The sequence below is a fragment of the Oncorhynchus masou genome, chromosome 11 (genome assembly GCF_036934945.1).
Source record: "Oncorhynchus masou masou isolate Uvic2021 chromosome 11, UVic_Omas_1.1, whole genome shotgun sequence".
Lineage (NCBI taxonomy): Eukaryota > Metazoa > Chordata > Actinopteri > Salmoniformes > Salmonidae > Oncorhynchus > Oncorhynchus masou.
This window is the reverse complement of record NC_088222.1, coordinates 30,754,332-30,820,725: the sequence shown is the minus strand read 5'-3', so window position 1 is coordinate 30,820,725 and position 66,394 is coordinate 30,754,332. Positions and strand designations below refer to the sequence as shown.

The window sequence follows — 66,394 nt, the reverse complement described above, 5'->3', positions numbered from 1 at the left end:
TATTACCATAACAAGGTTGTTGGTTGAAGTTTATGTCTTTATCTCTTTGTTCAATTAATGTCAGGGCTATTCGTAATTTACTCAAGCGTAAGGCTATTTTCCTGTATTGCAAACGGTTTAATGATGACTCTTACTTTTTACAAGAGACTCATGCTTGTTCTTCCAATCTATCCTTTTGGAAAAATCAATGGGGTAACGATATCTGGTTATCATATGGCAACAACCACTCTACAGGTGTAGCAATTTTAAGAGGTGCATTTAAAGAGAAGATCATCAGTAGTAAGACTCTGGACGTTAGTTAATTTTAACAGTATAGTTCAAAAGAGAGATGTTTTTATTAGGGGATATTCATGCATCCAACAACAAACAAAACAACAGGATATTATTTCAAGAATTTGAAGAAGAAATTCATAGAGTTATAGGTGTATTTCAGGATATCAAAATGATCTTAGGTGGAGATTTTAATTCTGTATCTAATGTGATGATTGACAGATATCCCCTCCTATGTCTTGGTCTTGGTTTAGTAGATATTTGGAGATCTAAATATCCTGATAAAGAGGACTTCACTTGGAGTAACAAGGACATGTCCAGACAGTCAACAATTGACTTCTGGTTGATTTCTAATTCATTAGATAATTCTGTCGTCAAGGTATCAATTGAACCATCAATTCTTACTGATCATAAAGTTATATTCTTATCTTTAAATATGAATGGATCTGAAGTTAAACCGAATCGGAGTTTTTGGAAACTCAATAGTAGACTGTTGGAAGATGATAATAACTAAGGTGTATTTTGTGATTGTGACCCAGAGACTCTTGACCATTTATTTTGGGACTGCTCTTATAACAGAAGACTTTGGTGTGAGTTAGAACATTTTATTTTAAAATAAACAACTATTAATGTTAATATGAAAGACTCTGATATTATGTTTTATTTTGAACCAAATGATATGGACCCTGATTTAACTTTCATTGTTAATTTGTTTATCTTTCATGGATGGAAGATTCTTTGTCCATAAAAGGAAGTGGGCAGAGAAGAAACCCCTTTTCACATGATTTAAGATAGAATTGAAATATTATTTTGAAATGATCAGTAAATGTAAAAACTAAAAAACAATATGCACCATAAAAGTATTTAACAAATGTAAAATGAATCTTGATATGTAATACCTCTGTCTGTTTATGTACTCTTGTTTGTATATTTCTGTTTTTTTTGTATTTGTTGTGTTCATAATAAAAAATATATATAATAATATTATTTTTTTTAATAATTAATAACGTAAGTATATTTTAGCAATGACATTTGATTTTGATACTTAAATATTTAACCAAATACTTTTAGACTTTTACTCAAGCAGTATTTTACTAGGTGACTTTCACTTTTACTTAAATCATTTTCTATTCAGGTATCTTTACTTTTACTCAAGTATGACAATTGGGTACTTTTTCCACCACTGGTTTTACTTAATTCTCCGTACTAGCCAATGATTATAACGGTGATTCTGATCCAACCATTTATTCATACATTGTGCCCCTGGACTGAGAGGATGGAAGTTCAACATGTGGTATGCTAATATTAAATAGCTAGCCTGGTGCATCGTTGCCCATGAAAGGTAGTTAGGCTAGCAAGCAAGCATTTTAGCCAGGTAGCCTCGGACAACAAAAACTAAAAGCGTGTAATGTATGACAGAGTCATAGACTGTTTCGGCAACATGAAAGAGAGGAGGATGGCATTGGTGTTTTTCTACAAGTAGGTGAGTCAACATGCTTTTTCTAGTTGCACGCAGACAAATCAGTACCATGGACAGCCACATCATATTTAGCTTACGTGGATTGGATAAAAAAAATAGTTTTTGGTATCTTTTAGTTGTAACTGTATTAGACTAAGTATATGTGATTAGATGATGTTGAAATGTTGGAATTCAAATGGTGCTGGAAAAGTGGAGGCAGCTCCTGTTTTGCGACTTGCGGTGTCGTGGAAATATTATACTCCAATTCATCCCAAAGGTGTTTCGATGGGGTTGAGGTCAGGGCTCTGTGCAGGCCAGTCAAGTTTTTCTACACCGATCTCGACAAACCGTTTCTGTATGGATCTCGCTTTGTGCACGGGGGCATTGCAATGTTGAAACAGGAAAGGACCTTCCCCAAACTGTTGCCGCAAAGTTGGAAGCACAGAATCGTCTGGAATATTCTGTGAGCTTGTGTGGCCTACCACTTCGAATTGTTGTTCCTCTTAGATGTTTCCACTTCACAATAACAGCACTTAAAGTTGACCGGAGCAGCTCTAGCAGGGCAGAAATTTGATGAACTGACTTGTTGGAAAGGTGTCATCCTACAACACTGCCACTTTGAAAGTCACTGAGCTCTTCACTAAGGCCATTCTACTGCCAATGTTTGTCTATGGAGATTGCATGTATGTGTTCTCGATTTTATACACCTGTCAGCAACGGGTGTGGGTGAAATAGCCGAATCCACTAATTTGAAGGGGTGTCCACATACTTTTGTATTGTGTAGGTAAGAGTTAGTGTATAATGAGTTGGGGTTGATCTTCATCCCAGATCATGAGATGATCTCCTGTTGATGTTCGTTAGATTTGATCTGTGGTGTCCCATCCGGCTGCTGCTGCTACTACCTCATTCATCAACCTCCTTATAAGCTGACAGCCATGTTGAAGCTTCTCCCTTCTCTTGTCTTTAAATGGATATTATAGAGAATGTTCGGAGCTTTTCAAAAGCGTATCCACATAAGAGTTTACAGGTAAGAGGTACTTATTAATGCTCACTGCTGATATAAAGAACCATCCAACATTGAGAGAGAAATTTTAGAGGAAACGTTTTATTTATCTTCTACAATCTGGGACAAGAATTCACCCTGGCATTTTATTGACACCAGCCCACATTCCTGCACGCGCCACAGACTCACTATGCACATTAGTACCTGTCATACAGTATGTGTTCCCCTGAATCCACACCTACCCTAAAGGCTCTATTCAATCTGTAAAGCTGAAGCATTACAGATTCCGCAATAGAAATGTGAAGGTAATTTCCGATTGAGCCGACATATGCAGAGTTTACCGTGAATGTAGTCTCCGCTAAAGTAGGAATATTGCCTTTCAATTTCAATGACGTTGTAAATCTGAACTTTGGCAATACGGATTGAATAGAGCCCTAAGTGTTAATTACTATGACATGGCTCCAGACTAACATTTTCTCCTGGTGTCACTGATGCGACTAGCTTTTACAGTTAGTGGCACCAGCCCATGATTTGGTCAGACCCAAATCATGAGTAATCATCATGAGCATTAATCTTATATCATTCATAGTGCTTTAGTAAGTGTAATAAATAGCCTACTGAGGTATTCAGAGAAATATGTTGTTTCATCCAACATGTCAAAGCAGGAATGCACAACTGAAGATATTTTGTGCAATTTAATCACGTGATTGTCATGACATTTGGGATGACGGTTAGACTATAGTTGCTTTATTTTACTTTCAAAATAGGACTCCAGAATTTCCAGATTGTTTTTGTTGAATAGCAATTAATTACTTGAGGAAGTGGAAACTCAAAACACATTAACTAGATCGCTAACTATAAATATACTACCCACTGCTAGTAGCCATTTATTCATCCAACAGTCGATTTAATGTCCCAAAAAAACTGTGCATTTATTGGCTTCTACCCATGAGACCTATAGGCCTATAGGCCTTCGCATATGCATTTTGTGCACGCCGCTTCATATCTCAAAGCCTTAAAAAATAGTTTGGTTGTAAAATAGTTGCTATTGATCTGAATATTGAGAGTTGAGAAATATAAATTATATCTACAGAAAGCTGAGGCCCTCCTCTATTCGACAGGGACAAGGGGATGAAGCTTCATTTTGAGATGTTATATGATAAGAACACATTTTTCTCACAAGCGCATGGGCTTGCTCATTACAGCAGCAGGCCCCAGCAAAACAGGCACTGGAACAGGACACACTTTCATTACAATAATCATGAGGTTAATGCACTGTTGGACCAAATCATGGTTTTATCCACCCATGAGATGAGGTGACAATTTAGAATGTGGTCTTTCTACTTTTATAGGCACCCTTTCCGTTTTTATGATCCATGATCTTAGCTGTCTAACTGATGATAGAGTCAGAAGAGCAGGTCTCTTTGCTGATGCCACGTTTGACTTAGAATGTGAGTTTGCATGACCTCAGCTCAGAAAACCGGGTCAGCCGTTTCCCACTGATCAGCCAAGGGCTCCTTATAGATCAGTATAACAGAGAAATTGCAAATAAAAAGAAAGTATAAAAAATACAAATGAACAGGCCCATGGGGCCGCTGGCCATGTCACCTTTTACATTCTTTTTTTTTACACCAAACAAACAATGGTCCAGCACATCTGGCATTTGCAAGAATTGCCTGATGGCCAATCCGCCCTTGTCCCCTCATCATGAATTGAGCACCAAAGAAAATATTTGAAATGGAGGAATAATCATTAAGGGAGAGTTCTGGAGATGGACAAGCCTTTGTTTATTATTATTGAATAAAAAAGTAAATTAGCCACAATACGGCAAACATGTGCAACTTCCATATATTTCAAATGGCATGGTATTCTGTTTAAGTTATACAAAGCATGCTCAAACATTGAACAGTTTATAAATACAGTTATTTACCTTTTAGCAGAGATCACTTCAAAAACAAACACTTTCTCCTGTCGCTTTTACTTAAAATGTAAAATATTTCTTTGAAACACAATGTGGACGATGGGTTCACACCAGCAGTTTCCAGATCACACACACACACCTCGGAATACAAAACCATTTACAAACATTTGGATAGATAGCATGCATACAAAAATAAACACGTGTTTCTGATCAATGCTTCACAATTTACAGTACTGGTTTATTATTGCCAGTCCTCTTCTCTGTGCACCAGTTTCTATTTATTATAAGAGAGAAATTCCACCCTGCAGCCATAATCTATGTTCACCCAGTCCTGGAGTGCTAATACTTTCAGAATCTCTGAGGCACAACACTGAAGTTGAGAGATAATCTCCTTGCATTTTGTGCTGACATAGCAGTTGCGTGATATCCAGTTTATGAAATAAATATATACGCTTAACATACTGTACACTCTCATAGCACACAGACATACAGCACATACTCATTTACCATTCACACATGCATAACATAAACATTGTAGACATCAAAAATACAATTGCTTATTATAGTTAATTTAGGATCAAGATTAATTGTAGTGATACTGTGCACAACCCTGGCATAGTCTTCAGAACAGACAGTACTGTACAGAAGCAGAAGATTCTAACATGGCCATGCAGGTGAGCAGTGAGTTAAAGGGCGCCCCACTAATGCAGTCTTTCAGATGGGTGGAAATATCCAATATCATAAAACCAGAAAAGGCTGTGGATGTCATGGTTGCCTTCTAGAAAAATAAATCAAACAATACATTCCTCCACAGACAATGTTCTGAGTGCGAGTGGGAGAGTGAGTGAGTGAGTCAACGAGATGGGGTGGACAGAAACCCAGAGTGAGATGTATGTGTGTTGAAGAGCCTCTGAAATAGGTGGAGGGAGATGGGCGTAAAGACACATAACGTGACATTTTCCTCATGCAAAACAATGAACTGTGCAAAAAATACCATCAAACACAGACCAGGATTCAATCAGATCAGCGCTAACCCCGGTAGTGACAAACGCATAGCTAAATATTGCTTTTGACAGCTCCAACACAGTTACACCTTCCACCGCCTAAACTAAATCAATATTTAAACCTCTTTGGGGCTAGGAGGCAGTAGTTTGACGTCTGGATGAAAAGCGTGCCCAAAGTAAACTGCCTGTTACTCAGGCCCAGAAGCTAGGATATGCATATATATATATATATATATATATATATATATATATATATATATATATATATATATTTGGATAGAAAACACTCTAAAGTTTCTAAAACTGTTAACATAATGTCTGTGAGTATAACAGAACTGATATGGCAGGTGAAAACCCGAGGACAAACCATCCCAACAAAAAAAGACTCAGTTTACCACTGTTTATAATAGCTATCATTTTTAATACGATGCGAAAATCTCCCAGATTGCAGTTCTTAGGGCTTCCACTAGATGTCAACAGTCTTTAGAAAGAGTTTCAGGCTTGTTTTTAGAAAAATTAGCTAGAATGTGTAGTCTTTCTAAGTTGTTGTTTGACTTGTTTGGAGAAGTTTATTGGTAATGTTTGGGATTAATTTTGTATGCATTGTGAAGGAGGGAAACCGGTGGATTATTGAATGAAGCGAGTTTTGGGGATATAAAGTTTTGGGGACTTTATCGAACAAAAGGACCACTTGGAGTGCCAACTGAAGAAGATCTTCAAATGTAAGGCATTTATCTTAGCGCTATTTCTGACTTTCGTGGCGCACCTGTCTGGTTGGAAAATGTTTTTAATGCATTTGTGTTCGGGACGCTGTCCTCAGATAATCGCATCGTGTGCTTTTGCCGTAAAGCCTTTTTGAAATCTGACATTAACAAGAAGTTACGCTTTATTTTGATGTATGACGCTTGTATTTTCATGAAAGTTAAATATTACTATTTCTGTCATTTACATTTCGCGCTCTGCAATTTTACCGGATGTTGTCGAGGTGGGTCGCTAGCGGAAAGCCTGCGCCAAAAAGGTTAAGCCATGCATTTGTCGGTTACCGTGGGTTTATGCTGATCTGATTGAATCCTGGCCTCACTATATTCTCCAGTGCAATTTCTGCTGTAACTTTCCTTTAACCTTTCATACTTGAGTTCCTCAATATCTCTAACTGTCGCCCCTGCGTGAGTTTTTTCATGAGCGTGATGTCAGAATGCTCTCACTGTTCCAAAATGTGATTGTTACACAACAGGACAGTTACCCACGCTGCCCTCAAACCAAGGCACGCTGCCTGCTAATTATCAATAGGCTATGTTTCGACTTGTCAATTTCTAAATATTTTCGAACAAGTTTTATTTTCTAACAAAAGTTTGGATTGAGGTGTGTTCCGCCTCCTCGTTAATTTGCATAAGAAGTAGCCCATTTCACTCTTGCTGACAATTTATGTTTGAGGCTTTACTGAGCAGACAAACTTCTCTCTTCAACTTGAGCCCAAGACATTGCGCATCTCTCATCAGAACAGGCCTTGCACAAACGTTTTCCCCCAGCACATTTTCTGGCTGGGGCCCACATTGTCTTCATGGTTCTTTGTCTTACAAATTGGACTTTGGACATGTGTACGTTCCTATCGAAGTAAGCGGCTTATTTTCTGTATATCATGTTATTTATGTTTTATTTAACCTTTATTTAACAAGGCAAGTCAGTTAAGAACAAATTCTTATTGACAATGACAGTCTACCAAAAGGCAAAAGGCCTCCTGTGGGGACGGGGGCTGGGATTAAAAATCCATTTAAATGTAATACAAATATAGGACAAAACACACATCACGATCAAGATATTTGTATGGATCATAATGTGTTTACTCTTTTATTAACATGTTTTCAAGTACTGGTGACAAATAATGTATTCCGATTCTTGCATAGATTGTAATGGACACATATGATGCGTGTAAAATGCGTGTACTTGAATGTTGTACTGATTATGGTAAGCTAATGCTAAGCTATTTGTCGGCTATGTGTGGTGCCATGTTTGTAAACATTCTGTTTGTCACGTTAGCGTCTGTCAGACCAAAGATGTTATAACAACTCGACTGACTTATGGTGCTTTCAAGACAACTGTGAACCCTGAAAAAAAACTAGGCAAAATCATGGCATCAATGATCTTTGGGTCAGAAAGTTGGAGCTTTAGAAAGAGGCCCGAGTTCCTAAGTTGGAATTCCGAATTGGATAACCGTTCAAAAATATTTTCCTGAGTTCCCAGTTGTCTTGAACGCGGCATCAGATTGTAACTTTGGTACCTCAGGGTTACCAGCTCCGATCCCTCTTTCCAGGGGGTTTATTTTTATTTAGCGTATCACCTTCTTGTGTTTGCCCCCCATTTATTGATAAATCCCCCATCATAGTAGTATTTCCTGCATCATATCCTCACAACATACCTTCCCCCATTTCTACCCCCAACGGATTTGAAAACCCCCCACAAATGAAAGGAACCCCCCACATACTCTCATCCCTGTTTAGGTTTTGCACTATGGTTAGGCTGGGCAGTAGGCTTGTATTTGATGTGATGCTCTGTGAGGTAAAAACCTTTATTTGCTTTGTGATTTGTCAGAAATTTTTAATGACTTGTCAAGTCATGTGCTCCAGTTCTTGTATACACTGTAACAAGTACATCAACAATTTGTAATATGCTGAAAAGTGGCTAAACTAAGTTAATATTTTTCAGGCAATAAGCGCAGCAATCTTTGATTTTGTTTATTTGCGTTTTATAGTGAATAGCATTCTGGGATTAGAGAGTTTTTGCTTGTCAAACGTAAACCAACATGGCTGCCATCTTAAAGAATTGAGCTGTTGTTAGCATAGCTGACACGCATTTTTTCTAAACAACATTATGTTAGTCTCATGCTCACTAGAGATGTGGTACATTGTAAACTAGTCTAGCTGTTAGGTCACTAACTTGTGTTTTATTTTTTTGTCAGCGCAACCTGTTATTTAGACTGGTTTATGGAATGAGTTTGGCTGTGGATGTGTTCCGTGTGATGCTTGGATGATGAAGTTCGCATTTATCTTTTACAATAAAATATAAAATTGAGGAATAAAGTTTAAGAACTTTATTTTCCATCAATACACCGAAAGTATTTAGATGCTGTTCAGACAACAATGGTGTTTAGACACGTTTGTTGCATCATACATTCTGTTACTACTGTTCCAATCACGTATTTGAGATCGCACGCTGCAGGGACCACTCAACAATGATCACAAAAATATGTGATTGTACGCGTCAAAGGATTAACAATGTCAATGAGAAGAAGACTATTATTGAACCAGAGTTTAAGTAAATAGTGTGAACATGCATTGCACGCATTTCATGATGCAAACTTGGATAATTAGTCATCCCATCTATTTAATATGTTATGGTTATTTTGCTCACTGAACAAATGATTTTGCATGAGGAAAGGTCCTTAGAAGCAGATGTGGGCATGCAGAGAGAGTGAGATTGAGTGAGTGCGTGAGAGAGAAAGAGGGAGAGAAAGAGAGGTATGTAACACTGGTTGTTATGGTTGTCTTCCAGGGATGAGGGGATGTCTGGGGTGGGGCAGTAAGGGCACATCCCCTGGCAGGATGTAATGGCGCTGCTGTGTCCATGGTCTGTTCCACATAGGCTATCCTAAAAAACCCAACGATGGGTCAGAGTCCTGAAGAGGGACATTCTGTCAGGAGGAGAGAAGAGTACGATTTAAGAGGTAATACACTGTCTAGACTACACAGTACACACACACTGTACATACACTATATTCTATAGGTCCTCTCATACCTTGAGAGCACTCTGTAGGATGCGGAGACGGTGCAGCTTTTCACTGAGCAGTGGGTCGTTGACGCGGCGGACGAAGGAGCGTTTGTACTCCAGACGTGAGGAGGGCCGGTGATCGCCTATGGAGGACAGGTTGGCCCTCTCCAGGGCCCGGTACAGGTCCCCCAAAGAGTCAGCCTGAGGACGTCCCTCCCGCTCGCAGCCTGAGGACAAGCAGATTCAGCATACGTGTCATTCATGTGCTGTTTTATTTTGCACCACATAAACAACAACAACAACAACAACAACATACATGTGAATCTAGATCTCAGCACAGCATTGCACTTCCTCAAGGGCAGGCAACACACACACAGTAGGCTGCTACTGTGGAATTTCCCATGTTATCCTTTACATACAGTGCATTCAAAGTATTCACTTTTTCCACATTTTGATACGTAACAAGCCTTATTGTCAGGTATGCGTAAATGGCTGTAAGGGAGTCAGGTGCAGGAGAGCAGATATTGGGTAGCCAATGGAGCCTTTTATTTAGGTGAGCAAAAAGCACATGGCAAAATAAACACGAAATAACAATTTGAGTTAAAATAAATCAGCACAACAGACTAACATGCGCATAACATGAAACAGAATAAACAATACCACACAAAGGCATGGGGGAAACAGAGGGTTAAAAACACAACACATAATAAGGGAAATGAGAACCAGGTGTGTGGAAAAACAAGACAATACAAATGGAAAATGAAAAAGGGATCGGCGATGGCTAGAAGACCAGCGACGTCGACTGCTGAGCACCGCCCGAACAAGGAGAGGCATTGACTTCGGAAGAAGTCGTGACACTTATTCTAAAATTGATTACATTGTTTTTTCCCCTCATCAAAAGACACACAATACGCCGTAATGACAAAGCAAAAACTGTTTTTTAGAAATGTTTGCAAATTTATTACAAATAAAAAACTGAAATATCACATTTACACAAGTATTCAGAACCTTTACTCAGTACTTTGTTGAAGAACCTTTGGCAGCGATTACAGCCTCAAATCATCTTGGGTTTGATGCTACAAGCTTGGTACACCTGTATTTGGGGAGTTTCTCCCATTCTCTGCAGAGCCTCTCAGGCTCTGTAAGGTTGGATGGGGAGCGTCGCTGCACAATTTTCACTATTTTCAGGTCTCTCCGGAGATGCTAAATCAGGTTCAAGTCCGGGCTCTGGCTGGGCCACTCGTGGACATTCTGACTTGTTCCAAAGCCACTACGTTGTCTTGGCTAAGGCTCATTGTCCTGTTGGAAGGTGAAACTTTGCCCCAGTCTGAAGTCCTGAGTGCTCTGGAGCAGGTTTGCATCAAGGACCTCTCTGTACTTTGCTCTGTTCATCTTTCCCTCGATCTTGACTTGTATCCCATTCCCTGCCGCTGAAAGACTTGCCCACAGCATGATTGTCACCACCATGCTTCACCGTAGGGATTGTATTGGCCAGGTGATGAGCGGTGCCTTTTTTCCTCCAGACATGACGCTTGGCATTCAGGCCAAAGAGTTCAATTTTGGTTTCATTTTGGCTAACTCCAAGCGGGCTGTCATGTGCCTTTTACATTTCCTCATCTCTCACCCCTTCTAATACGACTAGCCCCGATGCTCCTCCATATTTGTCCCCTACTCCGCTACAAAGTTTCGAGTCCAAGGTGCTAAAGGAGCTCCTTAAACCTGACCCCCCCAAAAACACCTAGGTCAGATGGTTTAGACTCTTTCTTCTTTTTGGTTGCTGGCCCTATAATCGCCAAGCCTATCTCTGACCTTTTTCACCTGTCTCTTCTCTCTGGGGAGGTTCCCATTGCTTGGAAGGCAGCCACCGTCCGTCCTTTGTTTAAAGGGGAGATCAAGCTAATCCTAATTGTTATAGGCCTATTTCTATTTTGCCCTGTTTATCAAAAGTGTTGGAAACACTTGTCAATAATCAACTGACTGGCTTTCTTGATGTCTATATTATCAAAGTGTAGGGCGCCATTTTCAAAACATCAAACATCTCATAATTAACATTCCTCAAACATACATGTGTATCACACCATTTTGAAGCTAGGCTGGTTGTTAATCCCACCAAAGTGTCCGATTTCAAATATGCTGTTCAGCAAAAGCACTACAAACGATTATGTTAGGTCTCCACCAAACCACAATAAGCACAGCCATTTTCCAGTGAAATATAGCATTCACAAAAAGCATAAATAGAGATAAAATTAATCACTAACCTTGAATTATCTTCATCAGATGACACTCATAGGACTTAATGTTACACAATACATGCATGTTTTGTTTGATAAAGCTCATATTTATATTTAAAAAAATCTGAGTTTACATTGGCTTATTAGATTCACTAGTTCCAAAAACATCAAGTGATTTTGCATAGCCACATCGTTTCAACAGAAATACTCAAAATAAATGTTGATGATAATACAAGTTATACACATGGAATTATAGATATACCTCTCCTTAATGCAACCACTGTGTCAGATTTCAAAAAAGGTTTACGGAAAAAGCAACCCATGCAATAATCTGAGACGGAGCTCAAAACAGAAGCCAAATTAGCCGCCATGTTGGAGTCATGTTGGAGTTGATAAATGTTTCCTTACCTTTGATGAACTTCATCAGAATGCAGTCCTAGGGAATCCCAGGTCCACAATAAATGCTTGATTTGTTCGATAATGACCATTATTTATGTCCAATTAGCTACTTTGGTTTGGTAAACAATTCCAACGTCACAAAGCGCGTCCACTATAACATGACGAAATGTCCAAAAGTTCCGTAACAGTCAGTAGAAGCATGTCAAACTATGTACTGAATCAATCTTTAGAATGTTGTTTACATATAGTGTATCTTGAATAACGTTCCAACCGGAGAATTAAAATGACTTCAGATGACCAGTGGAACGCAGGTCCTCCCCCTGTGAACGCGCATAGTGAAAGCATGGTCAACTCGTGGCAGTGGTGACTATTTCCTGTCTCATTTGACCCCCCTTCCTTCACATTAGAGTCATCAGACAAAGTTCTATTGACTGTTGACATCTCGTGGAAGGCGTAGGAAGTGAAAACTCATCCATATCTCGCTGTAATTTCAATGAGAGCTTGGTCTGCCACCCCCAGAAAAAATACCAACAGGAAGTGGAACTTCTCAGGTTTTTGCCTGCAATATGAGTTCTGTTATACTCACAGATATAATTCAAACAGTTTTAGAAACTTCAGAGTGTTTTCTATCCAATACTAATTATAATATGCATATATTAGCAACTGAGACTGAGGAGCTGGACGTTTACAATGGGCACATTTTCATCCAAGATAGGATATGCATATAATTAGTAGATTTGGATAGGAAACACTCTAAAGTTTCCAAAACTGTTAAAATAATGTCTGTGAGTATAACATAACTGATATGGCAGGCGAAAACCCGAGGAAAATCCAACCAGAAAGTACTATTATTTTGAAAGGCTGTTTTTCCATTGAAAGCCTATCCACCGAACAAAGACTTACGACCCAGTTCATGGGCTCTGTGGCTTCCTCTACATGTGACCAGTCTTTAGGCATTGTTTAAGGCTTTTACTCTGAAAAATGAGGGAGATACAGCACTTTCAATCATTGGCCAGTGGAAATTTCCATTCATCAGCCTGATCGGGGAAGCGCCTTTATTGTTTCTCCTTTCCTATTGACGAAGCTTTTGTCCGGTGGAAATATTATTGATTATTTATGAATAAAACAACCAGATGATTTATTTTAAACATCGTTTGGCATGTTTCTACTAACTTTATTGTACTTTTTAAAAACTTTTCATCTGGATTTAGTGCACGTGCCTTAAGCATTCGGAATACTGGACAAAACGTGCGAACAAAAAGGAGGTATTTGGTCATAAAGGGGGACATTATCGAACAAAACAAACATTTATTGTCTAACATGGAGACCTGGGAGTGCCACCAGATGAAGATCATCAGAGGTAAGTGATTTAATATTAATGCTATTTCTGACTTTTGTGACACTCTCCTTGGCTGGAAAATGGCTGAATGGGTTTCTGTGGCTAGGTGCAGACCTAACATAATCGCAAAGTGTGCTTTCTCCAGAAGGCCTTTTTGAAATCTGACACAGCAGTTGCATTAAGGAGAAGTTTATCTTTAAATGTATGTTAAATACTTGTATCGTTTATCAATGTTTATGATGAGCATTTCTGTTTTTTGATGTGGCTCTCTGCACTTTCACCGGATGTTTGTTTTAGACAATGCATTTCTAACCATAACGCCAATGTAAACTGATATTTTTGGATATAAATATGAACTTTATTGAACAAAACATACATGTATTGTGTAACATGAAGTCCTATGAGTGCATTCTGATGAAGATCATCAAAGGTTAGTGACTAATTTGATCTCATTTTCTGCTTTTTGTGACTCCTCTATTTGGCTGTAAAAATGTCTTTATGGTTTTCTGTGACTAGGTGCTGACCTAACAGAATCGCAGAATCGCGTGTGCTTTCACAGTAAAGCCTTTTTGAAATCGGACACTGTGGTTGGATTTACAAGAAGTTTATCTTTAAAATTGTGGATAATACTTGTATGTTTGAGGAATTTTAATTATGGGATTTCTGTTGTTTTTGAATTTGGTGCGTCCCACTTGTACCAGAGAGGTTAACGTTTTCTTTACTGACCCTAATATTCACTTGTCTGACCACTTGCATGATGACGAGTTTCTCACACGGCTGGCCTATCTGGGTGAAGTTTTTTTCTCACCTGAATGATCTGAATCTAGGATTACAGGGACTCTCCGAAACTATATTCAATGTGCGGGACAAAATTGAGGCTATGATTTTCTGTCTGCATTAACAAGGACAACACACAGGTCATTCAATCATTGTAGGATCTTTTGTGTGCAAATTAACTTAAGCTTACGGACAATGTCAAATGTGATATAGCGAAGCACCTGAGTGAGCTGGTTGCGCAATTACGCAGGTACTTTCCCGAAGTAGACGACACAAACAACTGGATTCATTATTCCTTTCATGCCCTGTCTCCAGTCCATTTACCGATATCTGAACAAGACATCCTCATCAAAATTGCAACAAGCAGTTCTGTGAAATTTGAATTTAATCAGAAGCCACTGCCAGATTTCTGGATAGGGCTGCGTTCAGAGTTTCTTGCCTTGGCAAATTGCGCTGTTAAGACACTGATGCCCTTTTCAACCACGTACCTATGTGAGAGTGGATTCTCGGCCCTCACTAGATACAGTTACAGACTGTGTGTGGAAAATTATTTAAGACTGAGACTCTCTCCAATACAACCCAACTTTGCAGAGTTATGTGCATCCTTTCAAGCACACACTTCTCATTAACCGGTGGTTAATGATGAACAAATAAGATTTTATATATAAGATGGCTAAATAAAGAGCAAAATTATTGATTATTATTATATTATTATTTGTGCCCTGGTCCTATAAGAGCTCTTTGTCACTTCCCGCGAGCCAGGTTGTGACAAAAACTCACACTCATTCTTATGTTTAATAAATGTATCGTATAGTGTGTATGTGTGTGGCAGGCTTACAATGATGGCAAAAAACTACATTTGAGAGTGAGCTGACACTTGTGCTAGAGGGGGTACGCAGCTGGAGTTTGAAGAGGTACAGGACTATAAAAAGTTTGGGAACCACTGCGGTAGACCATTCCATTCTTGTGTGCCGGCTAAGGTGTATTGGTGTCTCTGAGGGGTATTTGGCCTGGTTTGCTAACTACCTCTTTCAAAGAGTGCAGTGTATAAAGTCAGAACATCTGCTGTCTCAGACACTGCCTGTCTCCAAGGGTGTACCCTAAGGCTTGATCCTAGGCCCCACACTCTTCTCAATTTACATCAACAACATAGCTCAGGCAGTAGGAAGCTCTCTCCTTAATTTATATGCAGATTATACAGTCTTATACTCAGCTCTGCCCCTCAAAGGATGTTGTGTTAAACACTCTACAACAAAGCTTTCTTAGTGTCCAACAAGCTTTCTCTGCCCTTAACCTTGTTCTGAACACCTCCAAAACAAAGGAAGAAGAAGAAGAATGCCTCTCTCCCCACAGGTGTGATTACTACCTCTGAGGGTTTAGAGCTTGAGGTAGTCACCTCATACAAGTACTTGGGAGTATGGCTAGATGGTACACTATCCTTCTCTCAGCTACATATCAAAGCTGCAGGCTAAAGTTACATCTAGACTTGGTTTCCTCTATCGTAATCACACCTCTTTCACCCCAGCTGCCAAACTAACCCTGACTGAGATGACCATCCAACCCATACTAGATTACGGAGACGTAATTTATAGGTAAGGGTGCTCTCGAGCGGCTGGAAACTCTTTACCATTCAGCCATCAGATTTGCCACCAATGCTCCTTATAGGACGCATCACTCTTCTGTAAACTAGTCATCTCTGTATACCCGTCGCAAGACCCACTGGTTGATGCTTATTTATAAAACCCTCTTAGGCCTCACTCCCCGCTATCTGAGATGTCTACTGCAGCCCTCATCCTCCACATACAACGCCCATTCTGCCAGTCACATTCTGTTAAAGGTCCCCAAAGCATACACATCCCTGGGTCGCTCTTCCTTTCAGTTCGCTGCAGCTAGCAACTGGAACGAGCTGCAACAAACACTCAAACTGGACAGTTTTATCTCAATCTCTTAATTGAAAGAATCGCAAAAATCGCTGAAGTTGGAGACTTTTATCCCCCTCATCAACTTCAAACATCTGCTATCTGAGCAGCTAACCGATCGCTGCAGCTGTACATAGTCTATCAGTAAATAGCCCACACAATTTACCTACCGCATCCCCATACTGTTTATATTTATTTACTTTTCTGCTCTTTTGCACACCAATATCTCTACCTGTACATGACCATCTGATCAATTATCACTCCAGTGTTAATTAATCTGCAAAATTGTAATTATTCGCCTACCTCCTCATGCCTTTTGCACACTGTATATAGACTCTCTTTTTTTCTACTGTGTTATTGACTTGTTAATTGTTTACTCCATGTGTAACTCTGTGTTGTCTGTTCACACTGCTACGCTTTATCTTGGCCAGGTTGCAGTTGCAAATGAGAACTTGTTCTCAACTAGCCTACCTGGTTAAATAAAAGGGAAATTAAAACATTTAAAAAATAAAACATTCAAAGACTCAATCATGGACACTCTTACTGACAGTTGTGCTGCTTTGCATGATGTGTTGTTGTCTCTACCTTCTTGCCCTTTGTGCTGTTGTCTGTGCCCAATAATGTTTGTACCACGTTTTGTGCTGCTGTCATGTTGTGTTGCTGCCATGCTATGTTTTTCCTCTTATGTCTCTGTTTATATAGTGTTGTGTTGTCTCTCTTGTCATGATGTGTGTTTTGTCCTATAAATATATATATTTTTAAAAATGTAATCCCAGCCCCGGTCCCCACAGGAGGCATTTTGTCTTTTGGTAGGCCGTCATTGTAAATAAGAATTTGTTCATAACTGACTTGCCTAGTTAAATAAAGGCCCGATTGGTGGAGTGCTGCAGAAATGGTTGTCCTTCTGGAAGGTTCTCCCATCTCCACAGAGGAACTCTGGAGCCACCATCTCTGCAGAGACCTGAAAATAGCTGTGCAGCGACGCTCCCCATCCAACCTGACAGAGCTTGAGAGGATCTGCAGAGAAGAATGGGAGAAACTCCCAAAAGACAGGTGTACCAAGCTTGTAGCGCCATACCCAAGAAGACTCGAGGCTGTAATCGCTGCCAAAGGTGCTTCAACAAAGTACAGAGTAAAGGGTCTGAATGTAGTATTTCAGTTTTTGCTTCGTCATTATGGGGTATTGTGTGTAGATTGATGAGAAAAAAACGATTAAATGAATTTTAGAATAAGGCTGTGACGTAACAATGTGGAAAAGTGAAGGGGTCTGAATACCTTCCCGAATGCACTGTATACTGCCCTCTTATGGTGCTATTGTCACATAGCTCTTATTTTATGTTAAGTTATCTGGCAAGCTTTGTGGACTCAAACAGACCCAAAGGTTTTGTGTCTGGTGGTTGTCATACTATGTTGTCCATTTGTGAGAAGTGCAGTGTGTTTCGGGGGTCAGTTGTAAATCTGTGCCTCTTGAAGTGTATCATGCAGTGTTTGCTGCATGTTTTGTGTTAGATATAGTCTACAGAGAGAGCAGTAGAGAAATTAGGACAGAAAAAAAGTCCCCTTAGGCATGTTTCTTTGTCCTCTTCAAAATTCAACATTAACATGGGCTGAAAGGACACGGATGCGTTTGTGTGTGTGTATGTGTGTCTATTTGTTATCTTAGGGCAGGCTTGAACATTTAAGGACATTTGCCTGCTTGCCTCTACACATGACAGCGTCCGATTTAATATTTAAAATATGGATTTATGGAGATGTTATATGTATCTTTTAAACTGAATTAATTTCTGCGTCTGTGTTTGTTATGTACTGTATATGGATGTATGAACTTGTCAGGATATGTCTGTAAGCTACCTCTCTCTGTCTCTCTATAGGGCATGTACATCAAATCCACATATGACGGCCTGCATGTCATCACTGGAACTACAGAGGGAGTGAGTAAATCTTCAACATGCTCAGTCAGCGCTATGAAGCCATTTGGCATGTAGATCATTCTCCTATGATACAGACGGAGAAGTGTCACTCATGGCTGTGTCACAGTGAATCCCATTAATGACAGTGAACAGCATCAGGCCAATCTGTTTTTATAGCTGTGTGATGTGTCTTCCTCTCCATAAGTCTCTGGCTGACCGCTGTAAGAAAATCCACGCAGGCGATGAAGTCATCCAGGTCAATCATCAGACAGTGGTGCGACTCTCTCTCTCTTATTACCTTACATTATCTCTCTGCCCATCCCCTTTATCTTATTCTCATTGTACGTCTACATACTGGTATATGACTACCCTATGATTACTACTATGCTTGTGTGAAAGGTCGCCCTATGTGTTTTTCATTGTGCGTGTGTGTGTGCCTGTAAGACATCGAGGAGGGGGTTGGGCTGCCAGGATGAATTAGTGTCAATTAGGACACTAAGATTTCACTTCACTTTAGAATAGTGTCCTGGAGGTCTGTAGGGATGGGGGATGGGGCTGGTCTAAATTTCAGACAATCAGCAAAGTCTGTGACACAGACTGTCTGAACAATGCCTTTAATTAGCAACGTCACTCACTACTGGTTACCAGGTTATAACCCTACAAGTAATAATTTCCATTTAAGTATATTCAACTATTTATACCCATCAAGTTATATCCTAGAATGTGGAAGAGAGAGTGAGAGTGAGGTTGTTTTCAAATCTCTTTCTTCTCTGCCTCACAGTGTCATGTCTCTCCATTTCATGGCGTCATCGTGGCTGTCACATCTCTTTGTCCTGTGTCTCAGTCATGTCTCAGTAATGTCTCACCTGTGTCTCTGGCCAGCTGGTAGCGGTGGTGGTCCGTGTGGTCAGAGGCGCTGGCCGAGGCTGAGAGGATGGCATGGAGCCCACTGTCTCGGGGAAGGGTGAAGCTACGGGGTTTCCCCCCAGCCTCTACAAGGACACTGGGGCTGAGTTGCAGGGGCAGTGGGCCATAGTGCTCCTGCATCAGGCTGCGCTGAGCAGGGAGGGTTGACTGGCGGCGGTACTCCACAGAAAGGCCACCTCCTCCAGGGGAACGCAGCAGGGCCTCCTCCAGGGGCAGGGTCTGCAGGTAGTGGAGCCCCGTGCTGCCCAGGGGAGTCTCAATCAAGTCTTGCCACGAACGCCGTTGGCTGGAAGACTTCTGACCAGGGGAGCCACTCCCGCTACCCTCCTGTGGCTCGGGGTGGAACTCCTCATGAGAGGAGTGTGACTGGAAGGTTTCAGAGGAGAGGCGGCCGTGTTTGGGCTCCAGGTATGGACTCATCTGGGACACCTAAAGAGAACCAGACAGAGAGGTGTAATGGCATTGTAACAGTTATTAATATAAATACCAGAATGATAAAGAAGGAAGAGACACAGCTAGAGAGGTATATAATGGCATTGTAAAAATAATGTAAATAACATATTAAAACTACGCACAGAGTTGTTGTCTAATTTTTTAAAGAGAGATTAACTTGCCGAAGGGGGCCTGGGGTAGCTGTCATAGGGGGGTGGAGGGCTGTCCTGTTTGGGTATGGTTGACGGCATCTCCGTGTCCTCATGATCACTTTCACTCCAGTAGTCTGGTGACAATGGCAAGGAAGAAGCAGAAAAGAGGACACGTCACCATCAGAAAGAGACAATGTGGGGGGGATTTCCTAAAGTAGGGTAAACAAAGCAGCTATTGTACTTTATTATTACCAGCTTTATTAATGTGTATTCATATATTCTCACCTTGGTCCTGTCGGATCCTCTCCTGCTCCGAGTAACCTGCCACTGCCATGGTCAAACGACTCAGCCACCTGTGAGGGAACAACACTAATGAAACGTGACAGCTACACACCATTCCAGATCTCACACACCACATACCATTCTGTTATTCCCTGTTGTTTTTGCATCTCACATCAGCTCACCTGGTCATTTGCCTAGCCCTATTTTCCTAGACTTTCCAGGTTTCTGTCAGTCTGTCTCACCTCCTTGTCTCTTCCTGTCTCCCCCTCTCTTATTTCAGCTCTGTGTCAGCTACAGTAATCATCACTGACAGTGACTCTCACCTATTCATGTCATCCACATTGTCTGCTGCAAAGTAGAAACTCTTGATCTTTGGATGGCAGGCCTTGAAAGCACTGGAACACAGAAGCATGATGTTAAGGACAGATTCCACCATACTGTAAATATCCTGGGGCACATACACAGACTGCATATTCTGTACTGTACATAGAGACACAAGACACCCATAAACATATCTTGCATTTAAAGACACACACACACACACACACACACATGTTCTCGACATATTCAAACAAACACATGTTGAGGTTCACAGAGACAAACAGACCCCAAGACTCAAATATGAATGAATCGGTATACAAACACAAATACATGTACTCACTACTTCCTACGGCACTCAGATGCACGATCAATCTTGAATTCAGGGAGACTTACAAAGCCCTCTGCCTTTTCATCCTGAGGGGGGAAAAACACAATATCATATATTGTTCTGACATCCATTAATTTTCTGACACATACAAAAAAATATAAAGGGATGGTTCACATTTTAGATCAGATAATCAGGACAGGAAGCCACAGTACTACAAATCAGCAAGTCTGTCAGTGTCAGTGTCACTCACACACTCACCTCCTCATTCATGTACCAGTACAGGCAGGTATCTTTCAGGATGAACCAGTACTTTTTCCACTTCTGGGAGAAATAACTTTTAGCATCCTTCTTCTTCCACAGCCAGCCCTCACAGTCCCCACGTCCCAGGTCCTTACAGGAGATACGCCTCTTACTGATGGAGGACAGAGAGCCACCTACTGAAGTGAGGAGAGAGGAGATGGGTAGCAATGAAGGGACTGTATTGGGCGATCTGCGTCAGCATACATTTATGTATCTACAGGAGGTGTATGTACTGCATATTTGAGACTGTACATAGGGTATCAACTGTAGGTTTTGAATAACTCACCTTTACTTTTCTTCTTAGACCTTGAGAGCAGCGAGGATCGTTCAAACATCTACAAAATAACACACATGAAATTGAGAGATAGCAATACACATTGATCCGTCTCCACTGTTATCAATCCTCAAAATAACTTACCATAATTACACCAAACAAACTATATAAGCCAGTGTTGTCTCAGGGTTCTGGGACCAATGGGACTTACATGGTAGAGGGAGGCAGAGTCAGAGCTGGATGTGGACATGGAGACCTCCATCTGGAGGGCTGGGTGGAGGGCGTAATGGGCAGGGCTGCTTTTGTCACTCTTCTTCCTGCTGCGTCCTGTCAGGTACTCCTCTGGCATGGCCTTGTCCTCACTCTGACTCACATAGCGCAGCAAGGAGTTTTCTATGGGAGCAGGAAAGGCCAGCAATTCTATCACTTTGTCTAATGCCATTTGATTCTATAGACCTACAATGTGTACATTATTTCTACCTACTGAATATTAATTGCGCTGTAACTTAGTTAAAACCTCTACTGGATCAGTTGCTACTCAATATTTGACTTGAACAAAAGCCAACTTTCCGGGGCATAGACATGTCTTATATGGTCAGAAAGCTTAAATGTTGTTAATCTAACCACAGTGTACAATTTACAGTAGCTATTACAGCTAAAACATACCATGCTATTGTTTGAGGATAGTGCACAACATAACACTTTTATCAAGGCAACTGGTTTGATACATTCACCTCTGATGGTATATAATGTACTTACATTCAGTAATCTTGCTCTGATTTGTCATCCTGAGGGTACCAGAGACAAAATGTAGCATAGTTGTGTTTGATAAAATCAAATTTTATATCCTAACACGATCCATGTTTTATACAGCGTTTTGCATGAATTCCAACTCTTTCAACAAAACAATCTATGAAATCTAACCGGTTAAACCTTGTTTCACCCGGTCAAGTTTGGTTTCTGTGCAATCCTCAGACACTCTAGAAGGCAACCCAAAAAGTGTTAATCATTTGACATTACGTATTGGCTACACAACATGTCAATTAGCCCATGAAGGACAGCCATCATTATGCTTTACATGATTATGTGATGGCCCTTTGTAGGACTAATGGCCATTGTCCTATGGCTGCGCGCAACACAATTCATTCCCCATTGAAAATCCACAAAGTTTTCTCAAAACTGAAAAAGTACAACATGGCTGCTAAGAGTATACACGCTAAATCGAACTTCAAGTATACACATTTGGATGATATTATTGCGGAAACTGACCGTGAGAGTGACAAGAGGAGTCCTGTGCAAGAAAGATTGGAAGGAGAAGGTAACGTTACTTTTATATCTGTAAGTAAAATACGTTTGTTCTTCTCGTGCTAATCCAGTTGTTTAAATGGATGCATATTCATTTAGATATTTGTCTTTGATTTCTATATATGTACAGTATATATAATATATAGACCTAAGGCATACAATATATTAGTATAGTCTGTGTATGTTATGTTGGCTATGAAATGCTGTGGCTGTGGCTTTTGACCGTCTTATAGACTTTTGGTCCTCGTATTTCATTATAGTGATTGTGTTCCCCATACTCTATGTAATATCCATATAGATACACTACCGGTCAACATTTTTAGAACACTTACTCATTCAAGGGTTTTTCTTTATTTTTACTATTTTCTACATTGTAGAATAACAGTGAAGACATCACAACTGTGAAATAACACATAACACATCCCAAACCATCTCAATTGGGTTGAGGTCGGGGGATTGTGGATGCCAGGTCATCTGATGCAGCACTCCATCACTCTCCTTCTTGGTAAAAAAGCCTGTATACATTTTGGAGGTGTGTTGGGTCATTGTCCTGTTGAAAAACAAATGATAGTCCCACTAAGCACAAACCAGATGGGATGGCGTATCGATGCAGAATGCTGTGGTAGCCATGCTGGTTAAGTGTGTCTTGAATTCGAAATAAATCACAGACAGTGTCACCAGCAAAGCACCACCACACCATAACACCTCCTCCATGCTTTATGGTGGGAAATACACATGCTGGGATCATCCGTTCACCCACAACGCGTCTCACAAAGACACGGCAGTTGGAACCAAAAATCTCACATTTGGATTCCAGACCAAATGACACATTTCCACCGGTCTAATGTCCATTGCTTGTGTTTCTTAGCCCAAGCAAGTCTATTCTTATTGGTGTCCTTTAGTAGTGGTATCCTTTAGTAGTGGTTTCTTTGCAGCAATTCGACCATGAAGGCCTGATTCACACAGTCTCCTCTGAACAGTTGATGTTGAGATGTGTCTGTTACTTGAACTCTGTGAAGCATTTATTTGGGCTGGTAACTCGAATGAACTTATCGTCTGCAGCAGAGGTAACTCTGGGTCTTCCTTTCCTGTGGCGGTCCTCATGAGAGCAGTTTCATCATAGCACTTGATGGTTTTTGCGACTGCCCTTGAAGAAACTTTGAAAGTTGTTGAAATGTTCCGTATTGACTAACCTTCATGTCTTAAAGTAGTGATAGACTGGCATTTCTCTTAGCTTATTTGAGCTGTTCTTGCCATAATATGGTATTTTACCAAATAGGTCAATCGTCCTTATACCCCCCCCCCCCCTCCCCCACCTTGTCACAACACAACTGATTGGCTCAAACACATTAAGAAGGAAAGAAATTCCACAAATGAACTTTTAAGAAGGCACACCTGTTAATTGACATGTATTCCAGGTGACTACCTCATGAAGCTGGTTGAAAGAATGCCAAGAGTGTGCAAAGCTGTTATCAAGGCAAAGCTTTTGACCGGTAGTGTTTGTGTTGTGTATTTGATGTATTGATGTAGTGCTAACCCCCTACTAAAATAAAGGTTAAATAAAATAAGTAATGGTAATCTTGAGTTCTAACTGATTTAAAAAAATCCTCAATAGTGTTAGAGACTCCTCCATCCCCCACTCATTCAAACATAGGACCTGAATACTCCAGTCTGACCCCCTGCTGTGTCTCGCTACACACCCTAACCCCGCCAGGCAATGTAGAGGTGTGAAGGTCAGTACCTTTTATGTATGGAAGCTAATGATCCATCGTGTATGACATTCCTGGGAGTGTGTAAAGCATTTTTGTATGTTCCCAATTTGGCCACTTGGGTTACATTTGGTCAAACTCGGGACACCTGGGAGACTTGATACAAAATATTATGTAGATCTCTCATTCTTCAATGTATCAGTCTGAAACTTTGCACACACATTGCTCCCCTCTTGTGGGAAACATCTAAATTACACCTATGTCAATGTATGGCCTTTCTTTTGCATTTCAAAGATGATGCAACAAAAATAAAAATTGAGAATGCATGTTTTTTTGTTTGATTTGTCTTTTACCAGATGTAATGTGTTATATTCTCCTACATTAATTTCACATCTCCACAAACTTCAAAGTGTTTCCTGTCAAATAGTATCAATAATTTGCATATCCATGCTAAAGGTCCTGAGTATGTCATTTTGGGCAGAAATTGAGCTGAAGGGTCCGATCCTTAAGAGGTTTAATGCAAACTTAAACAACAGCGGAAAAACAAGCCAAGCCAATATCCAATTCTCGAGATTGTGTAATTATTGCTTGGATGAAAGTGGACAGTTGTGTGACTTGTGAGCATTCGGGCCTTAACCTCTTACATCTATGGGGGCGCTATTTCATTTTTGGATGAAAAACGTTCCCGTTTTAAACAAGATATTTTGTCACAAAAAGATGCTCGACTATGCATATAATTGCTACCGTTCGAAAGAAAACACTCTGACGTGTCCAGAAATACAAAGATCTTCTCTGTGCGTGCCCTATAACGTGAGCTTCAGGCAAAACCAAGATGAGATGGCATCCAGGAAATGACAAGGATTTTTGAGGCTCTGTTTTCCATGGTCTCCTTATATGGCTGTGAACGCGAGAGGAGTAAGTCTGCCCTTTCTGCCGTTTCCCCAAGGTGTCTGCAGCATTGTGACGTATTTGTAGGCAGATGATTGGAAGATTGACCATAACAGACCACATTTACCACGTGTCCGCCCCGTGTCCTGCGCCGAAATTTGTCAGGATTTGGCCAGGGTTGTTCCGGGTTTTGGTCAGTAGATGTCCCCATTGTGCTTTTTGTCCCTATGTTTTTCCCTTGATCCCCATTATTATTTGCACCTGTGTCTCGTTTCCCCTGATTGTATTTAAACCCTTTGTTTCCCTCAGTTCTGTGCTCTGTGTTTGTATGTTAGCACCCTGCCCTAGTGTTCTGTGTGCTCTTGTCGATTCCGGGTGAAGTTCTTGTGGTAGTCTGTTTTTTGTTTTTGTTTATTTTTTGGTGAGTTTCTTTTGAGGTCTTTTTGTGTTTTTCCTACCACCTTTTGGATTTGCCATTTTTTGCATTTTAGGATTTTTTCTTTATTAAATACACCGTCTTAAGTACTGCTGTGTCTGCCTCATCTTCTGGGTTCTGCTGTCTATTCGTGGCTCAGTTGGTTAAGTGACTGTTTCTCACTCCGGAGACCCAGGTTCGAAACCGGGTCCTGACAGAAATTGGTGCGCAAAAGTCACCTGCCAGTATTTTTCCATACGATACAGAGAGTAAAGCAAGCTTCCACGAACTGCATGTCAATGAAGAGATATGTGAAAAAAACACCTTGAGGACTGATTCCAAACAACGTTTGCCATGTTTCGGTCGATATTATGTAGTTAATCCGGAAAAAGTTTTACGTTGTAGGTGACTGCATTTTCGGTTCGTTTCGGTAGCCAGACGCAATGTAGAAAACGGAACGATTTCTCCTACACACAGACGCTTTCAGGAAACACTGCGCATTTGGTATGTGACTGAGAGTCTCCTCATTGAAAACATCAGAAGCTCTTCAAAGGTAAATGATTTTATTTATTTGGTTATCTGGTTTTTGTGAAAATGTTGCGTGCTACATGCTACACAAAATGCTATGCTAGCTTTGCATACTCTTACACAAATTAGTCAATTTCTATGGTTCAAAAGCATATTTTGAAAATCTGAGATGACAGTGTTGTTAAGAAAAGGCTAAGCTTGAGAGCAGACGCATTATTTTAATTTTATTTGCGATTTTCAGAAATCGTTAACGTTGCGTTATGCTAATGAGCCTGAGGCTTGAGTCACGATCCCGGATCCGGGATGGGGAGTTTCAAGAAGTTAAGACTGGACCAAGGCCCATTGACAAATGTCCTCCATCTGACTTATGGGCAAGTTTTGTGAGTCATGTCATTGGGAAGTGTAATTTATGTTTTGTGTAGTCCTGTGGTGTGTCCAGGCATTCGACTTTAAGGCTCTAAGGCTTTACTCTGCCTTGTCATTCAGACAAATATCGAGACTTCACTCAAACTCCATTACTGCACTGAAACAACATAGCCATTCCTAAAGGACTGTCATTATTTTGATATCTGCAGGGCATTTCCCTCAAAAATATAAATAAATGTTGCATTCAGGAAGAAATTCAATATGTCAAAGATACTGCCTCTTGCCAAAAAGGCAGATAAATATAGCACCCTCACTGATGCTGAAAAGCCCACAGGAACAATAGACTGACTGCCACCACCCCCTTCAGGAAGCACAAACATAACACCACAAAGTCTGCCTCTCAGACTGAAACAAGGCCATTCGCTCTCTTCCTACTCTGTTTGCCACTGGGCTTGGCAGCAACCAATGAAAGGCACGAATCTTGGGAAGATCCTGGCTACAGTTGCCAAGGCAACGACATACAGTACCTTCAAGACCCAAAAGCAGAGAAAGAGGTGAGAGAGGAAGAGAGAGAGAGCAGGAAGGACTAATTGAGATACACAGAAAGAAGATACAGGAAAAGAGGGACACATAAAGAGGAGGATAGCTAATTCAGTATCATATCTATCATGCACTGAGCCCTGCCTCACATGGCTGCTCAGCCTCCTGGTCCCTTGGCTAAGACATCTGAGATGGGGAGGTAGAAAACCCGTCCCTGGCCCAATTATGAGAGATATCCACCCACTCACCTCTGCTGCTTTATCTCTCTCTTTCTGTCTCCCCTCTCTCTTTATCTCTCCCTCTCTCTCCATCCCAGCCTCCCACTCACCTCTCCTGCTCTCTCTTTTCAGCTTGGCCGAGTCTTCATAGTCTCCCACCCAGTTATATTCCACTGGCATGGAGATGGGCCTAAGCCTGCCTGGAGCACACAGCACACATAACATACAACATTACAGACCTACCCAGGAACATCAAAGAGCTACAAACAGCCTATATTAACACCACAGTGACACAAACACTAACATTACAAACACATAAGGGATTGCATAGGAACAAGTGCACCACAGGCATCCTTCATCCAAACACACAGGCTTGGACTGGGTCATGCCATATGTGGGAGATTGACATCCCACATCCAAACACACAGCCTTGGACTGGGTCATGCCATATGTGGGAGATTGACATCCCACATCCAAACACACAGCCTTGGACTGGGTCATGCCATATGTGGGAGATTGACATCCCACATCCAAACACACAGCCTTGGACTGGGTCATACCATATCTGGGGGATTGACATCCCACATCCAAACACACAGCCTTGGACTGGGTCATACCATATCTGGGGGATTGACATCCCACATCCAAACACACAGCCTTGGACTGGGTCATGCCATATGTGGGAGATTGACATCCCACATCCAAACACACAGCCTTGGACTGGGTCATGCCATATCTGGGGGATTGACATCCCACATCCAAACACATAGCCTTGAACTGGGTCATCCCATATGTGGGAGATTGACATCCCTCATACAAATACACAGGCTTGGACTTGATCTTACCATACAGTATGTAGGGGGCTGACATCCCTCATACAAATATGCAGGCTTGGACTGGGTCATACCATAAGTGGGGGTGCTGTCTCTGCGGGCAGGTGGAGGTCCATGGTTCTGGTCGTACTCGTAGCAGTAGAGAACGGCATCCTCCTCCACCAGAGGAAAACGTCGGCGACACTCCTGGTCCAGGAAGGAGTTGGGGGACTCAGAGCCCTTGGCTACCGGGACTTCAGCTTGGAGGTCATCGTCACCTGGTAGATTCCCCTTGTCATCTCTGCAGCACAGATCATGGAGAGAGTCTGTTTGCCTATGGAGCATCGACTGCATAGGTAAACCTAAACAAACTCATATACTACAAGGCACATATATCACCCCTCAAAAGGGAACAAACTGACTAAATACACAGACTATCGTAATTACACAGGTAAAACCATTGTACAATATTTCACTGCAGTTAGCTTACTCACAACATATGAACAGTGACTACACTGTAATCCCTAAGGTAAGGCATACAGTATGTCATAGTGAGGCAGCTTGTGTGTGTACCTGGGGGTGTATGGTTCATCAGGGGGTGGGGGGATGAAGAGGTCCTGCAGAGCACAGCTGTCTCTCCTGGACTGGGTGCTCAGGGTACTGGTGGGCGTGGCCACACTGCTGCTGGGGCTCTGAGGGATGATGGGCTATGAGGAGAGAGATAAAGAGGGGGGAGAAGGGGGAGAGGCGTGGGGGGGTTAGTTTTCTGACATACTGCAGTGATGTGTAGTCTCGTAAACAGTTTAAGACTATGCTTAATCAAACCATTAGAGCTTCAATATGTGGAAATTCTTTGTTTCTCAGTTGGAGAATGGCTAGAGGCAGGGTTAGGGAATGGAACATATATTTGATCCTTTGCATTTGATGAACTATAAATTCAAAGCATAAGACAATAACGGAATCTTGATGCATGATGAAACAAGAGGGAGAGGAAGGTAAAGAGAGGAGAAGAGAGGTAGCAGAGAAGAGGTAAAGGAAAAGGTGAGGGGGAGGTGGGTAAGATGGGGGGGATCAGGAGGTGGCAGAGCTCTGATGCGCTCCAGTTGGTCAGGGCCCCAGGGGGAGGGAGGAAAACAGCACTTAGCCCAGCATGGGACTCAGAGGGGGGGCAGGGATGAAGTCACATATGCCCCTCACACACACACTTCCTCCATGCACCAGTTCAGATATAACACCTATATTACACATCATTTTGGGGCAGAATATGACACACAGACAGACACAGTAACAAAAACTCACTGCTTTACCGAGACCCACCAACATACCGTTCACTCTCATGATTGCATACTCACCGACACAATGCACAGACAGTCACATACTATGTACATGCAAAAGTTCACACACCATCTCAGTCATGAATCTACTGATAAGATAGAGGTATACCGTACATAAATCACCTCTCACTAAATGCCACCCTATTCCATATATACTATAAAGTAAGCACTATAAAGGGAATAGTGTGTTATTTCAGATTCGGCCACACGTACACTACCCAACCACTGCGACCTGTATGCTCTCGTTGGCTGGCCCTCGCTTCATACTCGTCGCCAAACCCACTGGCTCCAGGTCATCTACAAGTCTTTGCTAGGTAAAGCCCCGCCTTATCTCAGCTCACTGGTCACCATAACAGCACCCACCCGTAGCACGCGCTCCAGCAGGTATATTTCACTGGTCACCCCAAATGCCAATTCCTCTTTGGCCGCCTTTCCTTCCAGTTCTCTGCTGCCAATGACTGAAACGAACTGCAAAAATCACTGAAGCTGGAGACTCTTATCTCCCTCACTAACTTCAAGCACCAGCTGTCAGAGCAGCTCACAGATCATTGCACCTGTACATAGCCCATCTGTAAATAGCCGATCCTTCTACCTCATCTCCATACTGTATTTATTTATTTTGCTCCTTTGCACCCCAGTATATCTACTTGCACATTCATCTTCTGCACATCTATCACTCCAGTGTTTAATTGCTATATCGTAATTACCTCGCCACTATGGCCTATTTTATTGCCTTACCTACCTTAACTTACCTCATTTGCACACACTGTATATATATATTTTTTCTACTGTATTATTTACTGTATGATTGTTTGTTCCATGTGTAGCTCTGTGTTGTTGTATGTGTCGAACTGCTTTGCTTTATCTTGGCCCGGTCGCAGTTGTGAATGAGAACTTATTCTCAACTAGCCTACCTGGTTAAATAAAGGTGGAAAAAAACAACAACAAAAAACAAACACATTCATCAGTTGTGTGGAGGTTGAAAGTATTGTCATACTTGCAGGGCTAAGGGTTTCCATCTCATGTTCTTCAGTAGTGCTGGGGTGGATGTGAGTGTACTCTGTGGGCGCTTCTTCAGAGTCAGCATAACACCCCCGGGATCCCCGCGCAAAGAATTTACCAAGTTCTTCAACTGCCAGCCCACCTAGCGCCACACGCCAACAAACACACACACAAACACACAATGAAAAACACATGGGGCAACCTTTCACACAAGCATAGTAGTAATCATAGGGTAGTCATATACCAGTATGTAGACGTACAATGAGAATAAGATAAAGGGGATGGGCAGAGAGATAATGTAAGGTAATAAGAGAGAGAGTCGCACCACTGTCTGATGATTGACCTGGATGACTTCATCGCCTGCGTGGATTTTCTTACAGCGGTCAGCCAGAGACTTATGGAGAGGAAGACACATCACACAGCTATAAAAACAGATTGGCCTGATGCTGTTCACTGTCATTAATGGGATTCACTGTGACACAGACATGAGTGACACTTCTCCGTCTGTATCATAGGAGAATGATCTACATGCCAAATGGCTTCATAGCGCTGACTGAGCATGTTGAAGATTTACTCACTCCCTCTGTAGTTCCAGTGATGACATGCAGGCCGTCATATGTGGATTTGATGTACATGCCCTATAGAGAGACAGAGAGAGGTAGCTTACAGACATATCCTGACAAGTTCATACATCCATATTCAGTACATAACAAACACAGACGCAGAAATGAATTCAGTTTAAAAGAAACATATAACATCTCCGTAAATCCATATCGTATATATTCAATCGGTCCCTGTCAATCGTAGAGGCAAACAGACAAACGTACTAAAATGCTCAAGCCTGCCCTTTGATGGGCTGTAAGTGCATAACAAATAGACACACACACACACACACACACAGACACAGACACAGACACAGACACAGACACACACACACACACACACACACACACACACACACACACACACACACACACACACACACACACACACACACACACACACACACACACACAGACACAGACACAGACACACACACACACACACACACACACACACACACACACACACACACACACACACACACACACACACACACACACACACTCAGTGCATTTCAGTCTGAGTGAGATGAGAGTAAGAGGTTTATTTTTGTCCCATTCGGCCCACTCCTGTGTTCAGGTTATACTGTACTGTATGTGAAAAGCTCTGTGGCCCTCTGTGTGGCCTGTGCATATGTTTGTGTGTGGGGGTGGGAGCTTACAGCCCCAAGCAGGACAGTCATATCTAAGTGCAAGTCAGAGCAAACATGGAGGTTTTAGATAACAGTTTATGTCCACATATTGTACAGGAGAAATCTACTAAGTAAATACACTCGGAAAGTATTCAGACCCCTTCACCTTTTCCACATTTTGTTTCCTTACAGCCTTATTCTAAAATAGATTCAATTGTTCCCCCCCCCCATCAATCTACACACAATACTCCATAATAACAAAGCAAAAACAGCTTTTTAGAATTGAAAAAAAACAACAGAAATATCACATTTACATAAATATTCAAACTCTTTACTGAGTATTTTGTTGAAGCACCATTGGCAGCAATTTACAGCCTCGATTCTTCTTGGGTATGACGCTACAAGCTTGGCACACCTGTTTTTGGGGAGTTTCTCACATTCTTCTCTGCAGATCCTCTCAAGCTCTGTCAGGTTGGCACAGATATTTTCACAGCTATTTACACCGCTATTTTCAGGTTTCTCCAGAGATGTTCGATCAGGTTAAATTCCTCAATCTGGCTGGGCCACTCAAGAACATTCAGAGAATTGTCCAGAAGCCACTCCTGTGCCGTCTTGGCTGTGTGCTCAGGGTCATTGTCCTGTTGGAAGGCGAACTTATGCCCCAGTCTGAGGTCCTCAGTGCTCTGGAGCAGGTTTTCATCAATGATCTCTGTACTTCGCTCCATTCATCTTTCCCTCGATCCTGACTAGACTCCCAGTCCATGCTGCTGAAAAACATCTCCACAGCATGATGCTGCCACCAACATGCTACACCTTAGGGATAATGCCAGGTTTCCTCCAGATGTGAAGCTTGGCATTCAGATCAAAGAGTTCAATCTTGGTTTCATCAGACCTGAGAATCTTGTTTCTCATGGTCTGAGTCCTTTAGATGCCTTTTGGCAAACTCCAAGCGGGTTGTCATGTGCCTTTTACTGAGGTGTGGCTTCCGTCTGGAATAAAGGCCTGATTGGTGGAGTGCTGCAGAGATGGATGTCCCTCTGGAAGGTTCTCCCATCTCCACAGAGGAACTCTGGAGCTCTGTCAGAGTGGCCATTGGGTTCTTGGTCACCTCCCTGGCCAAGGCCCTTCTCCCCCGATGGCTCAGTTTGGCCAGGCGGCCAGCTCTAGGAAGAGTCTTGGTGGTTCCAAACTTCTTCCATTTAAGATTGATGAAGGCCTCTGTGTTCTTGGGGACCTTCAATGCTGCGTTGGTACCCTTCCCCAGATATGTGCCTTGACACAATCCTGTCTCGGAGCTCTACAGACAATTCCTTCAACCTCATGGCTTGGTTTTTGCTCTGACATGCAGTATCAACTGTGGGACCTTATATAGACCAGTATGTGACTTTCCAAATCATGTCCAATCAATTGAATTTACCACAGGTGGACTCCAATCAAGTTGTAGAAACATCTCAAGGATGATCAATGCAAACAGGATGCACCTGAGCTCAATTTCGAGTTTCATAGCAAAGGGTCTGAGTACTTATGTAAATAAGGTATTTCTGTTTTTTTTGTTTTGTTTTTTTTGCAAACATTTCTAAAAACCTGTTTTAGCTTTGTTATGGGGTATTGTGTGTAGATTGAAAAAAGTAATGTAATGCATTTTACAATAAGGCTGTAACATAACAAAATGTGGAAAAAGTCAAGGGGTCTGAATACTATCCGAATGCACTGGTTATAAGAGTTACCCATAATATTGATCTATTACCCAGAAAGAGTGCCTGTTTTGTATTTGTGTGAGAGAGAGAAAATAAGTACAAGGAACAATACCCAGTATGTACTGTATGCCTGAGTAATTGGGGAGTCTTACCAGTCCCTCAGTAGACTTGATGTTGGCCAGCTGAACTACCTCCAAATGGGCTGACTGAGACACCATCGGGTCAGAGGACAGAGAGATGATGTGATCACACACTCCAGATAGAGTCTTACACTGGAAAAGGGAAGGATGGTGCGAAGGGGAAAAGAGTGAACAGTGATTTTCGATCGATTAGGGATGAGTCGCCAGCCAATAACTAAATAATGGGGATTCTAATCCTGTTTGGATGTGTTGAAGGGAATTGAAATAAGTGGGCCCACTCACCACATGCAGAATCTTATTTTCGGTCTCATACACAGAACAGTCCTGAAATACAGAGGGCGATGGAGAGGCAGAGGTTACCACAGCACAATGTGTCAGAGAAGTGATTCTTATTCCAGTTATAACAAAGTGGCTATTTGCAAAGAACAGAAGAAGAGAGAGAGGTTCAGCACCAATGTCCCCCCCCCCCCCCCCCCAACACACACACACAAACAGTCCACCGTGAGTCACTCTGCCCTTACGGGGCCTGCATCCCTCGCTACCTCTCTCCACTCCTTCTCTCTCTCTACAGGCAGTATTTCTCTGCCATCAGATAGACTCTAAGGACAGCCACACACGGATGAAATCTCTGCTGCAATACCTGCTGCTCTTTTGGAGCACCTCCCCAGCCTTCGCCCAGACCCTCTCCTAAGTGGCATCGTTCCGCGAGGCCCCCTGCAAGGTCTAAGCAAGCCCCCCCCTAACAATCTCAAGCAATTCTATACATTTTGCCATGAGGCTGAGAGAAAAATGTGCAGTTTCATAACTAACCTTATGCTATCCTAAAATAAATCCACGAGGCTGAGAGAAAATGTTGCAGTTTTAAAGCTTTGTTCCTGTAATTCTAAACATTTTGCTATGGCTTATGATGTGTTCATTTGCTATCTGGGGGGTCTTGAGCTTTTGGGTGGACTGCGGGGGTGCGTCCTACACCACTGCCTCTCGTATGTGCCTGCCTGTCCTTGTGCCAATCCCTGCAGGACCCAGGGCTGAACTAACACTCCCTCCCTCCCTGCAGCCCTTCCCCTACAGTATCATGTCCTGCTCTAGTGAAGACGGATGCCTCTACACAGTGCCAGCCTTCCCCTATTTATATCTATTGGAACGCCTCAGCACTGTTCCCGCAGTATGAATTAGAGCAACACAGAGAAACACATCCTCCCAGCGTGCACACATACTGTATGGTAGGCATGCAGACCGTCATGCTCTTTACAAAAGGTAAGGCTACATTTGAGTAGCCAGAGGCTGTCCTCTCTCTATGGGCATGATGACACATATAGTCATTTCCAATAGCAGAGCAGAGCACACAGCTCCTGTGTTGACTAACTTAATTGAAAAAAGGCCTCTGAGAAATGTTTGTTTATAACCCAGTTTTGGGAAATAGTAACCGTGGTAATGCTAGCTCGTGGTACAGCTGTATATGGGACTGTGTTTGATGGCTTACCTGCTGTACAATCGTGGTGAGCTCTAGACACAGCTGAATCACATTGTTTCTTGTCATGGAGTAGTCTGCCACTGCTGCGAACGGAGACCTGAAAAAGAAGTAGCACCTGGAATTAACCATTAGATCATTCTTCATTCTAATCCCTTTGACTGGACAATCCATGTGGGTGAGTATGAAGTGTGTATCGTGTGCCATATTATATATGACAATGACAGGCATCTACAGTGCCCTCCCTAATTATTATAATAAAACAATGTAAAAGTGCATACTGTCAACTTTAAAAGGAGGTATTTTTATCCATATCGTGTGAACCGTTTATCAATTACAACACTTTCAGTGCATAGTTCCCCCATTTTATGGGACCAAATGTTTTGGGACAAATGCACACTTCTTTTTTTTTCATTTAACATTTATTTAACTAGGCAAGTCAGTTAAGAACAAATATGTTTCTAAACATTTCTACATTAATGTGGATGCTACCATAATTATGGATAATCCTGAATGATGAGTGAGAAAGTTACAGATGCACAAATATCATACCCCCCCCCCCCCCCCAAAAAAAAAAAAAAACTTTCTCACTGTAACTTTCTCACTCATCATTATTCAGTATTAGTTCAGGACTATCCGTAACCATGGTAGCATCCACATTAATGTAGACGTGTTTAGAAACATTCTATTCTTATTTACAACAAAAGTGACACAATACATTATTTACCATTTATTTATATTTGGCACCAAAATAATCTGAATCACAAACAAAACAAACAGCAAATGCATCCAACAAATTTGTAGTCAGAAGCGTGATGTAGTCATGGCGTGGTATGAATATGGGACCAAAAACGTAACTTTTTATTACTTGAATACACATATACTGTAATTAAATTTGTCACAAAACCTTTGGTGTCCTAAAATGTGGGGACTATGTACAAAAAGTGCCGTAATTTCGGAACGGTTCACCCGATATGGATGAAAATACACTCAAATTAAAGCTGACAGTTTGCACTTCAAACATATAGTCATTGTTTGAGTTTAAATCCAAACCTTTGGAGTATAGAGCCAAAAGAAGAAAAAAATGCACTGTCCCAATATATACTGAATGAAAATATAAACACAGCATGCAACAATTTTAAAGATTTTACTGAGTTACAGTTAATATAAGGAAATCAGTCAATTGAAAGAAATTTATTAGGCCCTAATCTATGGATTTCACATGACTGGGAATACAGATATGCATATGTTGGTCACAGAAACTTAATAAAATAGGAAGGGGCATGGGATTAGAAAACCAGTCAGTATTTGGTGTGACCATCATTTGCATCATGGAACGCGACACATCTCCTTCGCATAGAGTTGATCAGGCTGTTTATTGTGGCGTGTGGAATGTTGTCCCACTCCTCTTCAATGGCTGTGCGAAGTTGCTGGTTATTGTCAGGAACTGGAATACACTGTCATACACGTCAATCCAGAGCATCCCAAACATGCTCAATGGGTGACATGCCTGGTGAGTATGCAGAACTGGGACATTTTCAGCTTTCAAAAATTGTGTACAGATCTTTGCAACATGCTGAAACATGAGGTGATGGCGGCAGATGAATGGCACGACAATGGGCCTTAGGATCTCGTCACGGTATCTCTGTGCATTCAAATTACCATCAATAAAATGCAATTGTGTTCGTTGTCCGTAGCTTATGTCTGCCCATACCATAACCCCGCCACCGCCATGGGGGACTCTATTCCCAACGTTGCAAACACTCGTGTTCTGCGGTTGTGAGGCCGGTTGAACGTACTGCCACTCTCTAAAAAGACGTTGGAGGTGGCTTATGGTAGAGAAATAAACATTAAATTCCCTGGCAACAACTCTGGTGGACATTCCTGCAGTTAGCTCCCTGAAAACTTGAGACATATGTGGCATTATTGTGTGACAAAACTGCACACTTTAGAGCGGCCTTTTATTGTCCACGTCACAAGGTGCACATGTGTAATGATCATGCTGTTTAATAAGCTTCTTGATATTTTACACCTGTTAGGTGGATGGTTTATATTGGAAATTGAGAAATGCACACTAACAGGGATGTAAACTAAATTTGAAAGAAATAAGCTTTTTGTGCGTACGGAACATTTCTGGGATCTTTTATTTCAGCTCATAAAACATAGGACCAACACTTTACATGTTGCGTTTATGTTTTTGTTCAGTGTAGTATATGACGCTGGAATTATTCAGTTCTTATATTGCGGTGCAAGTCGAGGGAATCAAACTAGTTATGCAGAAAAAATACATTTTTGTTTACAGCATATCTTAATACATCCACCCACACACCCGTACACACATACACACACACACACACACACACACACACACACACACACACACACACACACACACACACACACACACACACATACACACACACACACACACACACACACACACACACACACACACACACACACACACACACACACACACACACACACACACACACACACACACACACACACACACACACACACACACACACACACACACACTGTCTGGCAGCATCTCACAGAGGACCTGAGGAGGAGAAACAGCAGCACCTAACAGACACGCTCTCTCATGGCCAACCTCTCAAAACAACACTTACATAAAAGCTTACTCATCTTTTGTTTGTCAGCTGATTGCTAATGGAAATTATGTAAGGACATCAACTTAGTCATGTTTGAGTGGTCAAAATCAAATCAAATGTTATTTGTCACATGCTCAAAATACAACATGTGTAGACTTTACAATGAATTGCTTACTTACAAGCCCATAACCAACAATGCAGTGTCTTCTCTGTATACATCAATGATGTCGCTCTTGCTGCAGGTGATTCTCTGATCCACCTCTACGCAGACATCACCATTCTGTATATTTCTGGCCCTTCTTTTATCGCTGCGTTAACTAACCTCCAGACGAGCTTCAATGCCATACAACTCTCCATCAGTGGCCTCCAACTGCTCTTAAATGCAAGTCAAACTAAATGCATGCTCTTCAACCGATCGCTGCCCATACCTGCCTGCCCGTCCAGTATAACTACTCTATTGATCACTCAAGAAGTGAGTCCTAGATGACAGCCTAACAGACTGTAGCTGGAAAGGTAGCAAATCTAATACGAGAACACTGACTGACGTAGACGAATCTCCAGAGTGAGATGAACCTCTCAGACCACGTGAACCTCTCACACGACGACCCGGAAGAATCTACAAAGGACAATGGCGACATCGACTGTGCAAACCAGAGCCTCACCAGCTCAACTATCGAAGCCAGCTTCACGTAAATACAATGCATTGCTTTTCCCAATGAGCTATCGTTAGTGGCATATGTATTTATGTGAGAATAGCTTTCCAGGTCCAATAGAGACTCATGTTCCTTAGTCTTCCTTCCAAAACCCCCTTCTCTTCTCTCTGAATCTATCATGTTATAACCAAACTGTTTTTGTTCAGTCCACGAGGGACGGAATTTACTGTTTAATGTTATTATGTATTGTACATTCTGTAATTGTTGAATTAGTTAGTAAGTAAATAATTGAGCCAATTTGTGTATGGATGATTCATAAGTAAAGGCTGGGTTCGTGCAGATAACCAAGACTTTGCCGACGTTCAGATAAGACTGATATTAGGTCAAGAATAATTACTATATAAAATAACTAACTATAGTAACTAACTAACTAACTATATAAACTAATACTTCTGTGGTGCCCCAGGTTATTAAAGAGTACATTTTTGTTGCATGATTTAACTCAATCACGTAATCAATTCATGTTAGGTAATCGATTTGATAAAATAGCATGTCATATTAAAGAATTCAGAGACATGACACACTCTATGGGTTGAGGCAAAAATAGTGTACTACATAGAGAAGTGTGTGATTTGAAAAGCAACCTATGAAAATAGTCTGGGTAGAATAGTGTGCCTGAGCATGTATGCGTGTGATTGTGTGTGTACTGTAGCTCAATGCAAATCTCACCTATCCAGCCATGCCAGCAGGCTCTTGGCTGCAGCGATGAGGTCCACCACAGAGGTGAGGAAGTCATTGGGCAGCTTGCGGGCGGCACGGCCGTCATAGTGACCACTGCGACGCCGCCCTGTGATGAAGTTCTGCAGGTTCTTGGCTGAGGCATTAAGCTTATGGGATAGAGTCTTCAGATTCTCTGTCTCCAAACCGTAGTTCTGAGTGAGAAAGAGAGAGAGGAGAGGGAACATGATTTTTTTGGTTTTGGTCGATTCTTTTTGTCGTTATAATTTGTTGATGCTTTCTGTTGTTTTATGTTTCTACAGAACCCTCAGAAAGAGGTGATGTTGTGTCTCAATGGGTCTCAAGTGGTTTTACCCTGTAGATATAAATTCCAAAAAAACAAAAGCAATGTCACAGCCAATATTATACACAATTACAGGAAGTCGACTGCCACAGGTGCATTTCACCAAAGGAGATCTTCACTATAGTGTGTGAAGAATGAGTGCACACTAACCAGTGAGTCACATCCTGTACATGTGAAGGCAACTAAAAGAGAAAATGAAAGGCTACTCAAATCAAATCGACGTTTATTTGTCACATGCTCCGAATACAACAGGTGTAGACCTTACAGTGAAATGCTTACTTACAGGCTCTCACAAATAGTGCAAAAAAACATATTAGGTATAACCTTCCCCAAGAGCTGTAAATATACTGTATGATAATGTTGTTGAGATAAACAAGTCTACGGTAATTATAAAAACGCTCCCTAAACTCCCTTGTGCGTAAGCACTGTTCACACTGTCGTTCAAAGGAAGTGATTGTGGCATAAACAAATAATTCACTCTAATGTTTCTTTCCATGCAGGCAGTGAAAGTACAGGGATTAAAAGTGTGGTAAATAAAAAGTCAGTCGTACTGGCAGAGGCTCATAGGGATTCCTGCCCGCCTGCTTACGCCTGCCTCGCTGTGTGACAAACATGTGAGGATCTAACAGAACCAGTGATCCATCAGACACACCCCCACTCTCCCTCCAGCTGTCACCTCGCATGTGTGGGGAAACCAGAACACTCATTATGCACTACCCACAATGCCCCCTATGTACGTGGAGGTCTGTGGGCTTCTGTCATGCCAGTGTCATGACTGTCCTGTGAGGATCCAAATAGGTCAGATCAGCTTTGCAATAAATAACTTAAAGCAGACCCCCTCTCACCTGTAAGTGGGGGTTAACACCTCACGTCCTGTTGTAAATCAAGGACAGAACACTCAGACATCCCTCTCCAAATTCACCCAAGGAAAGACTTTTCTAGCTGAAACTCTAACACGTTCAAAAGTAACTACTAGAAACAATTTTTCTAACATTGAACGTTGGGAATGGACAGAGGCGACCTAAAAGAACACTAATGTCATTTGTGATGTCATTAAAAATGTTATAAAAGAAAATACTGTAACTTGAAAATTATACACACTACATGAATGAGGTTTCCATTCTCTGCCGTGTGTATGCTATATGAAAAATAATGATAGTATTTTTGCTAAGAGCGGGTTGTGATTTTAGAAACTGTAAGAAAAAATTGTTTCCATAACTGTGCACAGTAAGTAATCACCGCCTCCTTGAGTGAGGTCAGAGTGCGTGTCAGCCTGACGGAACTGCCCCTTTTGAATGAACTCACGTTTAAAGTGGTTTGAGCTCTGAATCTTAACACGAGGAAGAGACGATGAAGTTACTTTCCGGACAATCACTACTAGCTGTCCTAAGTAAAGTATCTAGAAATGTGAACTTAAGTGGGACCACTCTACTACTCTTTACAAGCCATCGTAGTACGCTACTCCCATTACTCCATTGGGAACCATCAACACGGCTGGCTAGCCTGTCTTCAAAGAAGCTTCTTCCAGAGCGAATGGAAGGAAAATGAACTTGTAGTTCAGGACTAAACGACAAGTCACCGGATACCGGACGACAAGCAGAGGAGAGCAACAGAGAAAACCCTTTTGGAAATCAGAGCCTTAGAAGCGTGCCGTGAAAAGGTCCAACCCCCTTTCCAAGGCGGCCCGTTTAGGAGAGATACACGGCGAACCAAGGCATTTTCACGTTAATACATTCATGATTTCTTACTCCAAGCGGGCGGCGGTTCGTGTGCAAAGTATATGATTACTGTGAGAGTAGTTTCTAAATTGACCAACGTTAAGTGTCTCTGTCTCTCTTTCTCACCCTCTCCATGTCTTTTGTAGCAAGCAGCCATATTGTTGTCAGTCGCTAGGGTCCTGTTTCTAATGTATTGTGTATGTTTATCCTGTGTTACCATTTAGTTAGCTGGTATATAAATAATTAAATCAATTTGTGTAGTACTGAATCATAAGTAAGGCCCAGGTTTTTGCAGATGCAAGGAGGTTATGACTGTTCAGAATGATGATATGATACAGGGTTATGATTAATAAGTTGATTATTTATGTATGTGATAGGTAAAGACCTTAAGGGTTTCATTTGGGAGATGGTAACTCTTTAAAGAACCGCTCTCGTGGTGCCTCAAATCCTAATTAGTTAATTGTTACATAGTTAGTTGATTAGACAAATAACAGTCATCAGATGAAAGTAAAGTCACAACACCAGGGTTTCTTGGATGGGGGCTGGCCGATGAGTAATCATATTTAATACAGCATGCCTGACGGACTGATTTAACCAAATCCCAGTTACATAAGGGGCTTTGGGAGTGAAGGCGAGGCTTACCCATATGGCTATGGAGGATGAGTGGGCTTCAGATAACATCTGTGACCTCTGTCTCCTAACTCTCCGTCCCCTCCTCTCTATCTCCTCTCTCTCTCTACATCACTCCTTCCCACTCTCCATCCCACCTCCTCTTTACGCGTCACTCGTTTCCCTTTAGTCCCATTAATCTCACCCACTCAATCTCTGCTTGCACCTCTCTATCCTCTCTTTCTTCGTCTCTCTCCCCCTCTTTTTCTCTATCTGTTCTATTCTCTTGGTCATCACTCTCTATCATCCACGTGTCACACCCACCCAAACCACCCTAGAAGCTGATGTGTATTGTTTTGCATCTGTGTGTGGGGTGGTGTGATTGTACAGTATGTGTGTGTGTTTATTTTCTCTGGAATCAATTACAGTGAGTGACTATCCCTCCAGCACACACAAGGACCAGTGGAAGTTAACTGACAAACAGAGTAATTACCTGATCTAACACAACACTATCAGCCTAAATCAGAAGTTTACCCAGCTGTGAAGGTGGCAACTAATAATGATCAATAATCAGAAAGAAAATGCAACCTAAAGGGGATTATAAAATGATATGTCCTAAAATTGACACAGACGTCAGGCAAAATAAAACGTATAAGATTGAACAAGAGTCTGAAATGCTGTCAGAGCAAAAATGATTCAACATATCCTAGCACTGTACTCCTAAGCTGTAAAGACTCTTACAGTTAAGCACTATCCCCACCAGCTGCCTGTCTGACCTCTATAAAAGGGGTCTTCACTATGTCCAAAAAATTCAAAGCAAAACAGATTAAACACCAAAACCTGACTTCCCAGACACAGATTACGCCTAGGCTTGGACTAAAAAGCTACTTCAGTTGGTGAGTCTCTGGATGGTTCTCTGATTTTCTGACTTGATTCACACTCTTTGGGGGGTTCATGGATCCTCTGGATGAGTCATTGAATCTCTGTTTAAATCATAGATTCTCTGTATGATTCATGACTCCACACAGCCTGGTGGTGACTCTAGAGAGGAATACATGACTGAATGAAGGGGATGGAGGACTCACCAGGGCACAGTCTCTAGGATAAGCTCTAACTCTAGCTAGCCCTAACCCCTGACCAGCACCCCCTGACTCCATCATGACTACTCACCAGAGCACAGAGTAGATCCACAGCCTCTAGGATAAGCTCTAACTCTAGCTAGCCCTAACCCCTGACCAGCACCCCCTGACTCCATCATGACTACTCACCAGAGCACAGAGTAAGTCCACAGCCTCTAGGATATGCTCTAACTCGCCCTAACCCCTGACCTGCACCCCTGACTCCATCACGACTACTCACCAGAGCACAGAGTAGGTCCACAGCCTTTAGGATATGCTCTAACTCTAGCTAGCCCTAACCCCTGACCAGCACCCCCTGACTCCATCACGACCACTCACCAGAGCACAGAGTAGGTCCACAGCCTCTAGGATATGCTCTAACTCTAGCTAGCCCTAACCCCTGACCTGCACCCCTGACTCCATCACGACTACTCACCAGAGCACAGAGTAGGTCCACAGCCTCTAGGATATGCTCTAACTCGACCTAACCCCTGACCAGCGCCCCCTGACTCCATCACAACTACTCACCAGAGCACAGAGTAGATCCACAGCCTCTAGGATATACTCTAACTCTAGCTAGCCCTAACCCCTGACCAGCGCCCCCTGACTCCATCATGGCTACTCACCAGAGCACAGAGTAGATCCACAGCCTCCAGGATAAGCTCTAACTCTAGCTAGCCCTAACCCCTGACCAGCGCCCCCTGACTCCATCATGGCTACTCACCAGAGCACAGAGTAGATCCACAGCCTCCAGGATAAGCTCTAACTCTAGCTAGCCCTAACCCCTGACCAGCACCCCCTGACTCCATCATGACTACTCACCAGAGCACAGAGTAGATCCACAGCCTCCAGGATGAGCTCCTGGTGTCCAATACGGGACACTCCCAGGTCCTCCAGCTCCTGGTGAGTGATACGAAGCAGCTGATCTCCCCCCACCTTCTCCCTCTCAAACGTCTTAATGTACTGCTGCAGACAGTCATCCAGCCCTGGAGAGAGAGGAGACGAGATGACGCTGTGAAGACTAATTACAAAGGGAAATATTAATTTGATAAATGAATTTGTTCTGGCTCACTCCTCTTTGCTTCTGTCTGCTACTACCTCATATACATGTCTTGATGTTTCATTGAAAAACGTTTCTGGTAAGGAACTGTAATAGCATATAACTTTGAGAAACAATATAATATTATTCAAGTTACAATAGTCGTTGTATCAACTCCATCCATCCAGGTTATTATGACCAACTAAGGCCTACGCAGGCAGTGTGTTTCAGATGTAAGCCCCAACAACCTCAGTCCCTTCCAGACATCAGTCTAAATATTGTGTGTAAAGATGTTATGTTATCTGGTCAGGGCTGTGTGAAGAAACTCCCTCTTATCAGTTCAGCTCTGCAGTCCTGAGGGGTTTACAGTGACTCAATCACTTCATCTTCTCACTCTCTCTCTCTCTCTCTCTCTCCCTCTCTCTCTCTCTCTCTCTCTCTCTCTCTCTCTCTCTCTCTCTTTCTCACTTTCCCCTCTTTCACTCTCTCCCTCTAAGTGTGTGTGTGCGTCTGTGTGTGAGTGTGTGTGTGCATGCATCTGCATGTGAGTGTGTGTGTGCGTGCGTACGTACGTGCGTCTGTGTGTGTGTGAGTGTCTCCGCATCTCTCATTTCTGGGCTTTGAAACTGTAGCCTTTGAGTGTGTGCCAGTGCTTGGTTTTAATACTAACTGACACACAGAGATCTCAAAGATGAACACACGTGGCAGAGCTGAACATAGTGCTGTTCTGGGCACAGCTGAACAGACATACATACACAGCCTTAGCCAGCCATAGGCAGGCTTTAATCACCCACGTTACACAGACCTCCACGGATGTCCAACAAATTACAATGGTACATACAACGCACACACAATCAACCCTTTCCCCCTACGCATACCATTACATACAACCTTCCTCCTATTATTAACAGAACTGACACACATCATATATTTATTAAGGCCATGACATATTCAAACACTCACAGCATTTACTACACACATACAGCCCACTCACAACCAACAGTTGACAGCCCACTCATAACCAACAGTTGACAGAGGCCTGTCAAAGAGTAAACATTTAGTCCCACATTAAACCCAATTGACACACAGAATCATCCTTCCATTCTTCCATCCTTTCATCCCTGGGGGAGGAATAGAGGAGCTTTTCAAAGTGTTCCTCCCATCCCCCTGGCATACAAAAACAGAGATGGCACCATCTTAGTGATCCTCTCTGAAAGCTTTACTTCACAGCTGTACAAATACCATCAGTCAGTGTCGATCTAAATGTGACTCAACACTGACACACAATTTCTCCAGCACTGACACACACTGCTTACAGATACACACACACACACACACACACACACACACACACACACACACACACACACACACACACACACACACACACACACACACACACACACACACACATCATGCTGGTTAAGTGTGCCTTGAATTCAAAATAAGTCACAGACAGTGTCACCAGCAAAGCACCCCCACACCATAACACCTCCTCTTCCATGCTTTACGATGGGAAACACAAATGCGGAGATCATCCGTTCACCAACACCGCATCTCACAAAGACACGGCCGTTGGAACCAAAAATTTACAATTTGGACTGCAGACCAAATGACAAATTTCCACCGGTCTAATGTCCATTTCTCGTGTTTCTTGGCACAAGCAAGTCTATTCTTCTAATTGGTGTCCTTCAGTAGTGGTTTCTTTACAGCAATTCGACCATGAAGGCCTGATTCACACAGTCTCCTCTGGACAGTTGATGTTGAGATGTGTCTGTTACTTGAACTTTGTGAAGTATTTATTTGGGTTGTAATTTCTGAGGCTGGTAACTCTAATGAACTTATCCTCTGCAGGAGAGGTAACTCTGTGTCTTCCATTTCTGTGGTGTTCCTCATGAGAGACAGTTTCATCTTAGAGCTTGATGGTTTTTGCGACTGCACAGAAACTTTCAAAGTTCTTGAAATGAGCCTTATTGACTGAACGTCATGTCTTAAAGGAATGATGAAGTGTCTTTTTCTTTGCTTATTTGAGCTGTTCTTGCCATAATACGGACTTGGTCTTTTACCAAATAGGGCTATCTTCTGTATACCACCCCTACCTTGTCACAACACAACTGATTGGCTCAAACGCATTCAGAAGGAAATACATTTTACAAATTAACTTTTAAAAAGGCACATCTGTTAATTGAAATGCATTCCAGGTGACTACCTCATGAAGCTGGTTGAGAGAATGCCAAGAGTATTGCATCACACAACTGTCCCATACTATGTTTAGAATATTTATTTCTCAAACAGAAACAGAATACAATAGGTCGGCTTTTGTACTATGGAGGATAGTAGATTGACATAGTGTCACGCCCTGACCTTAGAGAGACTTTTTATTTCTCTATTTGTTTAGGTCAGGGTGTGATTTGGGTGGGCATTCTATGTTTTCTATTTCTTTGTTTTTGGCTGAGTGTGGTTCCCCATCAGAGGCGGCTGTCTATCCTTGTCTCTGATTGGGAATCATACTTAGGCAGCCTTTTCCCCACCTGATGTTGTGGGTAATTATTTATTTTCTGTGTGTGGTTGTGTGCTTCATGGATGAGTCACGTTCGGTTTCTGTTTACCTGTTGTTGTTTTTTTGTGAAGGTTTCACTTTATTAAAGATGTGGAACTACATGCACGCTGCGCCTTGGCTCATTTATGACAGGGAGTTTGAAGACAGTGAACGTGACACATAGGCTATTGGTTTCGCTCTTCGTTAGGCCTACTCATCTTGTTGGCTGACGAAAAGTAAATGTGAACAGTTCTTCCAATATCTTCAATATGCACTTCGGAATTGGATAAGTACGCTCGCAGTTGCGCCCCGGATGTGTCTGACTTGTAGCCTGTGAGAAAGACCTGATCAGGTGACGGAGAGCCATACGAGTGAGAGAAGCTTCGGATTGTGCAGCACTCTCAGGGAGAACCGCACAACACAGCACTCCGGGCCGCAAAAGGCATGGATTTGTTTAGGGTGCATTACCGCCACAAAGGAGATGCCGCCGTGAAATTCGAGGCAATATCAAGTGCTTGTCAAATTGTGAATAGAAGACTATTGGAGTGTGTACAGCCTGCGCAAAAAAAAACAAAGCAGAGCTCATGCCTTTCAAGCGACTTTTTTTCAAATCATCATTAGATTCTCATCATGCAGCCTTACAATGTATTAAATATCAAAACGTATAGCCCAACGTTTGTAGAACAACTAAAGTTACATGAAGAATATAGGAGTACCTATTTCTTTGTTAACCGCTCTACACAGAATAGCCGCTTATGCGCACTTTGTTCAATTGTATTCTTCATACTATAAAATAATGCCATTGAATTATAAGCAAATATTGTCTGCTAAATGAACTAGTGTTGCCCACAGCTATTTGTCATAGCCAGATCGGGACCTAACATAAGGACAACTCAAGAGTATGCTATTCTGTTCTTCTGAAATAGACTATATTTTCTTCATATCATGCTTCTTTAGACCTGTCTAAAATAAATAGTGGATTTATTGTGAAGGTGTAGGCTATATTACATGGATTTATTAGACTTTATAAAATGGCTTGTAGGCTATGTGTGGAAGCCAGGGGATGGTAAATGTGTTATGTTAATTAACGGTCACCTAGTCATGGAAGCCATTATTCCTTACATTGGCTAAAATACAGATACACATATAAACACACAAACATCCATGTAAACACACTCATACACACCTTTACATACAACAGACAAGAAGGAACTGGAGAGGAAGCAAAACCAGTCAGGTTGTCTGTGTTTTGGTCCAGAGCACTGCAGCTTCATTTCCCTCATCTCTCTATCTCAGTGTTTCTTCATCTCTCCCTCATCCACTCTCCCACACTCTTTCTATCCTTTCTCCTCACTTGGTCAGCCTCCCACAAAGAAGGCGGTGGAGCCCTCATCTCCTCCTTTTGATTTAATCTCAATGTCTTCTTGGGCCTAGACCTAATGAAGGATTCAGCTCAAGTTCAGCTGGCAGCTAAATGATGGAGAAGCTGCAAGAAGAGAGCTCCATGGCTTTGTACACAATTTAAGGGCTTAAAAAATCCACCTCTTTACCAAGTTAATGGAGACCCACTTGTCAATTAAAAAATGCCCATGTTGCTATAGAAACCATGCAGTGGGGTTTGGAGTAGAGTCTGCTGCAAGACGACAATACTGTAAGTAAACATGTAATTGAAACGTTATGGATATAGAAATAAAACCTCTAAACTTCAACCCACCAAAACAAGCAGGGACATTGTCTAAAGTATGAATGCTCTCTCCAGATAACATATATAAACACACAGATAATCCATTCTAAAGGACAAACACGTATTTGTTCTTTAAACATCTATATTACACCTCAATTCAGAGATGGGCTTCGTCTATCTAAATGGGCAGAGCAACCCCTCCATAACAAACTAGCCTATATTCAGAGATGGGCTTCGTCTATCTAAATGGGCAGAGCAACCCCTCCATAACAAACTAGCCTATATTCAGAGATGGGCTTCGTCTATCTAAATGGGCAGAGCAACCCCTCCATAACAAACTAGCCTATATTCAGAGATGGGCTTCGTCTATCTAAATGGGCAGAGCAACCCCTCCATAACAAACTAGCCTATATTCAGAGATGGGCTTCGTCTATCTAAATGGGCAGAGCAACCCCTCCATAACAAACTAGCCTATATTCAGAGATGGGCTTCGTCTATCTAAATGGGCAGAGCAACCCCTCCATAACAAACTAGCCTATATTCAGAGATGGGCTTCGTCTATCTAAATGGGCAGAGCAACCCCTCCATAACAAACTAGCCTATATTCAGAGATGGGCTTCGTCTATCTAAATGGGCAGAGCAACCCCTCCATAACAAACTAGCCTATATTCAGAGATGGGCTTCGTCTATCTAAATGGGCAGAGCAACCCCTCCATAACAAACTAGCCTATATTCAGAGATGGGCTTCGTCTATCTAAATGGGCAGAGCAACCCCTCCATAACAAACTAGCCTATATTCAGAGATGGGCTTCGTCTATCTAAATGGGCAGAGCAACCCCTCCATAACAAACTAGCCTATATTCAGAGATGGGCTTCGTCTATCTAAATGGGCAGAGCAACCCCTCCATAACAAACTAGCCTATATTCAGAGATGGGCTTCGTCTATCTAAATGGGCAGAGCAACCCCTCCATAACAAACTAGCCTATATTCAGAGATGGGCTTCGTCTATCTAAATGGGCAGAGCAACCCCTCCATAACAAACTAGCCTATATTCAGAGATGGGCTTCGTCTATCTAAATGGGCAGAGCAACCCCTCCATAACAAACTAGCCTATAGCTTTACCCCAGAAATCCCCCCTTAATCAACGGGCCTGGCCTCCTGTTAATTAACAAACAGAGCTATTTTTGTGATGAGATCAATGGAGGAGACAAACAGCCACCCAGACTGGGAAGAGCACACAAAGAGACACAGAGAGAGATGAAATGTGAGATCTGATTAAGAGACTATTAATCCACTAGTAATTGAGGCTGAGGTGAGTAAATTCTGTTTAGTGTTGTGATACATTATTGAGTTGGCTTTCTAGGGGAGGGGCACTATGTTAATCTACATATTTTATCACTGTCATGAGACATGGGCAGGGTGCCAGCCATTCAGATCAAAACACACACACACATAAAGTTTGACAGGGCAGTTAAGAGCGTTGGACTAGTAATCGAAAGGTTGCTGGTTCGAATCCACAAGCTTGGTTTGAATCCCTGAGCTGACTAGGGGGGAAATCTTTTGATGTGCCCTTGAGCAAGGCACTTAACCCTAATTGCTCACCTGCTCCCGAGTGGCGCAGTGGTCTAAGGCACTGCATCTCAGGGCTAGAAGTGTCACTACAGACCCTGGTTTGATTCCAGGCTGTATCACAACCGGCAGTGATTGGGAATCCTTTAGGGTGATGCACAATTGGTCCAGTCTTGTCAGGTTAGGGTTTGGCCCGGGTAGGCAATCATTGTAAATAAGAATTTGTTCTTAACTGGCTTGCCTAGTTAAATAAAAAATAAATGAAGACGATAAACACACTCTAACCAGAGAAACATGGTGTAAATGTGCACACACATACTCTAGGCTATACATACACTCCCATACCCAACATATGGCTCATAATATTCAAACATCAAATATGCATGCTATGCAACCCAAGTGAGGAGATTGATCTTTTTCAACATCATTCTACTTGGACAGTGCATTAGAGCTTAGCTAGCTCCATGATCATCTTACTACTCGCCTTTAGCACAAATGTATGGCAGGTGTTTTGTGTGAAAATAATTTATAATTTATGAAACTGTTTCTCTTTTCATAAAACACTTAGCTTGAACATGAACCAAGTATTTGCAGCTGTTTAAACTGCAATATATGTCTAAATAAGCACAGTTCGACCCTTAATTTAAAAGCTCCATATATTTTCCGTAAGTATTCTCTGTGGAGAGGCCTTTGTCGGTGTTGATGGAGTAGAGAGGCTTGGACACAGGAAACACCGGAGGATGCAGAGAGTGGCACTATGGGAAGGCCACTGGGTGCTCTTATATGGACTCAGGACATCACTGAGCTGTATGCTAATAATGGAACCTCTGAATGGTAATGATGAGACGGAGATGCTGTGGGCCCTTGGGACTGGGAGTATAAGAATGGATCTGAGACAAGATCACACAAACTCCATTTCCTTTCATTCTCTCTGTGACTGTGGCTCCCTCCATTCCTCCATCCCTCACTTTACATCAACATTACTATAGGCTTTGCGCCTAGAACCTGTCTCAGCTCTAGTCATCAGATGTGGCTCGGCTACCATAGGGCTCTCACTCTGAAATGTCTTCCCTTCCTCATCTCCTCTCCATCTCTTCCAATATACAATCTCTTTCTCTTCTCTCCATCAGCTCTGAATCTCCTCATTATTACCATTTACTCTCTCCTCTGCCATTCCCACATACATCCCTATAATCCTCCTGTTCCACTAGTCTTACCAAGCAAAAGCTCTCTCACACACACACACACACACACACACACACACACACACACACACACACACACACACACACACACACACACACACACACTAATATGTACTCTTTTACAGAACTTGTAAACTGCTTTGAGTCTGATCCCAGTAACCAGTATGTCTGACTCAGCCAGCCAGTCAAGCTCCTGTGTTTGTTTGGAGCGTGACTGCGTCTGTGAATGAGCGTGTGTGGAGGCATTTTTTTATTTTACCTTTATTTTACCGTTATTTTACTAGGCAAGTCAGTTAAGAACAAATTCTTATTTTCAATGATGGCCTAGGAACAGTGGGTTAACTGCCTGTTCAGGGGCAGAACGACAGATTTTGTACCTTGTCAGCTCGGGGATTTGAACTTGCAACCTTTCGGTTACTAGTCCAATGCTCTAACCACTAGGCTACTAGGCTAGTAAATTAACACATTAGTTTGAGCATCACTTTGAGGGTATACTCATCCACACGAGTACCCTGCTCAGCACAGACCACCAACACATTACACAGTAATAATGATACATATCAACACAGAGGTACACAGGCATGAGATACACATGAAACACATGACAGTAACACACAATCTATGGAAACATTAACCATAGAATGAACAGAAAACATATTCTCTCTCTCAAATGGAAAGTGTGTGTGTGTGTGTGTGTGTGTGTGTGTGTGTGTGTGTGTGTGTGTGTGTGTGTGTGTGTGTGTGTGTGTGTGTGTGTCTGTGTGTGTGTGTGTGTGTGTGTGTGTGTGTGTGTGTGTGTGTGCGTGCGTGCGTGCGTGCGTGCGTGCGTGCGTGTGTTTGTGCGTGCGTGCATGCAGGCGCATGTGTGTGTGTGTTAAAGATAGTCTTATCAACTGCTGTTCCATCAATCCACAGTGGCTCAGCAACACATGGAGATTTACCACCATCTGGTTAAGCATCTCTCCAAAACAACATGGGCCTACCTCCAGCCTTGATCCATGACCTCACACACACTACATCTCTCATATGAATTCCCTGAACTAGCACCACATACTGTAAGAATCATCTGTCTTCTCGTCTTCATTTAAGATATAATTATTACTGCATTATAACACGCTGTATTGCAGATGTGAAATAATATTTGGGGATGTAGTTAATAAATAATCAATATATTTAGCATATGCACTTGATCCACTCCAGAGGAATGTAATAGCTATTAGTAATATATTCTCTACAAAATCCATCTTTCACATTCCCTATAACTAACCTCCACAGAAATTAAAGTAATTTTACATATATTAGTGTCTAACATGCAACACTTCAAATACCTACAGGTCTACGTTACTAAAAATACTTTTTTCACTTCAGAGTCAAATTCATCCCAATGCCTTAATTTCAGTGGATAATTAATCCCATAATGGAAATATTCAGACCCTTCTGATCGGCCATTTAAAAGGCAAAGACTGTACTGAACCAACTGAACTGAACCAACTGAACCAACTCATCCTCCAGTGCTTTGAGATTCTCTCAGGTCCAATTCTATATCACTGCCAATTCCACACCCCACATTTCTACTGAAAATGTCATTCCATTTGTGGTATAGAGATACCACATAGAATATAATAATATAATATAATAAAATATCAATATGTTGCCATTATATAATTGACTACATATACTGAGGTTCAGCAGGTGTTTTTGTTTCCCCCAATCCCCAGTGATGGCTCTAGCCTCGCAGTGTTTATTGATCGGAGTGGGCGCATTTAGTGCCGTTATACTTGAGTCAAGAGAATATATATTTCACTGCATTTTGTGTGCAGGTTGGTTGCCAACAACTAATGTACATCTATCTTAAAACCGTGGCGTACCTTTCATCCAGTCCACCACTTGACTCGAACTCCACTTGCTCACAGGCTCCATGACCAAAGCCATTGTGGAAGTTTTTCAGGTCTCCCCTGACAAAACAAACGCTTTAACACTTCAATCTATTACATTCACAAAATTCACCAATGTTTGATTGTGTAATCCGTTTGCGTGTTTTCTAACAACGGCGAGGGAGGTCCATCGGATCCGAGGCGACGTTATGCGTGGCTTGATTCAAGTCCGATAGATTTCTACACAATCCTCTGCGCTTGGTGCTTGTGTTGTTCGCTCGAATATCGCGAATATCTCCTTTATTTGTCATTCATGTCGGCTGCTGCCAACACTGCATGATTCTGGTGGAACCGCCTGCGACCCTCTCGCCAATTAATCTCCAGACTAGTATCAACTGATCAATACAGCCAGCCTCCAACCATCCAATAGAGAACGCATTCACTGGCATCTGTGGGTGTATTTCCCAGTCGCATTGTGCAGTCCATGTATTCTCCTTCAAACCAACCCACTGAGTCACACTAGCGCTTGCAGGCTTTTTTAATCCTCATCAGATGCACGTTCACTGTATCTCCCTCGCCTCTTTTGTCGCTGTTCACGCCTCCATCATACAAGCGCTGCCGAGCGGAAAATACGGTCGTAACAGAGGCTGAGGATGCTGTAATGTCCCCCTCTCGTATTATCATCCTTTACGAAGAAAGTTGAGATGTAGCCCTATTCAATATACCATGAATTGATCTGTCTAAATTGAGAGTATGAAACAGAAGAATGAATGGGCATAGGGCGTTGCAATATATATTTTGTTATTTGAAATAACCGAACAATCATCCATTACAAGTTTGAAACTCAGAATTTGTAATGTTTTATACCCAATAGTTTCGCTATGCATTATGAGTTTCTATTGAAGGCATATGATACTGTAGGCCTATTTATATTAAATATGACCGTATCAGGGTTACACAAACACCATACATTACAGGACTAAGCTGGTTATGAAAGAGTGGGCGCTTTTATCCATTAACAGAAAATAATTAGCCTTGCTTAAAAATAAAAACCCTTAATTGAAACAATTACAAAGCTGACACCTCACCTGTTTTGGTAAAACGCTGAGTGATAGGCCTGGAAAAATATAACCACTCTCAAATTCATATATGCAAGAACTGACCGTCCATGATATCAAAATGATAGTTTTAACCATGCTTTGAGGCATTACAGTGTTTGTGTACATTTACAGTAAAACAAGCTTATACTTTGGGTTCTGATGGGGTATGACAGATGAACTGAGCTCATGAGGCCTTCATTTATAAGTTATATTCTTAAAGAATCAAAGGGTATATATCAATCAATCAATCAATAAAATGTATTTATAAAGCCCTTTTTACATCAGTCAATGTCACAAAGTGCTATACAGAAACCCAGCCTAAAATCTCATACAGAAAGCAATGCAGATGTAGAAGAATATATCATTAATTTATAAGTCCAAAAATGAATGTAGCAATTAAGGATTCTAACTTTAATTCACACATATCAATTGGAGGCCTTGAGATGTTGCTGCCTGTCAGCATAACCTGGGTCAATCAAGGCACATCCAGTTCACTGGGGCTGGAGAGCGCCAGGGGCTGACCGTCACATCAATTACACCCCCTATTAAATAACTCCACCGACAGACTCAAGACTCAGTCACGACTACAATGAATCTCTTTGACATAACAAACATCCCACTCACTCAGGTGAAAGCAGTAGAAGACTAGCATGAATGCATCCCACTACTGCAACATGAATAGGCCCACCATAGGTTGACATGCTGCCTCATAAAGTAGGCTCATGGAAACAACAAGCTCAGATTATTTGATGTGATTTTGCTTTACTGGTTTGGCATAATGTGCATATGTGGCTTTCATGGCCTTAACCAGATGTGATGTAATGTATCTGCACACTGAACTATTCTGAGTCGTATTCTGTAAATAATCATCTAACCTAAAGCACGGATACAGTCACTTCAAACCCCTCAGTATTGGTAGTTAGACTGTTGCACACTAGCCCAAAATGCACAATACCTCTATGAGAGAGCCTATAGAGCATCAGAACAAAGAACCACTCTTTTTCCATGACCCCTGACTTGTGCAACAATATTGTTCAGGCTTTGCACAGTTAATGTTTTGTGTCAAATTAGTCACCATCATGTTATTGACGTAAGAGGGATGGTTGTTCTTCCCAGAATCATGGTACACCAAAGAGTCAGCCTCTAATTTTGTAAAATGCCTCGAAGACTAATTCTCAGTGATATCAATCAAGATGTATATCAAAAAATGAGTGTTTGAAGTCTAAGGATATACAGGAAGCGATACACAAGATAAGAATCTATTATATAGGCCTATCTCATAGGACAATAGCTGTTAACCACCAAGTCTTGCTTTGTTAAATCAAAGCATCTTGGCTTGTCCTTTGTTTTATTTATGTAAGATTAGCAATGGCTCTTGCTCCTCTGCCCCACCCCTACGGGTATGTGAATACATTTGCTCTGTGTGGAGGTATCTTTGTCAGCATCTCTGACTAATTTAAACAGAAGAATGTGTAATCTGCTTTGCAAGATGGGCATTGTCACGTTCTGACCATAGTTCTGTTATTTTATTCTTTGTTTTAGTAAGGTCAGGGCGTGAGTTGGGGTGGGCAGTCTGTTTGTTTTTCTATGTTGGGTTTTGTGTTCGGCCTCGTATGGTTCTCAATCAGAGGCAGGTGTTGTTAGTTGTCTCTGATTGAGAATCATACTTAGGTAGCCTGGGTTTCACTTTTGGTTTGTGGGTGTTGGTTTCCGTGTGTGTGTTTGGGCCACACAGTACTGTTTCGGTTTTGTAAATTTACGTCATTGTTTATTGTTTTGATTCAGTGTTCTGCGCTTTGGTCCAATCCTTACTCCTCCTCAGACAAAGAGGACGATATCCGTTACAGAAACACCCACCACCAGAGGACCAAGCAGCGTGGTAACGGGCATCAGCAGCAGCGGCCGAAAACACAAGACTCCTGGACTTGGGAGGAGATTTTGGACGGCAAGGGACCCTGGGCACAAGCAGGGGAATATCGCCGCCCTAAAGCGAGCCTCCCCAGTGCGTCTCCTCGGGCCGGCGTACATGGCACCAGCCTTACGCATGGTGTCCCAGGTTCGCCAGCACAGCCCAGTGCGGGCTATTCCACCTCACCGCACTGGCCTGGCTACGGGGAGCATTGAACCAGGTAAGGTTGGGCAGGCTCGGTGCTCAAGAGCTCCAGTGCGCCTGCACGGTCCGGTCTATCCGGTGCCACCTCCACGCACCAGCCCTCCGGTGGCAGCCCCCCGCACCAGGCTGTCTCTCTGTTTTCTCCCTACAGGTGCTCCCGCCTGTCCAGCGCTGCCAGAGCCTTCCTCCTGCCCAGCGCTATCAGAGTCTCCCATCTGTCCTGAGCCGCCAGAGTCTCCCATCTGTCCTGAGCCGCCAGAGTCTCCCAGGCTGTCCTGAGCCGCCAGAGTCTTCCGTCTGTCCTTAGCCGCCAGAGTCTCCCGTCTGTCCTGAGCCGCCAGAGTCTCCCGTCTGTCCTGAGCCGCCAGAGTCTCCCGTCTGTCCTGAGCCGCCAGAGTCTCCCGTCTGTCCTGAGCCGCCAGAGTCTCCCGTCTGTCCTGAGCCGCCAGAGTCTCCTGTCTGTCCTGAGCAGCCAGAGTCTCCCGTATGTCCTGAACCGCCAGAGTCTCCCGTCTGTCCTGAGCCGCCTGAGCCGCCAGAGCCACTAGTCAGCCAGGAGCCGCCAGAGCCGTCAGCCAGCCAGGAGCCACCAGAGCCGCCAGTCAGCCAGGTGATGCCGGAATCACCCTTCACTCTGGCGCTGCCGGAGTCTCTCGCCTGTCTGGCACTGCCGGAATCTCCCGCCTGTCCGGCGCTGCCGGAGTCTCCCGTCTATTTGCTAGGGTCCCCAGTCAGAGGTCGGCGGTGAGGGTCGCCGCACATAAGAGGCCACGGGGGCGGTTGAGGAGGCGGGCAAAAACTATGGTGAAGTGGGGTCCACGTCCCGCACCAGAGCCACCACCGCGGACAGACGCCCACCAAGAACCTCCCCTATATGTTCAGGTTTTGCGGCCGGTGTCCGAACCTTTGGGGGGAGTACTGTCACGTTCTGACCATAGTTCTGTTATTTTATTCTTTGTTTTAGTATGGTCAGGGTGTGAGTTGGGGTGGGCAGTCTGTTTGTTTTTCTATGTTGGGTTTTGTGTTCGGCCTAGTATGGTTCTCAATCAGAGGCAGGTGTCGTTAGTTGTCTCTGATTGAGAATCATACTTAGGTAGCCTGGGTTTCACTTTTGGTTTGTGGGTGTTTGTTTCTGTGTGTGTGTTTGGGCCACACGGTACTGTTTCGGTTTTGTAAATTCACGTCATTGTTTATTGTTTTGATTCAGTGTTCAGTGCTTTCTTTAATTAAAATCATCATGAACACTTACCACGCTGCGCTTTGGTCCGATCCTTACCCCTCCTCAGACGAAGAGGACGATATCCGTTACAGGCATGTGAAATACAAGAGCCTTAAATTACAACTGTTCAGTTAATTTTCTCCTTGCAAGTTATGAATGGAACTTTTATGTCGCTATTAATTTCCCCATTATCTGTGAATAATTTATATCTTTGGGGAAGCTCTCTCCTCTCTCCTGCTATTATTACTCTACCCTTGTAGACTCGTATCTGTCCCTGTGGTCTAGTGTGTGAGCAGCTAATGGGTCAGTCTACATCCAAAGAGTCTGTTTGGTTTCTCAGAAAAATTTGTGAACAAAGTTGCAATTCATAATATTGCAAGTATTTTAAGAATTATGTAAACTGTTGTATACAATATTATAGAGTAGGTATCAGATGTGTGCGTACTGGTAGCGAAGTCAGGTGCAGGAGAGCAGAGATTTGTGAACAGGCGCACACTTTATTTAGGCAAAAGTGCAGAAAGCGCAAAACAGTCACAATAATTATGTTTAACAATAAACATCTTTGTGAAAAATAACACAGAAAAAACAAGCCAGTCTGGCGCGTCAACAATACACACGTAACACAAACAATCTCACACAAAGACATGATGGGGAACAGAGGAATACATACAGTGGGTCAAAAAGGTATTTAGTCAGCCACCAATTGTGCAAGTTCTCCCACTTAAAAGATGAGAGGCCTGTAATTTCCATCATAGGTACACTTCAACTATGACAGACAAAATGAGAAAAAAAATCCAGAAAATCACATTGTAGGATTTTTAATGAATTTATTTGCAAATTATGGTGTAAAATAAGTATTTGGTCACCTACAAACAAGCAAGATTTCTGTCTCTCACAGACCTGTAACTTCTTCTTTAAGAGGCTCCTCTGTCCTCAACTCATTACCTGTATTAATGGCACCTGTTTGAACTTGTTATCAGTATAAAAGACACCTGTCCACAACCTCAAACAGTCACACTCCAAACTCCACTATGGCCAAGACCAAAGAGCTGTCAAAGGACACCAGAAACAAAATTGTAGACTTGCACCAGGCTGGGAAGACTGAATCTGCAATAGGTAAGCAGCTTGGTTTGAAGAAATCAACTGTGGGAGCAATTATTAGGAAATGGAAGACATACAAGACCACTGAGAATCTCCCTCGATCTGGGGCTCCACGCAATATCTCACCCTGTGGGGTCAAAATGATCACAAGAAAGGTGAGCAAAAATCCCAGAACCACACGGGGGGACCTAGTGAATGACCTGCAGAGAGCTGGGACCAAAGTAACAAAGCCTACCATCAGTAACACACTACGCCGCCCGGGACTCAAATCCTGCAGTGCCAGACGTGTCCCCCTGCTTAAGCCAGTACATGTCCAGGCCCGTCTGAAGTTTGCTAGAGAGCATTTGGATGATCCAGAAGAAGATTGGGAGAATGTCATATGGTCAGATGAAACCAAAATAGAACTTTTTGGTAAAAACTTTGGAGGACAAAGAATGTTGAGTTGCATCCAAAGAACACCATACCTACTGTGAAGCATGGGGGTGGAAACATCATGCTTTGGGGCTGTTTTTCTGCAAAGGGACCAGGACGACTGATCCGTGTAAAGGAAAGAATGAATGGGGCCATGTATCGTGATATTTTGAGTGAAAACCTCCTTCCATCAGCAAGGGCATTGAAGATAAAATGTGGCTGGGTCTTTCAGCATGACAATGATCCCAAACTCACCGCCCAGGCAACGAAGGAGTGGCTTCGTAAGAAGTATTTCAAGGTCCTGGAGTGGCCTAGCCAGTCTCCAGATCTGAACCTCATAGAAAATCTTTGGAGGGTTGAAAGTCTGTGTTGCCCAGCAACAGCCCCAAAACATCACTGCTCTAGAGGAGATCTGCATGGAGGAAAGGGACAAAATACCAGCAACAGTGTGTGAAAACCTTGTGAAGACTTACAGAAAACATTTGACCTCTGTCATTGCCAACAACAGGTATATAACAAGTATATAATAAGTATTGAGATAAAATTTTGTTATTGTCCAAATACTCATTTTCCACCATAATTTGCAAATAAATTCATTAAATATTCAGCAATGTGATTTTCTGGATTTTTTTCCCCCATTTTGTCTGTCATAGTTGAAGTGTACCTATGATAAAAATTACAGGCCTCTCTCATCTTTTTAGGTGGGAGAACTTGCACAATTGGTGGCTGACGAAATACTTTTTTGCCCCACTGTACATATAGATTGATTGAGGAATGAAAACCAGGTGTGCAGGGAACAAGACAAAACAAATGGATACATGAAAAATGGAGCGGCGATGGCTAGAAAGCTGGTGACGTCGACCGCCGAACGCCGCCCGAACAAGGAGAGGAGCCGACTTCGGCAGAAGTCGTGACAGAAGGTCTATTTTGAGAACGTATAGGCCTATCATAGAGCCACTTTTAAAACAAAGTAAGCCAATTGACCGTTAATTGACTTTGAGTCATAGAGAAATTTTAGTGATCACATTTTTTACAGTAGACTATAGCCTATCTTTGTTTGAGTTTGTCAAACAGTGCAGTTAATTTCACATTTTCTAAAATGAGGAGGAGCAAAGCAGAGATATGATAGCACTCAAATCCAGATGTTCATCAACAGTCAGGTGCTTCAGGACCTTCAACCGATCACTGCCCACACCTGCCCGCCCGTCCAGCATTACTACTCTGGACAGTTCTGACTTAGACTGTAAACTCTCCTTTCAGACTCACATTAAGCATCTCCAATCCAAAATTAAATCTAGCTTAAATCGGCTTCCTATTTATCAAAACAAAGCATACTTCACTCATACTGCCAAACATACCATCGTAAAACTGACCATCCTACCGATCCTCGACGTCGGCGATGTCATTTATAAAATAGCCTCCAACATCCTACTCAAAAATCTGGATGCAGTCTATCACAGTGCCATCCGTTTGGTCACCACTGCGACCTGTAGGCTCTCGTTGGCTGGCCATCACTGCATACTCGTCGCCAAACCCACTGGCTCCAGGTCATCCACAAGTCTCTGCTAGGTAAACCCCGCCTTATCACAGCTCACTGGTCACCATAGCAGCAGCCACCCGTACCACGCACTCCAGCAGGTTTATCTCTCTGGTCACCCCCAAAGCCAATTCCTACTTTGGCCGCCTTTCCTTCCAGTTCTCTGCAGCCAATGACTGGAACAAACTGCAAAAATCACTGAAGCTGGAGACTCATATCTCCCTCACTAGCTTTAAGCACAAGCTGTCATGGCAGCTCACAGATCACCGCACCTGTACATAGCCCATCTGTAAACAGCCCATCCAACTACCTCATCCCCATACTGTATTTATTTATTTATCTTGCACCCCAGTATCTCTATTTGCACATTCATCTTCTGCACATCTACCATTCCAGTGTTTAATTGCTATATTGTAATTACTTTGCCACCATGGCCTATTTACTGCCTTACCTCCCTTATCTTACCTCATTTGCACTCACTGTATATAGACATTTTTTGTTTTCTTTTTCTACTGTATTATTGACTGTATGTTTTGATTATTCCATGTGTAACTCTGTGTTGTTGTATGTGTCGAACTGCTGTGCTTTATCTTGCCCAGGTCGCAGTTGTAAATGAGAACTTGTTCTCAACTAGCCTACCTGGTTTAAAACTTATTTGGGATAGGGGGCAGTATTTTCACGTCGAGATGAAAAGCGTGCCCAAAGTAAACTGCCTGATACTCAGGCCCAGGAGCTAGGATATGCATATTATTAGTAGATTTGGATAGAAAACACTCTGAAGTTTCTAAACTGTTTGAATGATGTCTGTGAGTATAACAGAACTCATATGGCAGGCGAAACCCTGAGAAAAATCCAACCAGGAAGTGGGAAATCTGAAGTTTGTCATTTTTCAAGTGATTGCCCATCCAATATCCAGTGTAAATGGGGTCAGATTGCACTTCCTAAGGCTTCCAGTAGATGTCAACAGTCTTTAGAAAGTTGTTTTGGGCTTCTATTGTGAAAGGGGAGAGAATTTATATATTATCTACCTTACTTGCTTTGGCAATGTTAACACATGTTTCCCATGCCAATAAAGCCCTTGAAATGAATTGAATTGAATAAGAGCTGTTTCAACAAGTGGTCAGCCTGAAAGGCATTAGTTGTGTCTCACGAGTGGCCGTGAGCGCGACGATCGTTCTCTTTCCTTTCTAATGACAACGGAATTGTCCGGTTGGAATATTATTGAAGATTTATGGTAAAAACATCCTAAAGATTGATTATATACATCAATTGACGTTTCTACGAACTTTAATGGAATGTTTTTGACTTTTCGTCTGGATTTAGTGCCCCCGCTTTGTGCATTTGGATTAGTGAACTAAACGTGCAAACAAAAAGGAGGAATTTGGACATAAAGATGGACTTTATCGAACAAAACAAACATTTATTGTGGAACTGGGATTCCTGGGAGTGCATTCCGATGAAGACCATCAAAGGTAAGTGAATATTTATAACGCTATTTTTGACTTTTGTTGACTCCACAACTTGGCGGGTCACTGTATGGCTTGTTTTGGTGGCTTAGCGCTGTACTCAGATTATTGTATGGTGTGCTTTCGCCGTAATGCTTTTTTGAAATCTGACACAGCGGTTGCATTAAGGAGAAGTTTATATTTTATCCTATGTATAACACTTGTATCTTTCATCAAAGTTTATGATGAGTATTTCTGTAAATTGATGTGGCTCTCTACAAATTCACAGGATGTTTTGGAGGCAAAACATTACTGAATATAACGTGCCAATGTAAACTGAGATTTTTGGATATAAATATGAACTTTATCAAACAAAACATACATGTATTGTGTAACATGAAGTCCTATGAGTGCCATCTGATGAAGATCATCAAAGGTTAGTTATTTATTTTATCTTTATTTCTGCTTTTTGTGACTCCTCTCTTTGGCTGGAAAATAACTGAATGTTTTTTTTGTGACTAGGCGCTGACCTAACATAATCGCATGGTATGCTTTCGCCGTAAAGCCTTTTTGAAATCGGACAGCGTGGTTGGATTAACAAGAAGTATATCTTTAAAATGGTGTATTATACTTGTAAGTTTGAGTCATTTTAATTATGAGATTTCTGTTTCACTGGCTGTTGTCAAATCGATCCCGTTAACAGGGTTTGATCCCTAATAAGTTTTTATAAAGGTGAAATAAAAAAAATCAAATAAAAATGTTCACGTAAGACCCAAGTGCAGACTATGTTGAAGTAACAATGTTTATTACAGCAACCGGGGAAGGGAAACGACAGGTCAAGGCAGGCAGGGGTCAATAATCCAGAGTGGTGGGGCAAAGCTACAGGATGACAAGCAGGGTCAGGGTCAGGTCAGGCAGAGGTCGGTAATCCAGAGTAGGGGCAATGGTACAGGACGACAGGCAGGCTCAGGGTCAGGCAGAGTGGTCAGGCAGGCGGGCTCAGAGTCCGGACAGGCAAGGGTCAAAACCAGGAGGGCGAGAAGAAGAGCAACTGGGGAAAAGCAGGTGCTGAGAAAAACACTGGATGACTTGACAAACAAGATGAACTGGTGACAGACAAACAGAGAACACAGGTATAAATACACAGGGGATAATGGGGAAAATGGGTGACACTTAGAGGGGGGTGGAGACAATCACAAGAACAGGTGATAGGTGAGAATTGTCTGTTAATTGAATGATTAGAATATTCCGCCCTGAAACATATAATTGTATGGAATTATATAAAATCATAATCAATAAATGTGTAGTCCTAGTCAGAATTAGGGTAAACAATATGTCCTCATGGTATTTTAAACACAGACTGTCTGAGCTTGGTGCCGACCTGACTAGAGATTTGGGAGAGAACGGGGAGCATGTCTCAAGGACAAGGTCACTATCTCTGTCAGCTGGGTAGTGAGACAGACAGTGTGTGCGTAGCAGGACTTGTGTGTGCGTATGTTTGTGTGTATGTGTGTGCGTATGTTTGTGTGTATGTGTGGGTGTGAGAAGTCAGTATGAAATTAATTGTTTTGTATTCTTGACTTTAGAACGTTCTCTGAATAAACTGTACTCACCTTTTGTATAAGCTGAGTCTTTGACAAATTCTTATTATACCCATGGTCTTAAAAACCTCGGGAATTGGTCAGAGCTATTGATTGATTCATTGGGATTGGAAATTCTCTTATCAATAGGTGAAACAAATCAGGGTGTGACAGACAGGTAAGACCAATTATCTCAATCATGGCTGCCCATAGACTCAGTCTGGCTAGGAAGGGCAGCCATGGGTTCAGGTGCTCCTCAATCTCTGATGAGGATAGCACTGTGGCTGTGCCCCTTGCAGTCCTTTTGTCAACTGGAAAATGTTATTACAACTTGGGACTATGTAAGAATACATTTCACAGACGTATTTAACCATTGCCAAATTTGTGAAGCTGAGTGAGCGACATACTGTAGGTATACTAATCTCGGAAATCTCAGACCTAGTGGGAGCTAACCCGTCTGCCTAGGAAGAATGTGTAGCCGATAGGCATAGTCTAGGGAGACTTACCTCACATTTGACTGCTTTATTAAAAACGGATAAAAAAATGGATCTCTAAACAAGTGAATTATTTATCCTTAGGCTCCCTGCGTGGTATGTATATAAAACATTTATAGATAGAACTTCACTAGATCATATAACTTTTTCTAAATGACAAAATATAAGACACATTTACCTCAAAATTGTTTTGTTGAAGTGACTTAAAAAATGAAGATGAGACAGATAAAATATATACAGTAGTTAGTGAGCAGGCAGTCACCAGCAGCAACCTATCCTCCTTATTTATGTTTAGAAAACAGATTTGAAGGCCACAATTGTGGGGGGAAAGAACTAATCATGTTTACGCAACCTATAATAATCACCCTTAGAATACTTCCAGAACCATCTTTATTTCTTATTTAAATTTGAGAAAATCTACAATAGAAATTGGCCCACCACAGTCTTTATTCATAGGGATGCATGTGACATTGCACAACAATAAACTGGTTTATATATCTGTTATACATTTTTACTTCTTGATTTCAATAAGGAAAGGAAACCAGGTACTGGTGTTTGTATATACTGTTTCCTTCATTGTCTTATGTCTGGTGGTGTCACTCCTATGCGACGCTCATCCCTAATCTGAGTATGTGCAGGCAGAATTGTTGCCCTATTTGATGTAAGACAATGGGAAGGGGATTCCTAGACAGTTGTACAACTGAATGCCTTCAACTGAAATGTGTCTTCCGCATTTAACCCAACCCCTCGGAATCAGAGAGGTGCGATGCCCTGCCTTAATCGACTTCCACGTCTTTGGCGTCCGGGGAACAGTGGGTTAACTGCCGTGCTCATGGGCAGAAGGACAGATTTGTACCTTGTCAGCTCGGGATTCGATCGGGGTTACTGGCCCAACACTCTAACCACTAGGCTACCTGCCGCCCCCAATGCTGTTTCCCGATGTGTAAAAGGCAAATTTATTAACTATATTAGAGTAATTGTGTTATTCTTATACTATATTTTTTTGTAACAATTGTGTAAGAGTTCTTTCAATTGGGGGAGGTGAGGGGGTATGGGGGTGGATAGGATGGTCCCTCACTGAAAAAGAAGCACTGATCTAGCTAATGATTAGCACAAATACATATGGGCAACTCCATGCTTCAGCCTATTGTTTTAGACCCCTGCGCTACAGGCAGGGGTCTAGACTGCGACCATTTAGTGACCCTTTGAATTGGCTGTGCGAGTTACATTTTTAATTGGTTGCGTCATTGCGAGTTGTAAATTATATTTTTGGGGTGGGCGAAAACCACGATTTGATCAAACAGTAGCCTACGTCTTCAAGAAAGTGCTTTGATTTCTCAATAAAGCACTGTGATTGACCTTATAAGATGATTAGTAATTTATTATATTGCATTACGCCGCAACCAAAATGTTGGTGCGACCAAATCATGGGCTGGTGCGAACCAAATGAAAAGTTGGGAAAATGCTAGTCTGGAGCCCTGGCTGCGGGTTATAACAGTTATTGCTAATAACTTCAACCAATCATGTAATAATATGCCAAAATCAATGTATTTATGTATTATTTCCATTGTTTTGATGGACATGGAATAGTCCCAAAAGTGCAAAACTCATCAATCTGGCACTCCAGACAGGCTTAAGCAAATGCTCAAAGTATTAAAACTATTTCAAATACTATCTGAACCCAGATCTGAATGGCATCAGGGCAATTGGTGTCATTTTAACATGTTGAATAACCTTGCCTGAAACCTGAAGACTTGCATTAGCTCCACAAGCTAACTCCTTGGGTTAGTCTCAGCATAGGCGATCAGTCTTGTGCTGCGCAAAAGTAACCCAGTCAGTAACACCAGCAAACATCCAGCTCAATCCCAAAATATATTTTTTATAAAAAATATCTTGTAATAGTGTAATGAAAACTTTTGTTTTGAAGATGACATATAATTGATGTTGTATTAATGTGGTATGAAGGTTATTATGAATGATCCTGCAACATTCATGAAGGCGTTATTAATGATTTCATAAAGGGCTTGTTGCCAAAACACACATACTGGTATATCCCCACACATACAAACGTAACATGTATTCAAAACACATGCATGTACAGACTCACAGGAACACATAGGCATGTGACAAAATATTTTTTTCAAAATAAAAGTATATTGTATAATGGTAACTGTTTTTTGTTGTCACTGTACCAAACCCTATGACACACTAAACACAGAACAGTATTGGAGCAGAACAGGGTCAGCCTTGCCCTTGTAGCAGTTTATGGGCAAAGTGCCTTACTCATGGCCACCAAGGCAGTAGGCTATAGCACCTGAAAAGTATTGTAGGTGTAATTAAACTTGTCTGAGACCTAAAGATTTGCGTAAGCTCCCTGAGCTAACGCCTACATTTAAGCTTAGTAGGGTAACACAGTTTTGTGGCCTGCAGTAGACCTAGGTTAAACACCATTCTGTCCCATTGGTCCTGTGACTTGGATAGGTACAGTATCTGTGTGAGGAGGTGAAATGGGTGGTGGATTGTAACAAATGCTTCCGTGATTAAAGTTTTTTTGATACCTGAAGACAGAGCCAGCACTTGCCTTTTGGGGGCCCTAAGCTAAATTTTGTTGGAGACCCCCCACCCAAAACATTTTATTGGCCACCCCTCTTGACGATTTTAGAGATACATTTTAGAGATACTTTCCTGCAATTCTAAACATTATTCTTTCTTTTTTTAATTATGTCGCTTTGCCTGGGGCCGGCCCTGCCTAAAGAGGTTAAAGTAGCAGGCCAGTAACTGGCAGGTTGCCGGTTTGAATCCTAAGGCTGGCGTTACTCAACATTCAAGTGTGGTTCACCAAACTACCAAACTACCTCTGTTACAGTTCTAGACCCATCTGGGCACAGACTGGATTCTAGCCCAGGTGTCTCTAACCCGGTCAACCACAAACTCTCAAGCAAAGTTACTCATCATCATACACATCCTGTTGTGTGTATGGTGTGTCAGGGATTAGGTACTGTGATAGCAAATAG

General features: G+C 42.2%; 1 protein-coding gene across 1 annotated transcript; it reads right to left on the bottom strand.

Moving 5' to 3' along the window:
- Positions 1-5,936: 5,936 nt before the first annotated feature.
- On the bottom strand, positions 5,937-52,720 carry LOC135548505 (connector enhancer of kinase suppressor of ras 2-like). The gene is made up of 22 exons (XM_064978186.1): positions 52,375-52,720; positions 43,292-43,455; positions 38,673-38,875; positions 34,685-34,790; positions 33,484-33,525; positions 33,214-33,333; positions 30,709-30,768; positions 30,456-30,524; positions 30,126-30,272; positions 28,368-28,501; positions 27,890-28,095; positions 27,093-27,182; positions 21,225-21,406; positions 21,026-21,074; positions 20,698-20,876; positions 20,452-20,525; positions 20,114-20,185; positions 19,794-19,861; positions 19,539-19,642; positions 18,864-19,353; positions 9,450-9,649; positions 5,937-9,345 (listed from the first exon to the last, which is right to left on the bottom strand). Exons 1-22 carry the CDS (start codon positions 52,436-52,438, stop codon positions 9,298-9,300), a joined length of 2,871 nt encoding a protein of 956 aa, XP_064834258.1. The 5' UTR covers positions 52,439-52,720; the 3' UTR covers positions 5,937-9,297.
- Between the last annotated feature and the right edge of the window lie 13,674 nt (positions 52,721-66,394).

Excerpts from the sequence above, each read along its gene's own strand:
- LOC135548505 (XM_064978186.1), bottom strand. The coding sequence starts at position 52,438 with ATGGCTTTGGTCATGGAGCCTGTGAGCAAGTGGAGTTCGAGTCAAGTG. Across the intron at positions 20,877-21,025 it reads GTCTAAGAAGAAAAGTAAAG|TAGGTGGCTCTCTGTCCTCC; the intron begins GTGAGTTATTCA and ends TCCTCACTTCAG. Across the intron at positions 9,650-18,863 it reads CCAGCTGGCCAGAGACACAG|GCTGCGAGCGGGAGGGACGT; the intron begins GTGAGACATTAC and ends GCTTGTCCTCAG.